The 72,089-nt window shown below is 43.2% G+C and overlaps 1 protein-coding gene across 1 annotated transcript; it reads right to left on the bottom strand.

Moving 5' to 3' along the window:
- Positions 1-30,569: 30,569 nt before the first annotated feature.
- Positions 30,570-64,256, bottom strand: LOC147439538 (ras-related protein Rab7-like). Its single transcript, XM_086485361.1, has 7 exons — positions 64,097-64,256; positions 63,717-63,743; positions 63,530-63,629; positions 63,283-63,429; positions 31,256-31,336; positions 31,020-31,165; positions 30,570-30,915 (listed from the first exon to the last, which is right to left on the bottom strand). Exons 1-7 carry the CDS (start codon positions 64,147-64,149, stop codon positions 30,849-30,851), a joined length of 621 nt encoding a protein of 206 aa, XP_086341487.1. The 5' UTR covers positions 64,150-64,256; the 3' UTR covers positions 30,570-30,848.
- Positions 64,257-72,089: the final 7,833 nt, after the last annotated feature.

The following is a 72,089-nucleotide window of genomic DNA, read 5'->3' as shown; positions in this document are numbered from 1 at the left end:
TCATCTATGAATCCTTTGACAAACTTCCCAAGGAACAGGGTAAGGACCCAATCTACTTTTCTTTCAAAGGCTCCTCGCCCATTTGTCAACCCAAAAGGAAGGCAACAAAAGCACAAACAACCCCATGGCAAGATAAACGTAGTCTTTTTCCTGTCTTCAGGAGCAAGGATAAGCTGAAAGTATTCTGAATATATACCCATCACAGACACTATATCTCTCAAAACTAGCCACTGCATCTAACAATTGATCAATAAAAGGCGAAGGGTAAGGATCTTTCTTAGTCACCGCATTTAGTGCATTGTAATCAACGCAAACTCTCCAACGCCCATCTTTCTTTGGGGTGACTACTATAGGGCTCACCCATTCAGCATTATCCACCATTAGGAAAAATATGGGGTCTCAACGGGCCTCTTTGATTAGAAGGTGATTAAAATTCGGCCAATTAGGTGAGAGGAGGGATATCCCCTAGTCCCTATAAAAATATAGTTGTGTCATGGGCTTGTCCCCCCTTTTAGTGGTTTTGCAGGTCAAATACCAACTAGGTGACCATCTTTGGTGGTTTTCTTTTGTGGAAAAGGACCCGCATTAAAGCTATAAGGACAAGATCAATTTTGAAATCACAGGCCATCAACTAGGGGTCGACTTCAACTACACACGTGGCTTGAGCTGATTGCAACAGAGTAAAGGACTGGTGCTTGGTATTGAAAGCATTGCAATCAAGCAAAATATAGGCGGGCTAGCATATTCATGCTCGCCAATCAGAGCGCACCACTTGGGCGTCCACTTGCGACTGGTCAGGACTACCATTGAAGGCAGCGTATAGAGCCGCATATTAAACGGGCTAGCAGCATTCAAGCTCGCAAATCAAAGCATTCCACCTTAGTGTCTAGTTGAGCGTGGTAAGGGAGACTGAGCATACCACATGTGGAGGCGATTAATGTACACGAGCCTGCTTCAGGAAGCCACGTAGTCAACATCAGACCCCAATTTTAAAAGATCAACTAAGTATAAAATTCAAAACTTAGCAAATCAAAAATGGCCATGACTTGTTCTCGGAATAAAATATGTCCTCAAAATCCCAAAACAATTTCTTAAAGATTTCTTGTGGGGCTACTTACATTAAAGAGGACAATACCATGCATTTAACGGGTGAAACCACTATTCAACCTAGGAGTGGTCTTGCTTGTCCCCTAAAGTGTTAGAAATTTAACCCCTAATCCCTTGACATTAGGGATCCTTACAAGGCCCATGGAGAGCCCAAAGTTTTTGTAATGTTGGCACAATGAACCTTGCATCCAAAATTTTATCCACTTCTTCCTTTAAAGCATTCATCAGTTCCTTACCCATCCTTCTTAATTTCTACCGTATTGGCTTTGCCCCTTCAACTAGCTCGATCTTCACAGGATCCCCAACAAAACCCCTTATTTCCTGATATGAGGTAATGAAAAGATTTGGAAGCTTGTCCAACATTGCTAAGTACTCCCTTCTTTCTCCTTGTGTCAAATCAGTACTCACCATATTTTGAATCAACTCTTTCTTCACTGGCAATTCCTGTTTAGATTGCATCAACTCTTCAAGTTGCTCTAAACGGCTTGAAGCATTTATATTCCTTGATATTTGCAACACGTCACTAATTTTTTTCTGCTCCTCATCCAATAACAAGAATGACACTTCACCCTCATCACTGGAACTCGCAGTAGTGCTACTTTCTGAGTCCTCAAAACTATCATCACTAGTAGTTTTGGACTCATCATTCTCACTCACATCTTCAAGTGCCATAGGCTGTTTGGTAGTCATATCAAACACTCTTTTCACCCTTCTTGTCATGCACACCCATCGTGCCCTTGTGCCAATCTTGCACGGCACCCATAGCTCTCAACCAAGGTCATCCCAAAATGAGAGGAAAGGCTCCCAGACCAGCTGGCATAACATGAAAGTTTACCATAACCTTCATGTTAAATACTTTGACTTCCAAATTCTTGATCATTTCCAAACATTTCACTTTGGCATGGTTTGCTAGTCGAATCCAAAACCCAGAGCTTCCGCATGTAATGAGACCCAGTCTCTCGACACATGACTGTGTGATCACACAAACTTGAGCACCTCCATCAATGTAGGCTTCTCCCATGCCCACACCTTTGTGCCAAGTGTTCACCACGAGACAGATGTTGGGTAACTCTCCCACAGACAACACTCTAACTTGCTTCGGCTCTTTTTCTAGATTCACTAATGACTTCCACTACCTTTTAAGTTTGGGCACCATATTCATCAATTGTCCAAAAGTACAATCTACTTTCCTCCCAATCAGGTCTTCCTTTAAACTATAAGTTGTTTGGCATTCTCCCAGTGGTAAGTCCACCACTTCAAATCGTCTACAAGCTTTCTCTTTCTCTTGACTTTCGCATCTTCCCCTTCTTTCTCCTTCCCATTCTTTCTATTAGGCCCTGGTGCTGCGCCTTCCCTCTCTCTTTTTGCCTACTGACAACATATCTGCTTCTTTCTTTTTGACTCACACAATGCCCACATGAGCACCAGAGGTTGAGTCTTGATTTTCTTGTCCAGTACTTTGATCTCCCTGTATATCCAATGCATAATCATTAGCTCTGTTAGGAATCAGCTAAGGAAGTGGAAACATATCCCCTCTCATCCTTGTTTTCTTTGAATAATAAGTGCTAATATGACCAAGTTCACCACAATTATAACAAGTGGGGATGAACCTCCTCTGTGGCTCAAAACCACCTTGTCCACGACCAGCATTCACATTAAGCTGAGCTTCACATGCCTGAGCCATTCCTCTACCACGTCCACGTCCACGTCCACCACCAAGAACACTAAGTCATAATTTATGTATCATGGTCATCGTGTCTTGCATATTTCGTTGTAATTGTTCGGTATTAGCAGCCCTTTGAACAAGTTGGCCTCCAGCTTCTACTTGATTCTCCTCCTTTTGGCTGCCATTATTTTGCTCAGGGACTGCTTTCCCATATTCATTAAGCCTTTGAGCTTTCCTTTCTTTCTCTCTAGAAATGGCGACTGTCTCCTCGAAGATGACGGGCCTTTTTAGTTGAACTTTGAACTTCAGACTTTCTTTTAGGTTTGCCACAAAATGGTCCTTCTTTAACATGGATGGAGGGATCTTGTTTCCCAAAGCTCGGGCCCATTTATCCCATAAACAGGTGAGCTGCATGACAAAATCATCAACACTTTGATTAGCCCTCTGAGTGTACTCAAGAATTTCATGCCAAACTTCATCAGCTACTTCGATGGATCGGTAGGTACTTCGATGGATCAGTATTGTGCCAAGAAATCTTGCTTCACACGATTGTAGTCCAAAACCACCCCTGGATTTTGTGTCTGCATCAATTCCTCAAAATTGTGTAACCAAACTTTTGCCTCATCCTGTAAACTATATTGCAGCGCCGCAACAATATAGCTTGGTCTAGTATATTTTGCAGTAATCAATTGACTTCCAACTTTTCAATAAAAGTCTATGTATTCTCATTAGGCAATCCATGGAACTGTGGAAACTTGTCTGCCATGTTTGATTGTCACAAAAACACTTACATGTGACGTCGAAAACTCAAGGGATGTAGATGGATCGCTCCAGTACCTAATCCGCCTCAACTGGGTAACCCGGTCCCCAGTGCTTGGCTTCACAAAACCTCAGAACCTCCAAAGGCTACAATCCAATTATATGACCACCTCAAGTGTTGTCCACAATTTGCACATACATAGGCAGTTGTCCATAAGGACCCACATCCCTTTTACATTCACTGCAAGCAGAATAGACATATTTCAGAGGAATCTGAGCATAGGAGCACCACTTGCTCCTCAGAGGGGGAACCAAAATGATATTGGCATGCAAACAAGAAGGAAAAAAAAAAAAGAACCTCTATAGCCTTGCACACACCACACCATCGGAAGGAAACACCATAAAGCTGCAAAAAACACCTATGTCGAACACCTATAAAGTCAGGCGGGAAACAACCCTAACCCGAACCATGATTAAAATTGCTGAAAACCAAGAACATAAAGATAAATCTTGTGTTGTGTAGAACTCTGTAGAGTATCCATATGCTTGATTCCGACAATAGACCAGAGAGTTACAAGCTTTCGAAGTTGGGGTATCTCTCAAAAGCTCCAAAAAAGCTAGTCTTTGGAAGCCAAAAAAATATGTAGAGAATTGCAACTATTAAAAAGGGGATTTTTTTGGCTCTTATCCCAAGGAATTTTCTCTCTCCTCTTAGCCGACATGGTTCTCTCTTTGGGCACCTTTTAATTGGTCCATTTTGGGCTTAATTTGAGTGGAAAATGGCATGTCGACCACTTTTTGACCAAGGAAAGTGGGGAAGGGAAGTGTCCAGAGGACCAAAATCTTGGCCAGGTGCTTGGGCAGCATGTATGAACTGATAATGGGCGCCCTCTCTCTCACCCAACACCCACGAGCCTCCATTAGCAACGCAAGAGAGCTCCATTTGCTCCTTTGATACAACCTTAGGGGGTACCCACTCCCCCCTTGTGGGATTACTCCATTGCCACTTGGCACCATCCTCCCACCTCCCCACTTAAGCCTATGAATTTCTTGTTTTTCTCCCCGCACCGAGCAATCTTGGCGGAGGCATAGCGGGTGACTCCGAGCACCGAATGCGACGATGTAAAGCCCGCCAGCTCGTAGCATCACTGTGGCTATTTCCAAAAATCCTTGACCACACCTTTTCTAATTAAATCCATCAAATCGGCCCAATTTCCTTTCCTCGCATGCATCTGCATCCATTGTCTAAGTAAGGAGCCACCCATTTCAAATGCATGTAACTCATGATGTATGAGTTCAATTCCAAGCACGACTAAAAATACTCATTGAAAACCACCTTTTAGAAGTTCGACCGATCCGAAACTCTTGCAAATGACTAAGCAGAACCAAGCCTTTATACATAAATTTTACAAGAGCACTCTAAAAACTCAAAGCATTATGTACATCTATGTACTTGAGGCTAGTGAGCAAGGTTTTTATCATGGATTAGTGACTTTATCTTCATCCAAACAATGCCTGACAACGTTTTTGCTATGAAAAATCTTTTTAGCTTCACGATCCCATAACCAAAATCCCATCTTGCGAGAATTTTCATAACCAAGAAATATGCATTTCTTTGACATAGGAGCCAAATTGCTTCTCAAATACTTTGGAACATAGCAATATGCTTCACAAATGCTTGTAAGATGGTGGCTTCCCAGACCAAACCTCTTAAGGTACCTTCTCATCTAAAGCCTTGTTGAGAGATCTATTAATAAGATGGACATCAATTGCTAACAATTCTGGCCAAAATCCATTATGAAACTCTACATCAAACAACATGCTACGTAACTTCTCTTGTATGGCATGGTTTATCTAGCGATTATTGCAATTGATGGAAGAATCTACAAAACTTTGTGCCAATAATGGGTCTTGAGATCATTGCTTGGATCCTCATATCATATAAAGGTTTTACCCAAGCAATGCATGCATGTAGTGCGCGTTTTATACATTCAAATGGTCTTCTTTAACTATGCTCCTCTATGAAATGCCAAAAAGCAAGAGAGATATTGGGATGAAAATTTTTCATTCACTTTAGATAAGGCCATAACTCTAGCATGCATCCATTAACATGTATGAAGTATCTCTTTGTGTCCATAACTCTAGCATGCATCCTTTCACATGTATGAACTATATCTTTGGGACTTGAAATCCGCTTTTTTAGTACTGGTCTTCTAGAGGATGCATGCAATACTCTAGAGAATATTTATTGTAGCCATGCACATATTGCTATGTAAGTCACTCCATTGAGGTATCTTGTGAAAGATAAAGTTTCTCTTCATGCCAAAACAAGTGGCTTATTGGGATGTGTCTCTTGCATGCCAATTTATCTTCTAGTTGCTTTCCTTCAACGGACACATATATTGGCTCCACACATGTGATGCCCTTTTGGAAGAGATCTGACATGCTATTCAATGAAAATATTTCTCATGACTTTGAGTGATCAGCCCAAGTCAAGAACTACATAGTGGACATGCATTGCTACCCAATATACTCAATCCTTTATGAGAATAGAAACATCAAGTAATGAAGATGACAATATGTTACTCGTGGCTAATTTAAAACCCATAAAGTAATGTGAGCAGTAATCAAAGCTTGGCCAATGGTGTAATCTCTATAGGAGAATACATTTGACATGAAAATATATTTGCCCCAATAGCTCAAACATGTCAACCAGGTCAATCTCTATACATAATATTTGAATCCCCTCTATAGATAGCAAGCATACATACATACGATTTGCATTTTATTTTTGGGGAACACTCAATTACAATAGCAAAGGACCTTCTTGATGGCTAACAATGGTAGAAGATCACCAATGTGACAAGCCATAAGCTCCATGGTAAGCCCCATATGCCAAAAATGTTTACTCCATCCATTAAAAGACCAAGGTAGAGCAACAAGGCTCTTCCTTGAATACTGACCATCTATCTTCTATGTATTTCTATGCAAGTAAATTTGTAGGCACCCATTTACATCATCTATGCACCAAGTTGCTTGCAGTGCCATCTCATCAAGCCTGCTATTGGTTTGAACTTGAATGTGATATTTATTTGTGGAATGATAGTGAAACACCACAATATCTTTGCAAAGACAACTTGTCCTTATGTTTCACTTTTTACCTATTGAGCCACATTTGAGACACTTCATTAAGCACTCAAACTTGTTGCAAAAGAGGAGACAATCTTCAATGGGAAATGTGTGGATTTGATGTGTTCAATATTAAGAAGCATACAAGTAAAATGTACCTATACATCTATCTTCTAGTCACCCATTTGAAAGATACTTCCACTGCGTACAATGATATGCCTTTCTATCCTTTGTGCAAATTATCATTAAAGATTTAGAGCTTATGTCTTAAATACTCACCGATACAAAGTTGATGATTGGTGTGTTGATTTGTTGTGCTATTAATCAGATAGAAAGATTTAGATTATGAAAGCATCAACTATATATGCCAAGTATTAAACTTATTGATGTCTAGTGTCAAGTGGGAATCCACATGTATCCAATAATACAAAAAAATTAATCTATATATTTGGTGACAAAAATCAATCCTATTTTCTTTTAGCTTAAGGGTGCTAAGAATCTCTATAATGAGGTATAACAAGGACGACACCAAAGCATTTAGTCTTATAACAAAAAGACACTTGAATTTACAAAACTTTACAATGGTACGCCTCCCTAAAGTGTTACTCCACCCCTGGTTAGGACAATGCCAACAAAGAATATACTCTCTAGTATAAATTTCTTGATCGAAAACAAAATATTCCATCAAGGATTTCAATGATTATCAAATTTTAAGGTCAAGCTAGTTATTTGGTCATGGTGGTTATAATTCTCATAATTAACATAGATACTTTTTCCCATAAAAGAGAATGAAATTTCATAAGAGAAGAAAGCTTTAAAAAAATAAAAATTGAAAAGCTTGATATCCAAAAAAGTCTCATAGAGGGCAAGGGGTGAGAAGATAGCTTCGAGACATATAGCTTGGAACCTTTAAAAAATGAAGTAAAAAAATGGGCATTCTATTTTGTCTTCAAAAAGTTCCTCATTGAGGAAGGAAGGGAATGGTGGTCCTCAATACAATGAAACGAATAAGAAAATGAAAGAGAAAAATGGGTGTATTTTTTCTTTATTCTGGAACAGGGTTCTTATTAAAAAATTTAAATTACATATAAGAAATGGAAGCTAGCACCTGGCTTCTTGCACGATCAAACTATGTTAAGATAAAGTAATGAATATTGGATGAGTGGATAAGAATCACACTATTGGCAAAAAAATTCATATCTCTTTATGTTTGAGACAAATGTTGGACTGTGGAATCGACTTCAACCTTTGAAGTCAATATTTTTTCTATTTCAAAATTTCTTAAATAAAATTTAAGAAACTTCCTAGTAGCTAAGACCTGGCTCAAGGCAATAACACGCAAAAAATTTCATATCTCTTTGTGTCCCATACCGCTTTATTACTTTTATCATAATGGTGTCTCATTGGAATAATTTGGTATCATACCAGTGGCCAAAAATTATCGGGTACTAAGTACATACTTGTTGAGGTTACAAGTATGGTAAACAACATTGTGGGATGGTTGTTTACATATATACAGCCAGGCTATGTTTTGTGAATAAGAGCGTTTCATTGTTGGTATTTAGATGTGATTGAGTTTTCACATTTTGTTAGGGTCGAACTTTTGTCGCAAAGCTTTCATGTTCGTACCATGGAAAGTCTAGTCATGAAAACACACGTTCAAATAAGTTTGTGTTGAATGCATTGACACTAGGTGCTATGGGCCCTAGTGTTTAACACATTCTTGTTTGGAACGGCATGCAAATTCATGAAGTTGATAGCTTACGAAACATCATTGCACCACATGTGTAGTATCTCCATGATACTTATTGTGGATCTACTGAGAGGCGGAAGCACAAAACAGACCCGGTGGCCTCTACACCAAGAATATGCACAATAGCCTCATCATGGGAGGTACAAAATAGGGGCACCACCTAGCTTGGAATGTCGCTAGGACGCATGGTAGGGGGGTTGGCACATAAGACAAGGAAGATGTGAGAGAAGGAGAGAGAGGGAGAGGAGGAGATCATTAGAGCTCCATTAATATAGGCTTCATAAACACCATAACACAAGGAAGATGTGAGAGAAGGAGAGAGAGGGAGAGGAGGAGATCATTAGAGCTCCATTTCCACAATCATGGATACTAAGCTTCAAACCAGTCTGCATGGAATTAGTAATAGGTTTGTAATCCTTAAGGCTAAATCTACATAATTGTGTCTCAATATACTTGGTCTGGCACAAACCAATACCTCCATCAACCTGGTTAAACTCTATGCTCAAATAATCATGCAAAAGCCCCAAATCTAACATCTCAAAATAGGTATCAAATGAACCTTAATAACAAAATATTCAAGTGAACAAAATATCATCAACATAGTGCAATTGATTAGAAATACAAAATATGCAGGCTTGACATACAAAGTGCTCTCAGTTCGACTATTTGCATTATGGGCCCTAGTGTTTAACACATTCTTGTTTGGAACGGCATGCAAATTCATAAAGTTGATAGCTTACGAAACATTATTGCACCACATGTGTAGTATCTCCATGATACTTATTGTGGATCTACTGAGAGGCAGAAGCACAAAACAGGACCCGATGGCCTCTACACCAAGAATATGCACAATAGCCTCATCATGGGAGGTACAAAATAGGGGCACCACCTAGCTTGGAATGTCGCTAGGACGCATGGTAGGGGGTTTGGCACATAACACAAGGAAGATGTGAGAGAAGGAGAGAGAGGCAGAGGAGGAGATCATTAGAGCTGCATTAATATAGGCTTCATAAACACCATAACACAAGGAAGATGTGAGAGAAGGGGAGAGAGGGAGAGGAGGAGATCATTAGAGCTCCATTTCCACAATCATGGATACTAAGCTTCAAACTAGTCTGCATGGAAGTAGTAATAGGTTTGTAATCCTTAAGGCTAAATCTACATAATTGTGTCTCAATATACTTGGTCTGGCACAAACCAATACCTCCATCAACCTGGTTAAACTCTATGCTCACATAATCATGCAAAAGCCCCAAATCTAACATCTCAAAATAGGTATCAAATGAACCTTAATAACAAAATATTCAAGTGAACAAAATATCATCAACATAGTGCAATTGATTAGAAATACAAAATATGCAGGCTTGACATACAAAGTGCTCTCAGTTCGACTATTTGCATAAAACATCATAAACCTTTTGTTACCAAGCTCGTGTAGCTTGCTTCAAACCATACAATGCTTTCTTAAGGCTTCGTACCATTGGTGCAACCAAAGTTGTTCTAAGCTAGAAGGTGGTCGATGTCAGGCGGAGGTTGCAGGCAAGTGCAGTGCAGAAGGCTAGGGCAGGTACCAAGGCCCTGAGCAGCCAAAGGGAAGCAAGAATGTATGCTCAAGGCAGCTTTTTAGGCTTAAAAAGCTCCACGTTGGCTCAATTGAAATGGTAAATCAAGGTGTTAAGAGTTCTCTATCAATATCCTAGAGTATAGTGTTCAATGTGCTCTAGAAGCTGGTCCAGACGACTCGTCAAACGGAGCCCCGGTGCTCAAGATATTGCAGTTCAAAGTTAAAAGGTTTAGCAGATCCCCGACAGACAGGATAGCTGAGGACAGGTGGCCCAGGCAGGTGTCAGTGGATGCATGTGTAGAGCTCGAGTTATGGGGCATGCATGTCTTCTCGAATTGCGAATCGGAGCTCGGAATAGCAAGTTATGATCAGTCGAAGATTTTACGGGGGCCAGGTCTGTGCTCACTTGCCCACATTGAAGAATGAGCCATCTGGCATCTTTTTGGCCTAAACAAGGTTCGTAGAGATAGTGTGCATCATGTGAAGGTAGACAAATTGACGGCACGTCAATCGGATGCTTGGTGAGCAAGATACGGCAGGATGAAGCTGGGAGCATTTGGCGGTGGAGAGTTTGCAGCATATAATTTTCTTTGTTTTTTATGGCCACGGATAGCAAGCTCAAAGAAGTCAGAAAGCGATGAGATTTTCACGGCCCGTGCTTGACATGGTGTAGATTCGATACGGCTTTTCGGGTCGACCATCGAGCATGGGAGCAGAGAGAGGTAGTGTGTTGCCAAAGTAGGGGATGAGAGATCTTGTTGAAATTTTTTGTGAAGGCTTGGGAACCCATGAGGGTCCAGTGGAACGAGGGGCCAACACATGGCATGGGTTAATCCCGCATGCACAGGGTGGCATAAATTGCGTACACTATATGGGTTGGGCCATGTGGCCCTCTTGAATCACAAAGTGAAGTGTGGGGAGCTTAGACTCCCGTGAGCTATGCGGTGAGAGCTTGGCGGCGCTTCCAGTGCTCTGTGCGAGCAGCGGGGGCGGAGCCTGACAGTGCATGGCCAGGAGGGGTGGCGCGCCCACGTGAGAAGGGAGGAGCTGGTGCCCGACGACCGTAGCCTGATGACATGGCAGTTCTGCAGGGGACCATGCCCGCACCTCAAGGGGCCCCCATTTAAAAGAAATGAGTCACCCCCCCCCCCCCCCCCAATAGTAACATCGCTAATGCCATAAGATAGGGGAAGTTTCATGTGAGTAAGGAAGAGAGAGGAGAGCCGGGGTAAAGCAGCTCGAGACCAGCCAAGGGGTCAATCCCATGAGAGAGAGAGAGAGAGAGAGAGAGAGAGAGAGAGAGAGAGAGAGAGGGCCGCCATGTGTACAAGGAGAAGGCAGGGCCGAGCGAGGACAAGCCAAGGCAAGAGCAAGGTGGGAGCCGGACCAAAAGGGTGACGGAGGAGAGAGAAATAGAGAAAGAGGAGGCTGGTGGGAAAAAAGGTCAAGGGAACCGAATAGAGGTGATAAAAAAGGAGCCAGAAGGGCAGTGCAAAGTTTGGATAGCCCAAAGGGTAAAAAATGAAGAAAAAAGGAAAAAATTAAAAAGAAGGCTAGGGGGAAATAGCGACATCGCTAATGTGCCCCCCCCCAAGTGCAAAAGAGAGAGGAATAAGCAGATGAAGCAAGCCGGCTACCCCTTCCAAAAGATGCTAAAATTGAAATGCCAGATGTTCAAAAGTGAGGGCAGTTTCCAAAGTTAAAGACCCCCCCCCTCCCATAAAAATCAAATTTTAATCAAATTGGGGGCTTTTTTTCGGGCTTTTTTGTGCCATTTGAAGCGTGCAAAAGTGGAGCTTTCTGACAGAGCAGTGTGCCTGTCAAATCCCTTTGTATTTTCTCGTGAAAATGGCCATAGTGATGGCTACATGCTTGGTGAAGTGCAATCGAGCCATTGTTGCCCGGCCTTCCCCCTTCTCTTTTTCCTGCTCTGGTGTTTCCCCTTGGTGCCACAGTGTGGAAGTGTGTGCCCCCCCGGACCAACGGTGTTTTGTGTCAGAGAGTGAGATTGAGAGGCTGTGAGCGTGTGTAAGGGTGGAGACAGACCGTCGCAGTCGGTGTGCGTTGTGTGGTGAATGGATGGAGTGTGTGAGCAATGAAAATTGAGCAGGCGGTGGTTTGCTAGTGTAAAGTGTGTTTTTGAAGGTGTTTTCCAAGAGGATAGGGGTGTTGTGGATGCCCTGAGCTATATAGAGGCCCTTGTGTTTGTGTCGGGTGTGTTCCCCCATTCCCCCTCTCCATCTTCTGGTGCCCCCACATAGGAGTGTACTGATGCTCCTAGTTGATGTCAAAGTGGTGATTCTAGTGATGCCAAAGGTGCGGCCTTTGAAGAGCAGGTGCTGCTAGTGATGGCTTGGACGGGATTTCCCATTTTCATTGGGGTTGAAGATGCAAAAACCTGGCTTCAAGACTATGGGTTGTTCGTGTTGGAAAGCGGTTTATCGAGAGAAGATAGTGTGGGATAGGTGTTCCCGCTCCTGGTTCGTGGTAAAGCGAGGCTATGGTTCGATAGCCTTGGTGAAGAAGAAAAGGCAGATTGTGAAGCCCTGGAGGTGGATTTTCGAAGCAGACTTGTTGCGGATGTGCAGCTGGATGAAGTAAAGTGGAAGCTGGACGGATTGAAGCAAAGCTTGGAGGGTGATTTTCAAGCGTTTGAGTGGGAGTTCGAAGCCCTTTGGGGGAAATTGATTAAGGTAACTACTGCAAAAAATGCCAGTTTTTAAAAGTTGAGTAAATTCATGGATTTCCTACATGAGGAAGTGTGAGATAAAGTAGAGATAGATGGTCCGGTGTCGTATGAAGAGGCGGTAGCTGTAGCGAGAGGGCGGACTAAAAAGATTTTGAAGAAGCATAAAGCTAGGCAGGTTTTGTCAGGTGCAATGATGCCAAGGCAGTGTAATGCGGTGGTAGCCGAGCCGCAGGTGGTGCAAAGAGAAGTGCAAGTGCGAGAAGAACCAAGGGTTCTTTGGCTACAGAGAGATAGGGTGGTTCCTATGCCGAAGATGCCGGCTAAAGCGGTTCCAATTGTGGAGGAAGTGCAAGTGGTTCCAGAGTGGACAAAGGAGGTGCTGCCAAGTTCGAGTGTAGCTGTTGAACCTCCATTGAGGTGTGGCAAAGAGCAAAAAGAGCGGTTTGCATACGAGGTCAAAGCGGTAAAGATAGAGGAGATTCCTGAGCTTGAAACATACAAGGAGATTGAGTCGAGTGACAGTAGCTCTATGGATGCAGATACAAGTTGGGAGACCAAGTCGTCTCAATCCAGGTATGATGAGTTTGACCTCTTACATGTGAGTGGAGAGGCAATGAATATGTGCGAGGGGCAGCATGAAGTGCAAGCCGATATGCCTAGTGAAGACGAAGTGGAGCGGTTTAGGCCTACGAGTGATGATGTGCAGGTAAAGCTGGTGTACAGTGCCATGCTAATGGCCATGTTGGTGAAGGTAGTGATGGAGTATGCCATAGTGATACAACAGGTGCAAAGTTTTGCCAAGAGGAATAGAACAGTCGTGCCTATGGAAGAAGACGAGGGTAATGCGATAGAGAACGAGTTTCTCTCTTCTTCAGTGGAGCTTGATGCAACGGTAAAAGAACAGGTGGTTGCAGCTAACAAGCAGGTGGTGCTTATCGACCTTGAAGGGCTAGTTGTGACAAAGAGGAGTTTGACGCTGCTGGAATTGAGTACATGGCAAGTAAGAAAGGGAGTGTGGAGTCAAAGATAGAGGTGCTTCCTATGCATTCGGTGCACTCTATGACAAGTGATGCGGGTTCCAAGGCGGTGTCCAAGCTTTCTAAGGAGGTCTATGAGTGGTGGTTGAAAGGAATGGTGATCAAAGCAGCTGTGCAATGTGCTGTTGTGAGCAGGTGCAGGATCTGCTAGATGAGGATCTAGCCTTACATGGTTGGGAGGATGGGTTAAGTATGTCAAGTATGTCAACTCTACTTGATCCGAGCGATGGTGCAAGTATGATTTTAGATGGTGAGAACAATGGTGCTCTATTTGGTGTTCTTGAAGGTGCTTGGTTGCGAGTCAAAAGTTTGTCAATAAGCGCTTGGAGTGGTAGGAGCATGATGCTAGCGGTTTGGATATGTAGTTGGTTATGTGCCTTGGTGTGCACTGTGCGAGGGTGTTACACGTGGATGGAAGAGACCAACGCAAGGTGTTTTACCCAGGTGGTTGATAACAAGTAAACCAGGGGGTTGCGCAACCCACATGAACAAAGACAGCGGGTGACAGATGCTAGGTTTTGTATATATGTTAGGTGTTTTTGTAGTGTACAGAGAGTGTGTTTGGTGTGCAGTTTTTTAGTGCAGTAAGCCCATGTGTGGTTGGACATAAATGTTCAACAAGGGGGTGGTAAATGATGGTGCAGCCAAATTTGGTCTAAGATAGAAGGTGGTCAATGCCAGGCAGAGGTTGCAGGCAGGTGCAGTGCAGGAGGCTAGGGCAGGTACCAAGGCCCTGAGCAGCCAAAGGGAAGTGGGAATGTATGATCAAGGCAGCTTTTTAGGCTTAAAAATCTCCAAGTTGGCTCAGCTAGAATGGCAGATCAAGGTGTCTAAAGTGTTCTATTAGTATCCTAGAGTGTAGTGTTCGATGTGCTCTAAAAGATGGTCCAGATGGCTCGTCAAATGGAGCCCTAGTGCTCAAGATATTTCAGTTCAAAGTTAGAAGGTTTAGCAGATCCCCGACGGACAGGACAGCTGGGGACAAGTGGCCCAGGCAGGTGTCAGTGGACCCATGTGTAGAGCTCAAGTTATGGGGCATGCCTATCTTCTCGGATTGCGAATCGGAGCTTGGAATAGCAACTTATGATCAGTTGAAGTTTTTACGGGGGCCAGGTCTGTGCTCACTTGCCCGCATTGAAGAATGTTCCATCTAGCATCTTTTTGGCCTCACCAAGGTTCTTGGAGATAGTGTGCATCATGTGAAGGTAGCACAAGTCGACAGCACTTCAATCAAATGCTTGGTGAGCAAGATACAGCCGGATGAAGTTGGGAGCATTTGGCGGTGGAGAGTTTGCATATAATTTTCTTTGTTTTTTATGGCCGTGGATAGCAAGCTCAAAGAAGTCACAAAGCAATGAGGATTTCATGGCCCGTGCTTCACACGGTGTAGATTCAATACGGCTTGTCGGCTCGGCCATCGGGCATGGGAGTAGAGAGAGGGAGAAATGGTGGTGTGTTGCCAAAGTAGGGGATGAGAGATCTTGTTGAAATTTTTTGTGAAGGCTTGGGAACCCATGAGGGTGCAGTGGAACGAGGGGCCGACACGTGGCATGGGTTAATCCCGCATGCGCAGGGCGACATAAATTGCACACACTATATAGGATGGGCCATGTGACCCTCTGGAATCACAATGTGAAGTGTGGGGAGCTTAGACTCCCATGAGCTATGGCGTGAGATCTTGGCGGCACTTCCAGCACTCCATCTCCAATACAGGCAATTCTTCACAGGCTATTTCGTCATTTTGTGCAGAAATTCTGTCAGTGCCGTTTTCTGCATAACAGGTGCCTTACAGTCTTCTACGGTTTGTGCTATATAGCACAGGTTGTTCCCGCTCCGTTTCTCCTATTTTCGGGCAGTTCTCACATCAGGTGCAGCATTTACCATGGCTGACAACAACAACACAGATGTGTTCAAGATGTTTGCTGCTGAGGACATGTTGGATGGGGACAACTACCCTATGTGGGCTTATATGATGCAACATGTTCTTGTGTCAAAGGGTGTCTAGAACATTGTGCAGGGCATTGATGTACGTCCTGGTTCTGAGGATGTAGGCGATGTTGAGGATGTTGCAGGTCTTGCTGCAAGGATTGCAGATGTTAGAGTTGTTTTGCCTACGGCAGAACAAGCTCGTTGGGATGTTAAGGATGCGAAGGCTCATGCATTGATTGCGTTGTCTGTGAAGCGCACCATTGTTCCTCACATCCGTTCAGCAAAATCTACAAAACAGGCTTGGGAAATTCTAGCAGGTCTTTATACAAGCCGCAATGAGGCTAAAATTGCTTTGCTATGTAAAGAGCTGGAGTCGAAGATTATGCATGAGGAAGATGATATGGACACTTTCCTTCCTAGTGTCAAGGATATCAATGAGCAACTTATTTCTACAGGTGAAGTTATTTCAGACAGTTCCCTTGTGCAGACTGTTCTTGATGCCTTACCGGATTCTTACCAGACTTTTGCTAGTACTTGGAGACTTATGACCCAAGGAAATCCCGAAGTTTTCAAGTTTGATGCATTATGCACATGGTTGTTGCAAGAGTCACTTTCCAGAAAAAAACAGTACTAGACATCGTGCAGTTGAACAGGCTTTTATTGCTTCTCAAAGAAAGGGTGGTAACAGCAATGCAGCCACTTCTTATGGTTCTGCTGCGAGTGGCAAAAATTATGTTCCTAATGCTTCTGCTGGCAGCAATTCGTCTGGAAATTGTGGTGATAAGGGCAAAATGAAGATGCGTTGCCATTATTGTAAAGCCAATGATCACTTGATCAAGTCGTGTCCTAAGTTGAAGGCCAAAGAGGCTAAGAAGAAAGAGGGTGGTTCCACTGCAAATGCTGGTTCAACTACAAATGCAACCATTGTTGAGTCTTCTGTGAAAGGAGACTATGTTGCTGATGTTGATGCAGAATGGGCTTTTAGCGCAGAGTGCACTTACAATCCTGCTATCCATGATGCATGCTTGTCAGTTGCTGCAGATTCACATGTGTGGTATTTCGACAATGGTGCTACAAAGCACATTACCTCACATCGTGAATTGTTTACCTCTCTCGAGTCTGTCCCTCATGGTAATTCAGTCACTTGTGCCAACAACGCCTCTTATCAAGTTCAGGGAGTTGGAAAGATTGTGCTTACTGCTGCTAATGGCAGTTCTTTCACACTTGTTGATGCACTTTATGTACTTGGGATCAAGAAGAATCTCTTGTCTGTATCCACACTTGCTAGACTTGGACTTGTAGTCAAATTTGTGGATGACAGATGTACAGTTCATGATCTCAATTTTGGTGATGAAATTGTTGCATCTGGGCTTTTGTGTCGTGGGCTGTATAAGCTCACTTTGTATGACAAGTGTGGAAAAAATTTTGCAAATGCTGTTGCAGATTCAAGGGCTATTTCAGATGCAAAACTTTGGCATGCACGTTTTGGTCATCTGAATTTTGCCAGTTTGCTGCGTTTGCAGAAATCTGATATGGTTGCTTCTTTGCCGCCTCTTGAAGCACCTATCAAACATGTTTGTGAAGGTTGTATTTTGGGTAAGATGCAACGTTCTAAGTTTCCAAAGGATGGTTCAGTTCGGGCCACATGCAGGTTGCAGCTTGTGCATAGTGATGTTTGTGGGCCCATGCAAACTCCGTCCTTGGGCAATTACCTGTACTTCGTGACTTTCATTGATGATTACTCCAGGCATGCATGGGTATTTTCGCTTAAAGAGAAGTTCGAAGTTTTTATGTGCTTCAAACAATTTCTGGATATGGCTGAAAATGTCTCAAAATGTACTATGGGCACCCTCCCTTCCGATCGAGGGGGGGAGTATATGTCTCATGAATTTAATGCATTTTTGGCTAGTCGTGGGATAAAACACCAATGTACAGTGCCTTATACACCTCAGCAAAATGGTGTTGCTGAGAGGAAAAACATGTCACTGACGGAAATGGCACGATGTATGGTCAAAAGTCAAGCTTTACCGCATTCTTTTTGGCTTGAGGCCATCATGTGTGCCACTTATGTACTAAACAGATGTCCTACGAAAGCTTTGCAGTCTATTACTCCATATGAAGCATGGGATGATAGAAAGCCTTCTATTGAGCACATGCGTGTTTTTGGTTGTTTGGCATATGCTTTGGTGCCACAAGTGCAGCGCAGAAAATTGGATGATAAGGCTGTCAAATGTATTTTTGTTGGTTTTAGTGCTAAAAGCAAAGGTTACAGGTTGTATCATCCGCAAACAAAACGTATTCTGGTTTCTCGGGATGTAGTGTTTGTGGAAGATTCTATTCAGCCCTTGCTGTCATGTACTAGAGACAGTAATGTAAGCTCACAGGACATGTATGACACTTTGTTGCCTCTTTTCAGTGGTGGAAATACGAATGTTAGTTCCAATGAGGCAAATGTATAGCCTATGGGGGTTTCTGAAAATGTTATAGATCAGCCTATTACTGATACAGATGTACATGATGTACTTGATGAGGAAAGGGCTGAAAATGAGCAGGCTAGAGGTATGCCAAAATGGCTGGTGCACACTTTGCGTGACAGTAAATTGGATGCACCTTTGTCTAGTCGTACTCGTTCAGGCTCTCGCCATGCATCTTATGCATCAGATTGTTATGCTTTGGCTGTGTCTAGCTTACATGATGTTGAGGAGCCTCTGACTTTTTGATGAAGCACAGAATTCAGAAAATTGGATGGCTGTCATGCAATCAGAATATGATGCACTTATAGAAAATGACACATGGAATTTATGTGATTTGCCTCTTGGCAAAAAGGCCATTGCTACGAAGTGGGTTTACAAGTTGAAACGCAACCCGGATGGTGAGATTGATCACCATAAGGCTCGACTTGTTGCAAAGGGTTATGCACAGCAAAAAGGCATAGATTATGAAGAGACTTTTGCTCCCACTTGTCGTATGACTACTGTGTGTTTTCTATGTGCATTGGCAGCTCATTTTGGTTGGGATGTACATCAATCAGACATTGTTACTGCTTTCTTGAATGGTGACATATTTGAGGAAGTTTATGTAACGCAGCCTCGCGGTTTTGTCATAAAAGGACAAGAGGACAAAGTGTGCAAATGTAACAAGGCTTTGTATGGGTCGAAGCAATATCCTTGTGCTTGGTATGAGAAAGATGAAACTCATTTGGTCAAACAAGGCTTTCGTAACAGCCCAACAAAAAGAACATTGTATGTAAAGCGTGAGGGTGATGTATTTCTCATCGTGGTTCTTTATGTTGATGATTTGCTGATCACTGGACCAAATGAGAGACATATTTCTGAATTTAAGGCTGATTTGAATGCTACTTTCAAGATGAAAGATTTGGGGCTGTTGCATGATTATTTGGGTGTACAGTTTAAGCAGTGTGATGGTGGTATTGCCTTGTATCAGAAAAGTTACATAGAGACATTGCTATGTAAGGTTGGACTTGAGGATTGCAAACCTATTGCCACTCCCATGGAAACAGGTTTGAAGTTGAGTATACATGATGCTCGCGATCCTGCTGATGTCACTCTTTACCAAACTGTTGTTGGCTGCCTCATTTATGTATGCAACACGAGGCCAGATAATCAGTTTGCAGTCTCACAGGTAAGCGATTTATGCATAGCCCAGGGTCTAAGCATTGGCAAGCTGTCAAGAGGATTTTTCGCTACCTGAGTGGCACTTTACATCTTGGCTTGTTTTATCCCAAGGGGGGATCATTGCTGCCAGACTTACATGCTTTTTTGGACTCAGATTGGGCTGGTTGTTTTGACACGCGAGTGTCCACAAGTGGTTTTTGTTTCATGCTTGGCAGTTCATGTATATCATGGTTGAGTAAGAAGCAACCTACTATGACCACTTCGAGTAGTGAGACTGAGTACAGGGCAGTCTTCACAGCTACGGTTGAGTGTGTATGGCTCAGACGCCTTATGGCTGATTTGGGTGTTGGACAGGACACTGCCAACACTATCTACACTGACAGTCAGAGCGCATTGGCAATTGCGAGGAACCTAGTTTTTCATGCTCGCACAAAGCACATTGAGGTGCATTACCACTATGTCAGGGAGAGGCTCTCAGCAGGAGAGATCAGCTTGGCTTATGTGCCAACACAGGGCAACCTTGCAGATCTTTTCACAAAGGCATTGTCTCGTGAGAAGCTTGAAGCTTTCCGCAAAGCTTTGGGCTTACTCCCCTTTGTGGACTGATCATGTCCTCAGAGCATGGCACTTCCCTTTACTCATGTTCCAGCTCTCGTTCACCGCATCACTCCAGGGGGGATTTGTTACCATATACATGTGGTAGTGATGTGTGTGAACACACTAGGACCGCCGGGGAATTTTTTCCCTCTTTAGGAGGTTTTTTCCCCGAGCATTGTATATACGCCCATCACTCTAGGGCTATCTATCTTTCCATTGCATACTAAGAAACACGCTCTCTATTGTGTGCCTTGAGCTTCCTTCGTCTTCTCCAAGCTGTGTGCGTTTCTCTGCAACCCTAATTCCAACACCAACCATCTCAACATGCCTCTAGCTTGCTTCATTTTCATCCCTATCCTCATCAATTACGTCTTGTAAATTTGAGTGAGAAAATACTCCCACCATCAAATAGAGGCAACAATGTATCATATACCAAAACCATGAGGCTAAATTAAATATACTTCCTCATGCAAATCACCATTAAAAAATGTAGTCTTTATGTCACATTGATGTGCATTCCAACCACAAAGTGTTACGAATGGTATTCATACAAAATGTGGGAGAAAAAGTATCATCAAAATCATTGCTCTTCTATTGTGTATATTCTTTTTCCACAAGTCTAATCTTATAGAGATCAACACTCCTATTAGGCTTCCATTTCAACTTGAGAACCCACTTAGTACCAATGGCATTTTTGGCAGGAACAAAGTCACACAAAGAGCATCGTGTGCCGCTTCTTCAAAATAGCATCACACTCAACCCAATTATTTTAAATATATGCTTTAGGGCTCTTTGTCATCCTGCATACTAGACATAGTCAGATTATAACAGTCTGATGCATAAGGGACATGTTGAAAACTTGAACAAGCATAGCTAGACAAAGGTGCATCCAAAGTTTGCATCACACATCTTGCCATACCTCTAGCCTGCTCATTTGAAGCCCTACCCTCATCAAATAACTTTTGTAAATCTATATCCAAAAATAGCCAATCTATAATGCCATTCAAAACCTACAAAAGACACATGTGCATTATTAGGACTTATGTTCGCACTTCCACCATTGAGTAGAGGAAACCATAGACATGTTATGTGACCCATGAAATCTAGACCCCAATTGGAAAACGTGTGTACTCCATCATTGTTCTCATAGGCATCTCATCCTTTTTTAAGTGGAATTTTTGTTCTCTGGCATTTATTGCACGACCTCACGTATGATTCAACATATGTAAAGTGGGTTGGCCACATATGCTTCAACATCCATGAAGAGGGTTGGCCACAGAATTTTGGCAAACATCATAGACTTAGTCAATTTTTAGCAAAAAAATGACCTCTTGCTTGTCTTGAATGTGCTTCTTGCAAGAAAGTATTCATTTTATGATGCACAAAGTCGGAGTTGATTATCTTTGCAACACTTGTACAATTGGTTGCCAATCAAATCATATGATTGTGCTTCAATTCTGATAGCTTTTATCCTAGTTTTAGAAATGTTCGTAGGAAAAGTAGCCTGTTTCAAACAATCTACAATGTACTTACTCCAATGAGGTGCTATGTCTACTTGAAACAATGTAGCATATTCCACAGGGGGGTCTGCTTGTACATGATTTTCAATTCCTAACATATATATGAGCATCAAATTTTTATATTGGGCAAGAAAACTCCAATCCTCATCAAATTTTGGTAGGTTCTAATTTTCCCATGAGGGACAAAGTCCATTGTCAAATGTGCTTCCCTTAGGTACAAAGGAGTATCAGAGGCTTCAATACACAATTGTAGGATGCCATCCGAACCTCTATGATATAGTTGTCCACGGAGAAGTTGAAAAGGATTACTTTTCTTTATTAATCACATATCAAGTATCCTCTCTCGGTCTATTGACAACTGCCCTATAGTCAAAATTGGAATTGTACTTCACTCCACCTAGTTATCATTTCAATGTTAAGGAGATATGCATATGGCAATTCATCTTTAAATACTTTTGGGTTCTCTCTGTTTACTACCCGAGAAAGGTGATCAGCCCTTTGATGGGTTTTCCCCTTCTTTACCACAAGTGTGAAATCAAAATCAAGCAAGATGATGAACCATCTCACTATTCCGCCTGTGTTGCATGGCTTGTTAACAAGATACAACAGTGCTTGATGATCCACAAAGAAAGTGAACTAATTGGTTAGGAGATAAAGCCTAAAATTTTTCATAGCATAAACCATTCCCAATCCTTCACTTTCAGGATTTGTACAAGGGATTATATTGGAAAAAAAAACATTATATTGTTCTAGAGATCTTTGATTGGCATGTCTTACAAGTGTGGTTTACCGTTGAGAGCACAAAAATTTCTTTATCAAGCTCTTAGATTGGATTTTATCTCATGGATTGCAATTATTATATGATTTTTCCATCTAATTATTAGTCATGAACTATTGAAACAGATCATATTGTTTTGTTGATTGTAGTGTATACCCAACATAGGTAGGGAAAATAGATTTTCTCTTGTTTTCTATAGCTAGAAGATTACACAAAATATCTATAGGATGCTGCAAGGTGGCATGACACACATGGGGCCTTTAGCTCATTATCTACAAGCCGGGGAGAAACTCCTAAAGAGGGAAAAAAATGTGATGAAGGTGAGTGTCTTCGCACACATCACTACCATAATATGGTAAAAAATCTTTCCTGGGAGTGATGTGATGAACATGATCTAGCACTCATGTACTCAAGGGAGTCACTACAAAAAGAAAATTCCTATCATGTGGGCTCAATAGTAGGGATTAATTTTTTCTATATTTTCTCACATTTTCACATACAAAATGGTGTTTAAAAAATAATCTGGAAAAACAAAAATGAAAAGAAAAGGATCCCTTTTACGGATGAAAATCTCACAGTTAAGGGGTTCTTTGAATAGTCCTTGAACGCGCATGATATACAACTTTTACATATAGTGATCCCCCTTTGCTCACGAATGTATAGGAAAGCGTCAGAACCCTATGTGATTAGTCCATAAAGGGGAGTCCACCCAAAGCCTTGCGAAAAGATTTAAAGATCTCACAAGGCAAAACCTTTGTGAAAAGGTAGCAAGGTTTTCCTGCAATTGCACATAAGCCAAGTTGACCTCTCCAACAAATATTCTCTCCTTAACATAATGATAATGCACCTCTATGTGCGAGATGAGACAAAGATACACCACAACAAGACATTGATTTGTTGCATAGGTTGAGCTTTGTCCCTTGCATAGTAGACAAGTAAACTCTGTGTGTGTGTGTGTGTGTGTGTGTGTGTGTGTGTGTGTGTGTGTGTGTGTGTGTTCCAGTAACAGTATAGCATAAACACCAAAGAATCCTTTCAAATTACAAAAGACACTAGAAACTATGTCAATGAAAAAGTGGTATAATTGCCATTCATAGTATAGAACAGACTTTATACACAAGTATAAGGGAATCAAGAGCCTCAAGATATATAAATCCGCCATCATCAAGCCAAGGAACTTTGAAAACCATAGTTACGAAGAAGGTAACCCTCACCTGCACCCATGGAAACAACACAACTTTTAATCATCATTGGCACCATATGCATGTGACATGTTATAGATGTCACCCAACTAGATTGATTTCAAAGATAAATAATAAGAAAGGTCAAGTTAATCATATAATCATGCTTTACAAGCTCTCATGAGATAAGACCGGAGACGAGTTTTATGATGCATTTTAGCATCGAAGTGGGTCACATATACCTATTTCTTGATTTTACAGAGTTTGGCACTAATTGCCGATATTTTTTATGGGTCAATTACAGTGCTCATATGTGCAGTCAATCTATACTTTGGAGTCACCTGTAACATAGAAAGACATTTAGTGAGTAAGTCCTCAACCCCCTTAGTTGGAGTCTAAAACCACATGTAAGGTAGTAAGTATGCATACTAATTCCCTAAATCATAATCCATATAGATGGGATATTCCATATTTTCTCATTTTTCCAAAAGCCAGGGACGTGTGGCGCCAAGGCCCATAACAACGATGCTATAAGCAACCACTTACGGCCTCAAGAACAACCCATATACAACCATATCAACCATATACCACAACCCATCATAACCATATTCAGAACCATAATCAACCACCTTCAATCATAACCTTGTTCGCAGCCAACCATACTCGACCAATATGAGTAATCTTGCCCATATTCTATATACACAATACTAAAACGGCAAGAGTGGTAAGCTCGATAACCAACGCAAAGGCACAACAACAGTAGTACACCTGCCACGACAGCTTTACCAGAATTTACAGGCCGCTGTCTTACACCCACAAGTAGGTCAACCCCACCATATAGGGTCATTCACCAGGTATTTTAAGAACTTCAATCATTGCCCCCTTTTTTTAAAACAAAACCACATTCAAGGCAACAATTATCCAGTAATTAAAAGAGAATACCACCTTTGAATGTTTTTTTTACATGCCTATGACAAACCTTAGATATGCATTATCAGATACCCTACACTCGAAAGGGGTTTACAAAACCAAAGCCGCAGACCCCAAAAGGGTACTCATACACATGCTTAAAAAGCAATACCTAACTTGCAATGTGAAAGAAAAAGCATTGCCGTAGATACAATCCGTGCAGCAGAAGTTGCCCTTTATGTACATACCGGTAAATGCATGAGGAAAATCACGATAACACCAAGTGAATCACAACCCATCACACAGTACAAACAATAGTCCATATTAATGTCATAAGTCACTTGAGATTGAGTCAGAACAGCCAGCTCCACAATAGCCATAAGTAGGTCAACAAGTAGGTCAACCCTACCATATAGGGTCCTTCACTAAGTGTTAAGAAGAACTTCAATCATTATTTTTAGCTTTTTAAGGCAACATTCATCCAGTTTTTCAAGATGATACCTCCTTTCATTCATTAAAAAAACCATGCCTATGACAGGACCGAATATATGCATCAACAGAAAACCTACTTGAAAGGGAATCACAAAACAAAAGCCGCAGATACTAAACGGGTATACTTCTTCATGTTTATGATTCCTCAATGAAAAATTGAAAGCGTTTCCTAAAGGTGAGTAAACCAACAATGCCGTAGACACAAAAGGCTCAGTGAAAGTTGCCATTTATGTCACATTTGAAGGGGATCGGAGAGCACCACAGACGGAGAGTGAGAGAGAGAAGGAGACAAACGACACACAGATATGGGTGGGGAGACTCAAAGAGTGAGTAGCCCCCTATACACTTATGCTATGTATAAGGTATACAAGTCAGTGGGCGCCCAGACTCTACGCGGCCGGGCAAGGCACAGGCGCCTATACCCCAACAACCTCCCACTTAAAGGCGACTGTGCCTTTAAGCGAGAGAACCTAGTCTAAAGACTACAAAAGGCGAGAGAAAACCGCTCTCAACTGATGCCCACTGGCTGGCTGTGATCGTGTGCATCCGACTGTCCTGCTCCCGTGTAAGTCCATACACCACTAGACATACCGCACACGTACTGCAAGTATGTACGCAATACCTGCATATCTCCCTCGTGCACTATGCCATCATCAGTCAACAAACGACTGACAACCCCAACTGCAAATGCTCCCACTGCAGCTGCGATATCCGGTCTCAAGATCAACATCTCATACATGAGACCACCGAATGCCGATGCAATGCTAGTGGGCCCTGCTAGCTCTACGGAGCATGCATCAACATATATATCCCTAGCAATAGGCATCTCTGACTCACAAGGCGTGTCAGCCACATGCATCTCTTGACTGTCCGCAAAAGACGCATCAACCTGTCGTGCAACCTCAGATCAAACCAGCTGCTCTAGGTGTCTGCTGAAAGACATATCATGCACAACTATATCCCCATGCTCACTGTCGAGCATAGAAAGGAATGATTGCATAATCGCTGACATCTCAGTCTCCTCTGCAATCATCCACTGCAAGCATGACCACTCAATCTGTTGTGACTCACTAGAGCTCTCATGCTCTAACTCCGTATGCATAGACTCTTGCACAACGTCCTCCTGTCGTGACTCACTACCTGTCTATCCTGCATAGAAGTATCTCGCACAACTGACTCTCTGCTTTGCTCAGTCACTAGCAAAGCATGCATGTCTGACTCTGTCACCTCTCTGTGTGACTGCTCAAGTCGTGCCCCAACTATGTGCACAATGAGCTCACTACTCTGCACTCCATGCAAAGCACCCTGCAACCCATGAGCAAAAGAGACTATCCGGGTCTCTCGCTCTCTGCATGGCTATAACAAGATTGAGACTCAACCATCTCGCACCAGTACTACATGCAATGGGTACCATGTGCCAACTCTAGCACCTCTCGCAATCACTAGCGAACCCAAATGCAACGCAAAAGATCGCTCAAGCAGCGATACCCGACATCCACTATCCCGTAACTGTCTGACTGAGATCAAATCCCGTCTCAGATCTGGCACATAACGCACATGATGCAAGGTTCATACCACTGGGCAAGGACAAACATACGTCTCCTGCACCCTCAATGTCATACACAGCACCATCAGCCATGTGCACACAACCAAGTCTCCCACTAGAAAACGTGCTAAACCACTCACGATGCGACGTGACATGGAAAGTAGCATCTGAATCTAGTAACCAATGTGAAGACAATGTGCAATCCGATATGCAATCCGTAGACATAAGATCGTCTGAAGACAAGCTAGATGTAAATGTGACATCGTCGTCACAAGCATACTCAGTAACCACCGTACTGATCTCACTAGCATCTGTCATGCCCAAATCTGCATCACGCATCTGTCGCCTCCGTTGTCTCAAACGCCGGAAACATCAACGCCTAAAGTGCCCTCTATGTCCACAATGCCAACATGTCAAGTCTCTATTCCGTTGAGACTTGCGTGTGGGACCAATCTCTCCCATGGACATAGAAGTGGGACTAGACTCCCCTGTAGACATGGATGTCGCATATATAGCATGTAAACTCTGCCATAAAGCATGAGTTGTAGTCTTGAGACCTGCCAGTAAACAGACTCAACCAGATGGAAACAAATCGTAGACATGGCTACCTCATCAAGATCCTACCAATCATCATCACGCATAGAATTGGGCTTCGCCGATAAACCACGCAAGGGTTTATCCTGCCCCAAATCCGCCAATGCAACAAGCATATACTCCTTCCAAGCAACAAAATCTGCACCATCAAACTGTGTCAAACCATAACGCTGGAAGTCAAATGAAAAATCAGCCATAATGCTCACAAAAGAGCAACCAACAATGAGTAGCAAATGTCAACCAAATCAGCCCTAAACTGGCTCGAATCGCATCAACAAAAGTCTGCAAATATGGCTGTAAAATATGGCTGCAAATCAGTCCCAAAACAGCCCCAAAATTCAGCTCTTAAACAGCTGCATAAACAAGTCACAAACGTGTCCCAGATCAGTTTACAACTGAGCCATACACGGACACCTGCAAAGAGGAAACAATGGCTGAAAATTCAGCGCCCAAATAAGCCCTCAAACCTGCCTATAAACTTGTAAACATGTAGCTGAAACCTGTTGAAAAACCTCAATCCATTAGTGCTCGAATCCGGCTACCTAGCTCGTAGCCACACAAGCATACATCACAATACTCACTCCTGTGAGTGTGCCAAGATAATTGTACGCCTGTCAAACCATGAGCTAATCACCAAGCCCACATTGTGTCGTAATCACCAAGCCCACACTGTGCGGTATCGATGCATACACACGCACAAATCTCCCACCTACAGAGAACACCGCACGCAAATGCTGAGCATCAAACCACATAAGGCGTACATCGTATCCTCCCACCTGTGAGGAAACTTGTAGCAAATATCACTCTCACATCTGAGAGCAAACCATGTGCAGAATCCTCGACACACAATAAACAACTGCTGCTGCAGAAAATTCAGCGTTCAAAATTTTAAAATTCTGATATGACGAGCGCGTCCGGAGCATGCCAAAACCCCAAGGTAGACTACTGGATCACATGTATCCAAGTCTGGGAGTGAAAGCTATACCAAAAAACGCTGTTTTCGGCCCAAAAACGCAGCAAAAACTTGTTGCTGCTGCAGAAATTTCAGAGGTCAAAAGCAGCTCAAATGGACATCACCATTGCGTCCGGAGCGTGCCAAAACCCCAGGTTACACCTTAACCTTGCATAAATCACATTCCGTATGCAAAAGTTATGCAAAAAACACTGTTTTTGAGGCCCTAAAAATAACCTGCGAAAATGAAAATCTGCATTCTTCCTAAAAGTATGGCTGCAAATAACCATACACACTTGCAATACACTCTTCCCTCAAGCTTGGGAATACCCCTCAAGCTTCCATGAGCACAGATCTGGTGGTTGCTCACCGATCTCAAGCTTCCATCGAAAGCGAGCTCACCATAGCCGAAAACTCACTTCTCTATAGCACTCCATCTGTCGCGAAACCAAAGCTCTGATACCAATTGAAGGGGATCTGAGAGCACCACAGACGGAGAGTGAGAGAGAGAGAAGGAGACAAACAACACACAGATATGGGTGGGAAGACTCAAAGAGTGAGTAGCCCCCTATACACTTATGCTATGTATAAGGTATACAAGTCAGTGGGCGCCCAAACTCTGGACGGCCAGGCAAAGCACAGGCGCCTATACCCCAACAACATTACGATATATGCATGAGGAATATTACCATAACATCAAGTGAATCACACCACACAATACAAACAGTAGTCTATAACAATGCCATAAATCACCTGAGATTGAGTCGGAGCAGCCAACTCCACAATAGCTTGCTTATCCTTGCCTTTTGCCATATAGCCGACTACTTAACGCTACACCCTTGCAGGTAAAACCCTCACAATCCCAACGTACACAAGTACACACACGCTCCTCAAAAACACAGTACCAATGCTAAGTGAGCATGGAAGCTCACCTTTATAGAGTTGGGAGCCAACGACCATATTCCTTTACAGCAGTGTGGCGGGCTCTGCTTCAAGAGGAAGATGATACAGCAACGCCGCCCTATACAGTGGCCTCATTCTTTCAAAGCAATGCAACGGGCCCGACTTCAATGGGTAGAAGATACAATTCGCCATCTTGTACAGAGAGAGGGGAGGGAGAGAGAGAGAGAGAGAGAGAGAGAGAGAGGGGGGGGCGGGGGAGGAGAGAAAAGAGGGGGAGAAAGAGAGCCCTTGGATAGTACAGTAGCGCAAACCCACGAAGGGGCCACAGTGATATTACGCACAAGAGGATGAAAAAAACAGAGCCAGGCAGCCTACCCCTCCTCATAACCCTAGCTAGCTACTAAAGGTTAGGTGCCATTTAAGGTACCTCTTACTAACAGTCACCTACTCGATTTAACTCAATTATTCAGTGAAGGTTTCCCAAGCCAATCAATCCCCAATTAATAATACCACAGAGATAGCAACATTCTATTCCTAGCAATATGTGTGTGTGTGTGTGTGTGTGTGTGTGTGTGTGTGTGCACGCGCACGCGCACGTGCTCAATACACACCGGATAGATCTCTACGGTCCCTTACACACCGCCTGCCCAAACTTGGCATGCTGTCGTGGACTCAAGGCGGCAACCTGCTATTCAACAAGCAAAAGGTTGTGTGCCCAAGAGCATGGAACCCACGTCACAACATCAACAAGAGCTTAACGCAACCAATAGGCTGCACACATTCCATTGAAGATGGACACAATCATTCAATATTTTTTCCTATTTGGGCAAGCAAGTGTGTAAAACACGCCCACCCACCCCAAAAACAGTGTGGGTGCCTGCCCATTGGTGTGTAACCAGCATGAGTATTGTTCTCACAACAAAACCTCTCTTTTTCTTTGACAAGCACCTACATCTGCACATGTTTTGGAGAACTGATTTCTAGTGCATGCATGGAGGGACCCATACCCATATTGGCCTTCATTTGGCATATACTCCTCACCTCAAAAAAAAAAAAAAAAACCCATCAACTAAATGTGCCATCACTATCAAAACTCACAAAGCACTTAAATTCCTTTCTTTCAGTGGTACTTGACTGCAGTTGAGAATCAAATCCTTCGTGAAAGCATACGCACGCTCCCATACCAAGAGCTAATGTATCTTGCGCATTTTATACAATAAGACCTAAGACCGTCCACAAGTTCGACTTTCTTCAAGGATGTGGAAAGCTTTTGGCAAAAAATAAGGATTACATGTGAAGAGAATAAACCTAATACAGATTTTAAACTGTGAGCCACATTGGCAATCCAAATGACTCAACATACCAACCAAATAGCAACCTGGTCGTGAAAGTGGTTGAGGGGGTGCATAAAGACCCAGGTTCACTTGTACCTCAATAAGAAAACAGGCCAATTTCTATAAGGCGCTTAAATGTTGCTCTGTCGAACTCTGACAAAGTTAATTAAACTTTATTTTTTCACTTTTTGGGGCTAGATAGAGCCAACAAGCCAACAGGGGTAAAAAGCACCCAACTGCCAGCAAGTCGACAGGGGGCATGAAGCAAGTTTCCCCTCGGGGGAGTAAAACATCTTTTCATGCTGTCATTTAGTCCATGTCCCCTTGTTAGTGATGTCGGGGAATCACTAGTCACCCCACACAATGATGCACTTAACGACCCTGCCAATTAAACTTATCTTGTCCATTTGCTCTCTATAAAGAGCACAATGTTGCTCTAAACAAGCCATCAATCAATTTTGGAGCAGAAAGTTGAAAACAATACACGCAATCATCTAAGCACAACCCATTGAGTATAATGAGCACCATGCCAAAATGGTGCGCGCAAATTGAAATATTATTACATAGCAGAACCTAGCCGACTCACTCGAATGTTCAACCAACGTGTTTCAAAGACTGCTAACAGCATCCTCAATTGGAGGATGTCTGGATAAAAATCAACTTGAAAAGTCAGCTTTTTGGACCAGATTTATGATTTCCTATTACACAATCAAAAATTAATTTCTAATTGATGAGGCAACTTGAACACACTTCTCTCAGCAAATTCCAAACTAATCAGCATTCGCACGTAGACTTGCTTTGAGAACCTCCATTGTTAACATCAATTGTGTCTGGAAGATAACTGAAAAATAGTCCATCACCCTGTTAGTACCCTATTAAACACTCACAAAAATGAAAATTTTGTGAAAGACCGCAAATTTCTCTTTAGCTTGCAGCTGAACTTACATCTCCTCTTCCGTCTCATTTTTCAGGGCATTCTTTGCAATGCACTGAAATGCTGCTTCAACATTCAGGTCTTCTTTCGCTGATGTCTCAAAGTACGGTATATTGCCTTTTGATGTGCACCACCCTTTTGCTTTTTTCTCGGCAACCTGAAGTCAGTTCAGTACATGTTGCTTTGATCTCAAAGTTACTTTACATTACGGCTCAATTTCCAAGATAAAAATTTGCTAAGAATATACCACACGGCTATTGCCTCCATCTATATCAACTTTATTTCCAAGCACAACAAACGGAAAGTTTTCACGATCTGAAGGATTTGCCTGCAAACCAAGCATGAAGAATTAGCAAGCTAACAAGAAATGGGCATTTTTTAATTAAAGGTGTAGCCTTTATTTTCAGAACACCCTCTTGCTACAACCAAGGGCATATGCCATACAAACATTGTTGCACCATATTCACAATCACAATTTTGTCTATTACGAGTGACTACAAATCTGGAGACTTCGCTTACTCAAATTAAAGTCTCTTCATTCATTCAAGAGGGGACTATCCATTTAAGGATAGTTAAGCCTTAGTATGTCCAGTTCTGCCCTGAGAACATGGAGGCACCGAGCCTTCCAAACATTCTACGATATGATGCTGACTATCGTGGAAAATCTCTCGTCTCTTGCCTGCTTGCCTGCAGATCACCATGTCCTGGCCATCTCTGGGATCATGCTCAAAGTACCTCTTTAGTATTTATCTGCTGTCAGCATCAACACTGGATCAGCCTCCATAAAATAGATGCACTACTGGAAGCTGCATGAGCCAAGATACTGCTCCCCAAGTGACAACGCCAAATTGTACACCTGACAGAAGGGTGGTTGCTCTCCAAATGACGTGTGAGGCAGGAGGGCATATCCATAAGTATTTACAGTCTGAAATATACATCTCATGCATGTGGAATCATGTCCCATGGAAGCAACTCAAGTCCCTGCTGGTAATCCACCATGCGCAAGCAACCACTGAAAATATGAAATTTTTCTAGCTACATGTAGATCCCAAAGTGCTGACCAGTATCGTCTCAAATATGCTGTTTAACTAGAGCTATGCAGCCAATCCTGACTGTATACTCAAAGAATGGCACTAGAGCTCAATCATGCTCTACAAAAGGCCACTTGTAATCACTTCTAGCAAGCAATCTGATGGAATCACGGAGACACAAAACTCTGGAACTCTTATATCACTTCAAAAAAGTGAATTGGAAAAGGGAGTGAAAGAGAAAGAGTGATGTAGGAGCGGACGCTGTTGCACACAGTGGGTGACCCAAAACTGCCACTGGAAGCAACCCCATTCGAATATTTCTTCTTGATTGGATTCTTCAAGTGTCACAAGAGTAATGATGTGGCATATTATGGCCGGTACAGTGTGAACATGAAAAAACGATGACATGGCTGTTTCGGAAATTACGCCGCAAATCACGCTGTGATTTACAAACCTTACGGACACCACGCAGCAACAGATAGTGGGTGGGTATTTTTGAATAGCTTTTCGGTTAACTATTTTTAGTTATAAGAGAGCCTTTGGGACACCCAGCTTTTGGACCTCTCTACTTTCACCAGAGCCTTGAATAAATATGAGCCTCTGGGGTTAACTCTGGCAGATCAGTGCATGGTTGCACAGTTGCAGAGTAACCTCCCGGCAGGGCCCTAGAATTTGGGGACAGTGCATCTGGAAGACGATGCTTCGTGTCGACTTCTCTCATGTTTTAGCAGTTTTTAAGTGTTAGCTTTCAGTTCTCTTCGTGGGTTGTGAGAGATTCCCGTCTTGGGTGTCCAAGCGGGTTACAGTGGTATCAAAGCATCACCCCATTCTTCTTTTGCAGAGGATCCGGTCCGACTTTTGGCAGCACAAAAGTCAAATGGGTTCAAGCAATGAATGCGACAGAGAAGAACAGAGTCCTCCTACTATTTTGTGGGAGGAAGAGGAAAACTGGGATACAGAAAAGACCAACAGAGATTCTAACAATGGCAAGGCATCTTCTGAGGATTTGGTACATGATCAGGGCAGGCTGGCAATAGAAATTCTTGAGAGAGCAAAAGTCAAGCGCCAACTACAAGTCGACACTTGTGCAAGGCGACTTCTCTAGTATTCAAAGGATCCAAAATATGTGAAGTACGTACAGAATCAGCCGAATCCAATGTTTTATGCCAGATGGCAACAGGCCGTCAAAACACGACTCACGTTGGCATTGAAGAGTCTACCAAATGTAAGGTGCAGCGGAATGAATGTTGAACTTTGCTCAAGATGAGTGCTCCGAACAGTGCTCAAGGTTCCTTTTACTTAAGGAAGGGAGAGCCTTCCGTTCTTTGATGAGAGAGTGCAAGTGATCACAAACAAAGTGGATAAACACTATGAATGAAGGTGCATGAGACTGGAGATAGAGAGAGAAGAGAATACCACACCAGAGACGTTGTAAAACCCTCCTCCGAAGACCCCACTCTCAATGGCGAGAGTGGTCTACTATTGATTGCACAATCTGGTACAAGATGTTGATGCAAATCTAATGGCTATGTCGAGGTCGACGGTGTGGACGACGAGGACGAGACTATGGCTGGACACCGAATGCTTCGAACCGGTAATTGTGGCATCCAAATCGAGGGCTGATCTGCTAACTTGATGGCTGCAAAGATGCTGCTTCCTATCATCTGAATTTGCTGTTCTTATGGCTGTTCCAACCGCTGAATTTGCTAGTAAAAACGCTGGTTAGGCTGCTAAAAAACGCCAACTGCTGTGGTGCAAAAACACTACCTGCTGGCTGCTGCAAACGCTGAATAGGCTGTCCCTTTGCTGGCTGAATTACCCTGCTGAAATCGCCAAGGTACAAGGCTGAAAAACGCTGGTATGGCTGGCTGAAAAAGCAGATGGCAAGGGCTGAAAACGCTGGCCTTCTGAGTGGAAAACGCCAGGCTATGGGGATTCTTGTCTTGCTTGAGAATCGGCCTGCTAAGCAATGCTCCTATTGCCTCCTCTGCAAGAAAGTGCTAGCTTTCGTTTGCTTACATATTATCCTAGGAAAATTGCCCTACCTAGTTTCCAACAAAAGTCACTTAATAAATAAGTGAAAAATGTTAAAATAGGGAAAATAGGTCTAATGCACTGGAAAATTCCCCTGATGGATTCTGATGGATTCTGATGGGAATGTTGATGATCATGCTGTGTGCAACCTGAGGATATGCATCTAATCTAAGTGACTGGTCATGCACGATCTGCAAACAGACTCACAAAAGTGTCGGATCACTTCCTATTCTAGACTGACTTGACTGACTGAACCCTGGTCACGCTGTAGCTTGTCCACGGACACATAGGGTTGGATGTGTCCCCTCCTTTTCAAAGTGAGGTACTGGTACCGAACTGTATGGCGTCGAGGGAGATCGCCAATAACATCCAGAATCCTAGAAAGGATTCTTCGCCGGCCCACTCTGATGTGTGGGTCGTGCGATACTTGAACTTCATAAAGGTCTGCAATGCTTACTTCTTTGGACCACGCCGAAAGCGACACAAAGTCATCTGTGGCTCCTTCCATGCTTCAACTTCGTCTCGAGTCATGCTTCTTCCTTCTTCAAGAATCTCCATGGCTGAAAATTCCTGAAGCCACTTCCAACACAAAAACATAAACCTACATATTCCATGTAAAGTGAGTGGAAAAAATCTTGTCTTCCTAAAAGACTGTGCATGCAATGTAGATGAACAAATAGACGGAGTGCCAAACCATTCACCACACACACGCAAAGTTCAAACAATGAGATCAACTCTTGTCTTTCTGATCTAAATCAATCAACTATGACAAATCATAATGAAAATGCCCATGCTTGATGCTCAATCTTTCTTGTGCTCTTTCTACGATTGTGACATGCCAAGGAAGAGACATGGAATGTGACTTCCTTGAATGCATACTTTTCAGCTTTTCATGAGAAATCCACATACATCCGTGCTCATTCATGAGTGAATCGTGTTCAACATACAATATGTCATGCTTAAAAAAAGGGATCACATAAAGATGCTGACTAAAATACAGGAAACGATCATGAATGAAACACTCAAACAATGCGTGCTAACAAATCATTCGAACACATAGTACTTCCTGTAAGGTTTCTTTCGACCTAGGTTCAAGAGCCAAGATCGGTTCGTCGTGTTTGAACGAATTTGCCTGGGGGGTGTTGTGGACCTCGACTCAAAAGCCAAGATCGATTCTTCGTGATCGCTCGAATCTGCAACGAGGCTAGAAAAAGCATCCACTAAACCATCATCCTTGTAAACAATCACATTATCTTTATCGTGCAAATCATCATGCTTGTGAGAAATCACATCTTGATCATATAAATCATCATGCTCGTGAGAAATCACACCTTGATCATCATGCTTATCATTATCATTCAAGTCATCATGCTTATAATCATGCAAATCTTGTGTATCATGCTTTGAAGAAGACGAGACCGAGAGAGTTTCCTTCTCCTGAATCCGTTCAATCTTCGCACATTAGAAATGAGAGATGGAGAATGAACAACTTGCTCCCCACAAATGACAATGGGAGAGTCACTTTTGCCATTGAAAGTGAACGTATTTTCCGCCCAATCAATGAGAGGGTTATGCTCACGAAACCATCGAATACCCAACATCATATCACATCCTGAAAGAGGATGGAAAGCAACTTGTTGAACTGTAAACAACACATCAAGGCACTCTTTCGCGATGAGAGAGTCCATACCGGAAGCAGAGCCAGAGACCTCAAGAGAAGATTTCTGACTAACCTCTAGGCGGGCTTTCTCAACAAGAGAGGGACTAATCACATCATGCATACTGCCTGGGTCAAACAATCTGACAAAACGCTGCCCCGTCATATGACCATAACATTTAATGAGAGACTCGTCAATGGGCGGGTCAGGAGAAACTTGGGGCACACTCGTGTTGTCATTTATTGCATTGACAGAGGAAGTGGGTTCTGTGGATTCTTTAGATTCATTCAATTCAAGCTTAGAACATGTTCTTTTTATGTGACCCTTAATGTGACAATGAAAACGACGACCTTCCTTAGAATAAGTGCTTTGCTCTTCTAACGTGATGTATCCTCCTACAATTCCTTGTGCTACCTTTTCATCTGGAGTGAGATTAGGTTTAGCAATTGTGGTAGCTTTACCCTTGGGTTCACTTTGAGAGTTCTTTTCTAAGAGACTATTGGAAGATTGGTTAGAAAAGTTACCGTTCTGAGGGTTCTGCGAAGTCTGAGAGCTACTTATGGAAGTCTTGTTTTCCTTAGGCTTTCCCTTGTTGTGCTTCATCTCCTGTGCGAGAGCAATCGCTACCGCCTTATTGAGATCGATTGGATCGAGCACCTCGACATCATACTTGATATACTCGTCCAATCCATAAAGGAATGCCTCCTTGCGCTCCGCATTCACTTTGCGTAATTGAGTGTCGAGCTGCAAAACACGATTAGAGAGAGACATAACTAGCATACCGTTTTGCTTGAGACCTCGCCAATCGTCCTTCAATTGTGCGAGATACCGAGGTGGCATAAACCGCGCCTTGAGCTTGTCTTGGAAATCCGCCCATTTGAAGAAAAGGGACGTGAATTCGTCGGCTTCCTCTAGGTGCGCGGCTAACTGTGTCTCTTGCCATGCGTGGTACCAATTGATGGCATCACCGGCAAGGTACATAGCTGCCGTCAAAACTTTGCTATTGCCTGTCTTCTTAGGTGTTGCAAAATAAGCATTAAATTGATGCAACCAAGAATGAGTAATTGTAGCATCCATCTTACCATCATACTTACTGAACTCGATCTTCCCTGTGACTGGGTTGTTGGAGTCCGAATCTCGGCTTGCGCCACTTGATGAACTACCGACATGTTTGGCTCAGACTTCGAGGCAAGAACCTGTCGAACCAATTCTTGCGTGCGTAGGTCTCTCTGCACCTCACGATCGACCTCCAAGGCCGCTCGTCTTTCTTCGGCTGCCTCCTTTCTTTGTGCTTTTCTTTCTTTTCGTGCATCGCGTTCGCGTTCCAAAGTAATGCGAGTCGCTTCTTGTTGTGGCAGCGCAACGCAATTCGCTTCTTGTTGTTGTGCCATCATGTCCATCATCGACTTGACCAAAGCCTCCATAGGATTTGGTACAATCCCTAGCGTAGATGGCACTGGGGGAGGGTCAAGAAAACCTCCATGGTGAGAAAATTCTTCTTCACTACTTTCATGTCCATCACCTCCATGCGAAGTATCCATTCCGCTTCGGGTGATGACCATACACTGTGATCTTTGGTTCTTAAGTTCACGAGGAACTTGGGTTCTTGAGGGTCTTGAGGTTCTTGGGTTCTTGATGTTCTTGAGTTCTTGAAGTTCTTCTTTCGCTTGCAATCTGTGTTAGAGAAGGATCTTCTCTTCACCCGAGTTCTGCTCTTTTCCGCGGGCGCACCCCTTTGCGGCCTTGCGCTCACACCAAGGTTGCTTTTTCCTACCTCACATCGATTGGCCGGCCGGTAAGTGCACGGTCCGCTCTCTCTACTATTGATTGCACAATCTGGTACAAGATGTTGATGCAAATCTAATGGCTATGTCGAGGTCGACGGTGTGGACGACAAGGATGAGACTATGGCTGGACACCGAATGCTTCAAACCGGTAACTATGGCATCCAAATCGAGGGCTGATCTACTAACTTGATGGCTGCAAAGACGCTGCTTCCTATCTGCTGAATTTGTTGTTCTTATGGCTGTTCCAACCGCTGAATTTGCTAGTAAAAACACTGGTTAGGCTGCTAAAAAATGCCAACTGCTGTGGTGAAAAAACGCTACCTGCTGGCTGCTGCAAACGCTGAATAGGCTGTCCCTTTGCTGGCTGAATTACCCTGCTGAAATCGCCAAGGTACAAGGCTGAAAAACGCTGGTATGGCTGGCTGAAAAAGCAGATGGCAGGGGCTGAAAACGCTGGCCTTCTGAGTGGAAAACGCCAGGCTATGGGGGTTCTTTTCTTGCTTGAGAATCGGCCTGCTGAGCGATGCTCCTGTTGCCTCCTCTGCAAGAAAGTGCTAGCTTTGGTATGCTTATATATTATCTTAGCAAAATTGCCCTACCTAGTTCCCACACTTAATAAATAAGTGAAAAATGCCAAAAATAGGGAAAATGGGTCTAATGCACTGGAAAATTCCCCTCATGGATTCTGATGGATTCTAATGGGAATGCTGATGATCATGCTTTGTGCAACCGGAGGATATGCATCTAATCTAAGTGACTGGTCATGCACGGTCTGCGAGAAGACTCACAAAAGTGCCAGATCACTTCTTATTCTAGACTAACTTGACGGACTTAACCCTCGTCATGCTGTAGCTTGTCCACGGACACGTGGGGTTGGATGTGTCACGTGACACCAAAGCTAAGCCCAGTGCTAAAATGCAGAAACTCTACTCCAGAGAAGAGTTTGACCAAGTTCTCAAGCTCAAGAACAACGAGTTGATGAAATCTAAGAAACATTCTCGAAAGGGGCACAATTCAAAAGATTATGCCAGCTATCTGGGTCGGAAACCTACTTTCGAAAATCTTACAACAAAGGGATCAAAGAAATGTAGCAGACGTGTTAATTTTGAAGATGATCCCAGTTCTTCTTCGTTTTCTTCTAGTTCCAGTTCCAGCAAGGATGAGAGATGAAGGTCGAAGCGAAGAAAATCTAAGAAAAGAAGTCTAGGAAGCATAAAAAGCATTCTAGCAGTTCAAAGGAGGATACCTCTTCCATCTCTGACATTTTCAGACAACGATGCCCACACCTTTGGGACAATTTTTCACAAGAAGAAGAACCATCTGCTTCGAGCTTCCCAAAACGACATGTTGTAGAAGGAGCGAAAGGAGTTCATAGACACTGGCTAAGTAGTGCAGTTACATACTTTTTCAGGCTACATGGATTCTTCTGGAGCTCTTCCTTTCATACAACAATTTGACATCACTTTTTTTGGAGCTAACTTTAGAGAAAGTGCGAAAGGCAGCATCCTTTTTGAAGGGGGATGTTGTTATGTGTTGGCTCACTCTTCTACTCTACAGTAAAGCGCCAACCAAGTGGGTCATGTTTAAGTATTTTCTTCAATTTGGTTGACACAACAGTACGAGAACGACGTCATTTCAACATGAATCTGAGAATGCGGGAAGCTAATACTTTAGCCACCTACAGTCAACGTTTTTGCCGATTGCTTCGTTTCGGAAGGTGTTGTTTATGGAGTAGATGAAACGGTATTGCCACGGATTGCCCAAGAAAATCCAATGTTATTGTTGAAACTGAAATCCACGAGCATTCAATAGCTTATGGAGCATATGATGGATAGTTTTCCCTTGCTTTCCAGCTCTTTGATTTATGCTACAGACGAGCCGGTGTACAAGGCATTGGAGAAACACTATTCCAAGGAGAAGAAGAAAGGCAAGAAACAGAAGAAGAAATCCACAAGGCCTAAACTGACGATACAGCAAGCCTAATCGTTTTCGCTGTAACAAACTTGGACACTCCAAGTCAAGAATCTACCACGACAGCACCAAATAACCACTTCAAAACAGTTCACAATACACAATTTAATCCGACATTGGCCCGGCAGAGTTCCGTGCCTAGAGATATTGGCCCCAAAAACTGGCACCCCTTTCAATATTTCTTTTTATATTACTCTGAGTTCAAAGTACAAGAGTGCGGGCAAGCGCTCACACTCACTCTGCGTCCAGATGCTCTGAGTTGTGAGAGGCCAACCCGCGTATTTAAAGCTTACAAGGGATGCCAAAAGCAGAGTCCAAAAGCTGACAAACTCAAAAGCTCAAAAGCTTTGTAAAAATAAAGCGAAAAGTTCTTTTTCTCTCTTTCTTTATGCTTTAATGAAAATAAAGCAAAGAGGCTTTCTCTTCTTTGGCTGCATTGCGTAGAAAATGCAATGATCAAAAGCTGGCGCAATTCACACCGCAAAACGCGGAATCAATACAGCTGCCACATGTCAGCCAGCCACGTCAACAAATCAGGGTTAGGGTTTCCCAGCAAATTAGGGTTTCTGATTTTTTGCAGTTAGGGTTAGGGTTTCAGCAAATTAGGGTTTCTGATTTTCAGCAGTTAGGGTTAGGGTTCTTGCAGATTAGGGTTTTTTATTTTCAGCTGTTAGGGTTAGGGTTTCAGCAAATTAGGGTTTCTGATTTTCAGCAGTTAGGGTTAGGGTTTCCTACAAATTAGGGTTTTTGAATTTCAGCAGGTTTTCCTGCAAAGCGGGCAGCCATGTCATCACTTTGTGACATATCCCCCTTGTGAAAGCATTGTAATCGCCCTCGATTAAGCCTGCAAAACAGACAGAGGCCATAAACTGTCTTAGCAGACACTGACTGTTGGTACCGACGCACTAGGAACACACATCTAGCACATGTACCAATCGACAATCACATCACACGACATCACAGGACATCACTTGACATTCAACATTCATTCGGATTTTAGACCATGATTTATCAGCAATGTAGTTAGCAATCGCATCTAGATCCAGTCGGGACCTCATAGATGCCCGATTGAGTAACCCCTATTGCAACCATGTCTATCGAGATCATTCAAACCGAAATGCTACAATCATTTCATCTATCAGTTCCTGCACTTAAACAAGTCAAGAACAAGTTAGTTTCATATTTTCCGGAATTCCATTTCATAAAGTCATCCAGCAAAATACTGTCAGCTCAATATCCCTGAAGCTCAAAGAGACATTAGTGACTCTAGTATTCAAAAATCGAGGCATCTATTGACAAAGGAGCGGAGTAACTCCCCTCTTGTGCATCCCACTGCACCAGATCTCCGGCCAAGCTGAATCTGGGTTCCATTTGGAATAGACTATGCTAAACCAAAAGCTTCAAGGTAAAGATTCACATTCCGAGGAATATATGTCTTCCTCCTCCATTCGCTTCGCATCCATTGCGAAGTAGGTCTTGAATTTAACCAAGAACCGTCAGTTCGCTTTACCTTCTTTCTTTCTTTCTGTGCCAATTTCCTGTTACTGGCAGACATACTCGTTGATCTGTTAAGATAATCCGGCAAAATCTCACGAGATCCTTTTGCTTCTCCCCATTTGCTGCAGTTTTCAAAAACTACTACGCAGGGTTCGAACACGGATGCCGGTGAAGTACACTTTACAAACTCTGAGCTGACCATTCTGTCTGTGTCCGGACGATGCAAGCAGTAATAGTTGCTTGAATTACAAAAAAAACAGTCTTCCTGGCTCCTTTCTCGCACTTCCGTGGCAGTATGCTTGAAGTTGAGGGATTGCAGAAGGACGCGCGGGCGATGATGAGCAAGACGGAGGTACTGAAGATGCGATTGTGCCCCTGCGCTAAGTGGCTGAGCCTTTGCTGCTCCTCGCCTCATGCACCTTTGCCTTTGTTATATAATACAACGCATCTTCACAAGATTCTTCCTATTACGCCATTTTCTGAAATGTAGAGGACATACTGTTCTAGAATGAGTATCTCCTCGTTTTCGTCCAATTCAGGTTGCATAGATGGCTTCCCATCATCAGCCACATCACCTTCAAAAGGCTTTAAGAGACTCACATTAAAAAAAATGTTGTGAATCCTCCAAGTATTCTGGCAGTTTCAGTCCAAAGGAGATATCATTTATCTTTTTGAAAAACCTGGAAAGGTCCACACTATGTCATGCTACGCTGACAAAGAAGCCGCTTCTTTCCTTTTTGTTTTCTTTCTCGATCGTGCCTTCCATAATGTAAGAGCACCCAATTCTTCTCCTTCAATTTCAAGTCGCGACAATGGCAATCTGCTGCCTTTTCATTTCTGCAAAGCCTTCCGGACCAAGTCCCTCGTGAACTGGTTGGCTTCAAAGAAAAATCTTATCTTTCACGCTAAGGGTAGAACCTTCGTAGCAAATTCAAAAATCTCAAATGGCATCTTCCCCATCAAAGAGTCAAACGTGTTTCTGTTTGCATATTCCACTAAAGGTAAAAACCTTTCCCAAGTAGTCTTCTGATCCAACCAAGAAGACTTCAACAAAGCCAAAACCACTGAATTGGCAATCTCGGATTGCCCATCAGTCTCTGGGTGGAACGATGAAGAGAACTGCAACCGCGTGCCAATGTTCTCCAAATTGCCTTCCAAAACGAGCTCGTAAATCTGGAGTCCTTGTCGAAGACAATCGTCTCAAGCATGCCGTGTAATCTGAAAATCTGCGCCACAAACACTCTCGCTAAGTAATCCGGCTTGACTGTTTTCTTCATTGGAATGAAATGAGCCTGTTTGCTAAATCTGTCAATGACAGTCCAGATACCATCGTGACCACTTTGTGTTCTCGAGAGATCAAAAATGAAATCCATTGCAATACTTTCCCAGGGGCGGGTGGGTATGGGCAAAGGCTGGTACAATCCCTATGCTTTATGCCTATCAAACTTGACCTTCTGGCATACCAAGCAACTGCGCACAAACTCTTCCACATCCTTCTTGAGTCTCGGCCAAAAGAAGTATCTCTCTACCCCTTTCATGGTGGTAGCAATGCCGTGGTGACCCGTAAAAGGTGGACAGTGGCATTCGGTCATAAACTTTTCCGTCAACGGCTGTGTAACGCACAACATGGTTTTTCTCATCAAGTAGCCATCCCGAATGGAATATCCCGCTACTATCTTCCATCCCGTATCCGTGTGAAAATGTCTGCAAAATCTATTCTATGGCGTACTGACCGACCATATCCTCGAAGTTCCTATGATGTATCGTGGAAATAGCCAGAACCAACGCTTTCGGGACAAAGTATTTGCCACTAATTTCTTCTGTCCCTGCACATGGACAATCCAAAAGTAAATTGTGACAAGATGTTTACCCACCTCATCTGCTTTTTCCGATAGTTGCTTCCGTGACAAGAAGTAGCGTAAACTTGCATCATCTGTGAAAACCGTAAAATCGGCTCCGAGTAGGTAATGTCGCCACTGAATAAGAGCATGGATAGCCGCCAAAAGCTCTTTCTCACAAATCTGTGCTATCAATTCTAGCCTTGAGAACAATCGGCTCTCATAGGCAATGACCTTGGCCTTCTTGCATTAAGACCGCATCCAGACTATGACCACAAGTATCACAATATACTACAAACGACTTCTGCAAGTCCGGTAAAGTCAAAATTGGTCCCATAGTCAATCTCTCTTTCAAAGTCTGAAAGGCAGTCACCTCTGTGGGTCCCCACGAGAAAGGGACTCCTACATGTGTCAAGATATTCAAAGGGGAAGCAACCCCTACAAACTTTTGGATGAACCGCCTGTAGTACAAACACAATCCAAGAAGCTTCTAACTTCATGGACATTCTTCAAATCCGGCCAATAGTCTCTCTTGGCCGGATCCATTTGCACTCCTGCTGCTAACACAATGTGTCCCAAAAAGTGTATCTCTGGTAGGAAAAATTCAATTTTCTCCGCATTAATCACTAGCTTGTGATCTCGTAATGCCTGAAAGACCTGAAGCAGATCATCTCTATGTTCTGCCTCATTGTTGGAGAAAACAATGATATCGTCAACAAAAGTGCCAACAAATAGCATGTACTCTCGAAAAATCCTGTCCATCATCCGGTTAAATGTCGCAGGAGCATTGGTTAAGCCAAAAGGCATCACCAAAAACTCAAATAACCCAAAAGTCGTCCGAAAGACTGTCTTGTAGACGTCTCCTGGCGCGATTCGGATCTGATGATATCCACTCTTCAGATCAATCCTGCTAAAACAGGAGGATCCCTGTAATCTGTCGAGTATATCATCGATCCTAGGAATCGAAAATCTGTTCTTGATGGTGATTTTGTTGAGAGCTCTATAATCGATGCACATTCTCCAAGATCCGTCTTTCTTCAAAACCAACAACACTGGAGAGCAATACGGTGAAGTACTAGGCTGGACAAGACCCTTTTCCAAGAGGTCTTTCACTTGGTTCATAATCTCTTCGTTCTGGGCTCGGCTCACACGTTAAGGTGGCCGGTTCGGTGGTGTGCTTCCAAGTATCAGATAGAATGATCTTCAAGACAAGCGGATGATAACTCGCCTGGCACGCCCTCTGAAAAGCAATCGGCATGAGTGTGGAGAAAATCTTGGCGTTCTTTTGTTCAAGTCAAAACATATTCGACCTTCATCCATCGTTCAATTCTCTCCCAAAAAGTGAGTAAAGAAACTGAAGTTCATCAAGTACAATCTCTGAGCCCTTCATTTATCAAGTAGTGTTAGGTGCAGCGGAATGAATGTTTGCGCTTTGCTCAAGATGAGTGCTCCGAACTGTGCTCAAGGTTCCTTTTGTTCTTATGGAAGGTAGAGCCTTCCGTTCTTAATGAGGGATGCTATGATCACAAACAAAGTGAACGGACACTGTGCGTGCAAGTGAATGAGACTGAGAGATAGAGAGAGAAGAGAAACGACACCAAAGATGTTGTCAAACCCTCCTCCAAAGACCCCACTCTCGTCGGCGAGAGTGGTCTACTTATGATTGCAGAAACTAGTACAAACGGTATGCATGAGACTGATACAAGTCTAGGCTATGTTGACGACGACGACGACGGGGATGACGAGGCCGACACCAGAGCAGAAATCTGCAATCTTTTATTTGCTGTCCAAAAACGGTATGGGCTGAAATCTGCGACTAGTCCAAAATGCTGATTCTGGGGCTGTTTCTGTAGGTCTTTGACGTTGAAAATCTGCATCTACTGAAGACTGAAAACTGATGTTCCTTGGGGCTGAAAACTGAGGTTCTTGGGGCTGAATCTGATGGTCTTTCTACTGCTGAAAATCGCCAGCAGGTTGAAGACTGCAAAGGCTGAAATCTGCAAACGTTGGGATATCCAAAAACGCTAGGGATGTGGCTCTACAAAAACGCTAGCTGATGGGGTCTGTGGCGATGGTATCTTGATGCAAAAAAGCCAGGCTGATGGGGGGCTAGGGTGATGATCTCCTTGATGAGAAAACGCTAGGGGAAGAGATCGTCTTGCTTGGAGGGGAGAACCGCCAAGGTCTTGCTTGAGAAGTTGTCTGCTGAGCTTGGCTCCTGTTGCCTCTTCTGCCTATTAGTGCTAGTCTAGGTTTGCTTATATACAAACTTACTCAATTTGCCTACCTACTTTCCAACGAAAGTCACTTAAAAATAATAAGTGAAAAATGTAAAAAATAGGAAAAATAGGCTAAATGCACTGGAAAATTCCCCTGAAGGATTCTGATGGATTCTGATGGGAATGCTTATGAACATGCTGTATGCAACCAGAGGATATGCATCTACACTAAGTGACTGGGCATGCACAGTCTACGAATAGACTTGCAAAAGTGCCAGATCACTTCTAATCTAGACTGACTGGACTGACTGAACCCTGATCATGCTGTAGCTTGTCCACGGACACATAGGGTTGAATGTGTCACGTGACAAGTAGTCAACCACGGCGTTGTTGTTGTGGTACCAAGGGATTTCGTCACAACCTTCCAAGGCAAATACGTAAAACTCCTCGTGTGCTAAACAGCCATGTCATTGCAAACAAAGCTTGCCAATGCTCGGTGTAATGGCAACATCCCGTCGGGGTGCCAACTACCTCTGCCTGTGGCCTCAACCTATCGGGCGTAATTCCAAATCGAGCCGCCAATTCCAAGTGAAAAGAAGTTAGCCTTGGCTCCTTCAAAAGAGCTTCCTGATCTTTCACTTTGCACCAAAAGCGGCAAAGTTTGTACTTTCATTCATTTGAATCGGTTCAGGCCCCACGCAATGTGGTACCAGTTCTGCTTTTTATCTGCCTTTTTTGCCACGTCTCTTAGCTGCTTTAGAACTTTATGGCCTTTCTTCATCCTGTTCATTCGGTGCCTTGTTAGGGCACTTCACGGAGATATGCCCAGTTTCCCCGCATTCAAAGCACTTCCCCTCCTTTATGTAGCAAGCTCTCTCCTGAGAAGTAAGCTTGGGTCGTGCATCCTTCTTTTCTGGGTTGCTCTTTCTCTTTCTACTTTCATTTGTCGAAGTCTGTTTAGCTCTTTGTGTCATGATCTCATCAGTGGGTAGGTCAAACTGCCAGAGTGAAAGGCAAAACCCCATTTCGCATGACTCATCATCTCCTGCATGCAAGTTGACTTCTGTTCCAAGCAGTGATCTCAGATCTCTGTAGGTAGACCCAATCTGTTAAGCCGCTCAATCTGTTCCTTGAACGAGATCTTCTGAAATGAAGAGGCGGGTAGAAAAGAGCTCGACAATCTCTCGCAATAAGCGTCCACAATATCTTTCTTGGTCATCCGAAGATGGTTCCAAGCAGTTGGTATATCACGTTCATACTCTCGAGTCAAAATAAAAAGCCTCTTGAATTTCAGCCATTTAACTGGCGCAGTCTTGCTTAATAGAAGCGTGGACCACCAAGTTCGAGCATTCCCCTTAAGTAAGAGGCAGCTCTTCGAATCTTAGAGTGCTCTGAGTAACTTACTCCCGCGAAAGTGATGTCAAACTGCTATACGAAAGACAAAGCCTTCGAAGCATCTCTATATCCCGAAAACGTGTCAAATTTAATTGACTGTCCACCTTCCTTAAACTCTCGGACTTCCTTGCTTTTGTCTTCCAAAAAGTCATATTGGTTGGCTTTATAAAAATTCTTCTTCTTTGCATAAAAGTTGTTGTCATCAGAGTCTGAACTGTCTGTAGACGAGTCCTCTTTAGAACTATCACTCATGGGGCGAGATTTAGACTTCTTTGCCTTTTTCTTGCCCTTTCCGAAGCGTTGCTTCTTGCTTCGCTTTTTGCCTTTTCGGTCTTCTTTGCTCGAGTCAGATGAGCTAGAAGAACTGTCAGAAGAAGAAGAAGAAGAAGAAGAACTGGGTACCCCTTCAAATCGAACACACTTCTTCTGTTTCTTTGCCTTTTGAAATGTCGACTGACGACCCACATAACCCGGGAAGTCAGTGCCCTTCTTCTACTTTTTGTCGTGCTTTATCGCTTTGTTTTGCGCGTCAAAAAGCTGAGCAATTCGTGCATCAACCACCTCTTCTAATTCTTTCTTTGTATACTTCTTGTGAGCAAAAGGTTTCTTGAGAGCGGGTTTTGGGGGTGGTGGTGTGGTTTTCTGCCACTGCGCATGCACCTCCTGGAAAGAAGTCTCGCTCATATATTTTGCAAATTTTCGGTCCTTCGCAAAATTGAGCATCATCTTTGTTGCATCGCCGATCAATTGACGACACTCCATCTCTCGACGCTCCGCCTGAGTAGGCCGAGGCGGGCCATACTCCTTGCAGGAATCTTCGTTGTGATCCCTTCCCGCATCTTCGGATGCAGAGGGAGTCAACTGATCTTTGTCTAAAGCCATAGGTGCGGCGGAAAAAAAATTGGGATCGGATTTCCCGTAGAAGAGAAATCGGCCATGCTCTGATACCACTGTAACAAACTTGGACACTCCAAGTCAAGAATCTACCGCGATAGCACCAAATAATCACTTCAAAACAGTTCACACTACACAATTTAATTCGACATTGGCCCGACGGAGTTCCGTGCCTAGAGATATTGGCCCCAGAGACTGGCGCCCCTTTCGGTATTTCTTTTTATATTAATCTGAGTTCAAAGTACAAGAGTGCGGGCAAGCGCTCACACTCAGACTCTGCGTCCAGATGCTTTGAGTTGTGAGAGGCCAACCCGCGTATTTAAAGGTTACAAGGGATGCCAAAAGCAGAGCCCAAAAGTTGAAAAATTCAAAAGCTCAAAAGCTTTGTAAAAATAAAGCAAAAAAGTTCTTTTTCTCTCTCTCTTTATGCTTTAATGAAAATAAAGCAAAGAGGCTTTCTCTTCTTTGACTGCATTGCGTAGAAAATGCAATGATCAAAAGCTGGCGCAATTCACGCCGTAAAATGCGGAATCCGTACAGCTGCCACGTGTCAGCCCGCCACGTCAGCAAATCAAGGTTAGGGTTTTCCAACAAATTAGGGTTTTTGATTTTCTGCAATTAGGGTTAGGGTTTTCCTGCAGAGCAGGCAGCCACATCATCACTTTGTGACATTCACTAGCGAAGCCAAGGCCAATTTTATTTCAGCGGATATGGCGGCTCGCCTTTGAATTATGTCTGAAGAACTGGGACCACAATTGGATGCAGTTCTAGCCATCAGAAGAGGCAACAGGAACTAAGGGTTCAGTGAAACCAGCCCGTGGTGGGGCGGTAGGCGTTGGCTTTCACCCGAAATTCTTTATTTTAGACACACACACAAAGCACTTTGCAAAGGGAACCTGCAACGGGAATTAACACTTATGCACACACACGGCTCAGAAGCTAGAGTGCCCCGAGCAGACGCCGACAACCTGTAGGCCCCAAAATTGGCGCTCCTTTCGGTATTTCTTTATACTTTGAGATGGTAAATTTACAAAGTAGAGTCCTGCGAATCCTTTGTCTATATCCAATGAGATACCACTTGATTTGGCCAAATTTCGGCAACATAACAACCCCAAAACTTGCGCAAAACCAATTCCCTTGTTGGAACTCACTTCCACTGGCATAAACCCTCTGATACCTGCCCAAAAACAGTAAATTCAGCACGCTGTATTTACTAGTTTTTGCCATGTTTCGGCCCCAAACAGTCCCCTAACTGTCCTCTGCCAATGGGACACTATTCCCAATGGTTCTAACGTCTGTATGGCTGAAAAACAGTCAATTTACAGCGCATACACAGCGCTGAAAACGCACCTGTACGGTGAGGTTATGACCCTCACCGGTGACTGCTTTGGAGTAGCAGTTAGCTACCCTTGTTCCTGCTCAAGGAGGCTCTTGCCTCAGCACAAACGCATGAAACCACACAGCTGTACATCAGTCAAATGAAGAGCCCTCTTGTGGGGCATCACATAACTACACGTAGGGGGGAGAGAGAGCAGTGTGTAGTGTGCAGGTCATCCCTCCTAGCACCACATTGTACATAGAGAGGAAAGCAAGCACTCCATAGCTCTTAACATGTGCCCCCTCTTCTACCCTTGACCTATGATGCATCTGCGAACAAATAAAAGAGAAAGATTTCCATGGCTGCCAAAACCTGCGTATCGCTGAAAACGCAGCAAAACAGCCCTGTAAACACGCATCGATGCCTTCCAATGTTGAAAATGAGCTCCTTGGTCCAAGGTAAAGTCATGGGAAGCTCAATAATGGAGAGAAATGGCTGAAAATCACAATTAACAGCCTCCAAAACTGCTCCAAAAAGTCAGTTACGAGTTCTGTTCTCCCAGACTTGGTAAATTGACCAAAAAGTGCCGTTGGGCTCCCACTAGTCATCTAACCATCTATCCTCATTGGGACCGCATCCAAAAGTGCAATGTGGCCCAAGTGTCGGATACTTTCTGTTGGTGATCCCACCTTGACTTTATGCCTTTATTGAGTTCACTTCCTAGTATCCACCAACTTGCTAAGTGCGACGGGGGACCTACATGATCTTGAACTGAGCCTAGACATCCTCTTACTATAGGAATTCCAATGTCAACCACTTCCCATCTGCGGGGGAAACTACCGTTCACATTGGCCATACAATGTCCGACCGTTTGCAACTTCAAAAAGAGGGTCTCAAAAATTAAACAAAAATCATTGGAAAGAAACCAACAACTAGGGTTAGCAATTGTCAAATCCTCGTGACATTCAACAAGCACCTTCTCAGCAAGACTACCCCCGGCAACAAAACCCAGCGTTTTCAGCCACAAGAAACCAACATTTTTCAGTAATGCAAATTAGCCAACGTTTTGCAATTGCAGAACTCCTGGCGACAGCAGACCAAGCAGAAGCCATAGCATTTTTGTAGTAGATTTCCACAGCAAGACCAGATCAGCCCTAGCGTTTTTGGATCAGCAAGACAAACCAAAGTTTTTGCAGATCTTCGCGACAGAGCCAGCATTTTCAGTTTTCAGCGGTCAGACCCCACAGTAGACCCCCAAACCTCGTAGATCTCGCCTTCCCGCAGCAGATCCTCGTCGCACGGTCAGATCCCACAAAGTTTGCAGATTCAACCCGGAATACGCAGATTTCAGCATCTGTGTTTTCAGTGCGTCCTCATTGCATCGTCGTCATCGACATCATCACCGACATAGAGTCATAATTCAGCAAATAAAGATTTTGCAGATTTCAACCATTAGCATTTTCAGATTTCAGCCCGTACCGTCGTCGTCGACATCGTCGGCAAGTCCAAAGCATTGTAGAGATTTGTGCAATCAATAGTAGACCACTCTCGCCATAGAGAGTGGGGCCTTCGGAGGAGGCTTTGACAACATTCTGGTGTCGTATTCTTCTCTCTCTATCTCTCAATCTCATGCACCTTCATTCACAGTGTTCACCACTTTGTTTGTGTCCATTGCACTCTCTCATTAAAGGATGGAAGGCTCTCCCTTCCCTAAGTAAAAGGAACCTTGAGCACAGTTCGGAGCACTCATCTTGAGCAAAGTTCAACATTCACTTCTGCTGCACCTTACAGGCACGTTGTACAACAGATTTTGGTGGTGCTTTTGGAGCTATTTCTTTTGGCGAGTATAAAGCTTTTGAGGGCGCCCTGTTTTTAAGACCCTATGTACCTTTAGATATGAGCCAAGGCTCTCTCTCTCTCTCTCTCTCTCTCTCTCTCTCTCTCTCTCTCTCTCTCTCTCTCTCTCTCTCTCTCTCTCTCTCTCTCTCTCTCTCTCTCTCAAGAAGCCAATGCATTAAGCTATGCCCCACCAGACGCACTGCTCCTACCCGCCAGCCATTCCCTGCATCTCTGCTGCAACTCTGCCTCCTCCTTTGCCTACGACGGTCGGCCTTCTACTCTGCGACTGTCGGTCTCCTACTCTCCAACCTCAACCTGGCGGCGAGATTCCTTGCACCCACTCTCTAACACTCACCTGACCTGCCGACGACTGTCTGCAGCAACACTGACCTGCCGTCGACTGTCTGCTAGCCTCAAAGTGATTCACAGATTGGCCCCAAAATGAGCCTCGAGCTATAACACCAGTCTCGAGTCACACCATAAGAAGCCACAAACACATGAGCATGGCTACTAGGGCTTCGTCCCGCAGCAAACTCACCTTCGCCGGGGTTGTGACAACGTCCCCAAAGCTAGACAGCACTACCCGCCTCCAGATTGAAGTTGAAAGGCTCCGCAAGGAGAACGACGAGCTGAAACAGAGAATCGCTGCCATCGAACTTCGGCTCACCACAATGGAGAAAGGCAAGAAGGAACAGATAGAGCAGATGTAAGCCAAACTCAACAAAACAAAGGTAGATGTAAAAACCACCCTCACAAAGGCTGTCAAGAATCAAGTGCAAGAGGTCATCTCTAACAAGTTGAAGCCCGTGTTGGGTTAAAGGCCCTAAATGACCCTCTTTACGTACAATTTTATACTTTGCCCAGGGAACCTGCACACATTTTCAAAATCACTTACAATAAAAGTGCAAAGGCCACAAAACCACTTATGTGGGTTTTCCCAAATCGTACGAGCTCTCTCTCCCCCTCCTTTCGATCTGCAGTGCTATAGTCTTCTTGCACTCACGCCTGGCTCCACCCAGACCAAACCTGGACTCCTTCACCTCGTGCATCTCCCGGTAGCCTCTCCTTCGCGCTTTCACCTGGTATCAGAGCCCTAGGGTCCGAAACAGGACCTACGCAGGCTGCTGGACAGCAAGCTATATTGCTTTCCCGCGATGATTTTCACTTCCATCGCGAAGCTCCTTGCTTCCAGGGTCAAGTGGGTCACCGAAACTGCCAAAACGGCCCAAAACAGACTGTTTTAGATCAAAACAGGTGATTTACAAGTTATAACAGCAATATGCAAGTGTACGAAATTTATGGGATCACATGTATTGATGTTTACTACGAAGATTTGAGTGAAAAGCTGATTATAGGTGATTTAAAACGTATATTCAGCTGAAAATTCAAATTTGGATTGTTTCGTGTAAAGAAACGGTGGTCTTTTGTATGCAAAGTCTTGTGGTTGCTCCTATTTGCTGAAATTTTTCAGCCTATTGCATCTATCTTGTATACACACTTGTGGTTAAGTTAAGATGGCTGCTACCTCTTTCGCACCTGACACCAAAAGTTTGATGAAAATCAAACGATTTGATGGTCAAGGTTTTGACCTTTGGCAAGAACGCATGCAAGGTATCCTTTTCTTAAAGGATTGTGAAAATGCATTGGAAGAGAATAAGCCACAAGGTTTGTTTGACTTAGGGTGGGCCAGGTTGAATAAGAAGGCCATGGCCTACATCAAAATGGCTATCAATGATGACATTTTGACAGACATCAAGCGTTTGGACACTGCTTATGCTATATGGCAAAAGCTAAAGTCCAATTATGAGAACATCACGCCTGTGAACCAGGTGCATTTGATGCGAAAGTTGGTGAATATGCACGACAGTGGGCTTCAGAAATTTGATGATAAGCTAAAAGCTATTTTCTTGCTTATGACATTGCCAGATACTTGGGAAACATTGGTTCTCTCCTTGAGTAACAGTCCGAGCCTCACGTATGACGGTGTGAGAGGGTCTATTCTCAATGAAGAGATTAGACGCAAGTCTAGTGGGGAAGGTGGCAGCTTTGCCTACAATGCAAAAGGTAGAAATCAAAAGCGTGATGCGGGCAACAGGACTCAAAATAGAAGTAAGAGCGAGACGAAGGATAAGGATGTCACTTGCTCTCAATGTGGCAGAAAGGGTCACAGGAAACCCGATTGTAGGTATTTCAAGAAAGAGCAGGAAAGGACGAAGGAAGCGCAAGAGAAGAAAAAGAAAGATGAAAAGAAAGGGGAAAAATCAGCAGGTGATTCCTTCGAGGATGCTGAAAATGCAAATGTATCCTCTAGTGTGGTCATTGAGGAGTTGTCAGACGTTGAGGAAATCTTGGTTGCGGCTTCATGCCCCTCAGATTTGGTGATAGCTAATGCAGAAGACACATGCTTGTCTCAAAGAAAGATGTCATTGAGGCATTCCTTAGTGCTAATGATGACCTATCCTAGTCTTACATAGTAGATTTTGGTGCTTCTTTTCATGTGACTCCATCTTTGAAGGGTTTTGCTACATATGTCGCAGGCAATTATGGCAAGGTGTACCTTAGTGATGATTTTGCTTGCAATATTGAAGGAATGGGTACCATGCGCTCGGCTCTTAACAATGGTCAAGAGCTTTTATTGAATGATGTCAGGTTTGTACCTTTCGAGGTGTCGGGCTTCACTCCCGGTATGGATTCTCTCATTACAGGAGAGTGCCTTGATGTGTTATTCACGGTTCAACAAGTGTCCTTCCGCACAAAATTTGTAAAGTCTTCTCTTTCAAGTGTGATATGCTTCTTGACATTCGATGATTTCATGAGCATAACCCTCTCATTGATTGGGTGGACAATACTTTCACTTTCAATGTCAAAAGTAACTCTCCCATTCTCATTCGTGAGGAGAAGGTTGTTCATTCTTCACCTCTCATTTCTAATGTGCAGGCGAAGTTACAAAAGAAAAAGGAGAAGGAGACTCTCTCAGTCTTTTCTTCTCCAAAGCACAACACACATGATTTGCATGATACAGATGTGATTATTCACAAGCATGATGCTTTGCATGATAAAGATGTGATTGTTTAGGTGGTTTAGTTGATGCTTTTTCTAGTGAAGCTAACCTCATTGCAGATACGATCAATCACGAAGAACCGATCTTGGCTTTCGAGTCGACTTCAATAACAACTGAACTGAAAAAGAGAGAGAGAGAGAGAGAGAGAGAGAGAGAGAGAGAGAGAGCACACGCGACACGGAGTGGCGGAATTCCACCCCAGAGAGTATTGGCCCCAAACCTTGGCGCCCCTTTCGGTATTTCTTTATATTACTTGAACTCAGTACAATGCCGGTACTCGCGCTCTGCACCTTCTTATTGAAGCGTGCCATTGGCCTTTAAAAGCAAATTACATGAAAAGCTTGAAACTCAAAAGCAACTGGCCGCAAAGCTTGCGCTGAAAAACTGCCCAGCGGGTAAATCACGGAAATCCGTACAGGCTGCCACGTCATGATTGTCAACGTGAAACGCAACAATCCGTACAATTTGCCACGTCATCAACCTCTGCGCAAGTCAATATGTGTGTGTATGTGTGTGTGTGTGTGCTTTATTTGTTAATGCCTTTATGTCCTCTGGGCCCCATCGACGAGGTCCCAAAAGTTTGTGGAACTTTTAAATTCTTTTGTTGCTTCTTTTTAGGGTTTAGGCCCCTCGGCCGGTGGCTCCGTTCTTCAATGACTTGACACATCAACAATTTGTGACATAGGAGGAGGAGGAGAAGAAGAAGAGAGATTTTAACGTCATAGGAACAACCCCAAGGAAATCAAAAAGATGCTATCAAAGCTTTTTGGCACGTGATTCTAATCGACGGCAACGAAGAGGAGGAGATCTCGTGAGGAAGAGGAGACGACAAAGACATAAGCTCATGAGCAACCCTTTTGCTCACAACATAAGACCCATTGTTGTGGTTGCAAGACCCAAGTCTTCTCCAAACGAAGCATGATATACACAAATTGGCAGGACTCCTACAACCTTTGCTTGCTCTAGATAGACCATTTGACTTTATCTTTGTTTTTTTGCAGACTAAGGATGGGCACGAAGGATCTGGATTTTAGACTATTGTGGATAGATTCAGTAAGCATGCTCACTTTGTACCAGTGAAGAAGACATTGAAGCTCGAGCATTTGGCTAGAATGTTTATCGCACAAATCTTTCAGATTTGTGTGTTTTGGAGAGCAAAGTGCAATAGCTTAAGTTCTCTTCATTGTTTCATCCACAGACCAATGCAGAGGTCGCCCGCAGATCTGGACTCCACATGAAAGAGCACCCTCAACAGAGGGGTTGGCTGCTCGTGTCCAAACTGCAGGGGGAGAGGAGAGTTGTCACGTGACACATCCAACCCTATGTATCCGTGGACAAGCTACAGCATGATCAGGGTTCAGTCAGTCTAGATTAGAAGTGATCTGGTACTTTTTGTGAGTCTATTCGTAGACCATGCATGTCCAGTCACTTAGCATAGATGCATATCCTCTGGTTGCACACAGCATGATCATCAGTATTCCCATCAAAATCCATCAGGGGAATTTTCCAATGCATTTAGCCTATTTTCCCTATTTTTTGTATTTTTCACTTATTATTTTTAAGTGACTTTCCAACAAAAGTAGGTAGGGCAATTTTGCTAAGTTAATATATAAGCAAACCCAAGTTAGCACTTTCTAGCAGAAGAGGCAGCAGGAGCACATGCTCAACAAGCACCTTCTCAGCAGAACCCCAACAGTACCCTTGGCGTTTTTGGTTCCCCCACCTTCGCCACACATCAGCCCCAGCGTTTTTCCCTTGATGTCATCGCCAGCAACTCCAGATCCCTAGCGTTTTTGCATCTCTTCAGCACCTTCACAATGCCCTGGCGTTTTCAGCCATGATCACCAGCAGATCCTGGACAGCCAGCGTTTTTCACTAACGCTAGAGAGGCAGCCAACGTTTTTGGTTTTCAGCCTATTTCGCATCAAGAACAGCAACGTTTTCAGCATTAGACACAGTAGCAGATTTAGCCCTTGAAGCCTTGCAGAAGACCCCCATTTTCAACCCTCGAAAACACAGCCAAAACAGTCATTTTCAGCCACCGAAACAGCCCCGAAATTCAACAGTTAGAAGACTACAGATTTCAGTCCTAAAGTCGTCGTCGTCATCGGCATAGTCCCAAGTTGCATCAGTCCATTGCATACGCATTGTACCACTTTGTGCAATCATAAGTAGACCACTCTCGCCGACGAGAGTCGGGCCTTCGGAGGAGGGTTTTAGAACATCTCTGGTGTTGTATCTCTCTTCTCTCTCTATCTCTCAGTCTCATATACTTGCACGCACAGTGTCCATTCACTTTGTTTGTGATCATAGCACTTTCCATTAGGAACGGAAGGCTCTCCCTTCCATAAGAACTAAAAGGAACCTTGAGCACAGTTCGGAGCACTCATCTTGAGCAAAGCGCAAACAATCATTCTGCTGCATGTAACAAACTTGGACACTCCAAGTCAAGAATCAACCGCGACAGCACCAAATAACCACTTCAAAACAATTCACAGATCACAATAGATTTGCACTGGCCCGGCGGAGTTCCGTGCCTAGAGATATTGGCCCCAAAGACTGGCGCCCCTTTCGGTATTTCTTTTTGTATTAATCAATCATCAAAGTACAAGAGAGCGGTTAGGGTTTCACTCTCAGACTCTGCGTCCAGATGCTCTGAGAAGTGAGGCCCTCACCACTAATTTAAAGGTTACAAGGGATGCCCAAAAGCAGAGCCCCAAAAGCTTTTAAAATCAAAAGCATCAGTTCTCTCTCTCTCTTGAGAGTCTTTTCTCTTTTTTTTTTTTTTTTAAAGCAACAGCAAAATTCGCGTCGCTCATCATTTTCCAAAAAAAAAAACAAAAAAACAAAAAAAAAATTAAATATTCCGCCTCCGCGATTTCCGGAATTTAGGGTTTTTGGCAAAAATTAGGGTTTGCAGGAATTTTAGGGTTTCTGGCAGAAATTAGGGTTTCTGCTGTCCGCCACGTCATCACTTTGTGACATACCCCCCTCTTGAAAGCATTGTAATCGACCGCGATTACGCCTGCAAAACCGACAAAAGCCATAAACCGTCTTAGCAGACACTGACTGTTAGTACCTACGTACTAGGAACACACATCTAGCACATGTACAAAATCGACAGTCACATCACACGACATCACAGGACATCACCAGACATCACAGGACATCACATGACATTCAACATTCATTCGGATCTTAGACCATGATTTATCGGCAATGTAGCTAGCAATCACATCTAGGTCCAATCGGGACCTCAACGATGTCCGATTGACTAACCCCTATTGCAACCATGTCTATTCGAGATCAATCAGACCAAAATGCTGCAGTCATTTCGTCTATCAGTTCCTGTACTCACAAGAAGTCAAGAACAAATCAGTATCATAATCAGGAATTCCATTTCATAAAGTCATCCAGCAGAATACTGTCAGCTCTCAGTATCCCTGAAGCTCAAAGAGACATCAGTGACTTTAGTATCAAAATCGAGGCATCTGTTGACAAAGGAGTGGAGTGACTCCCCTCTTGTGCATCCCACTGCACCAGATCTTCGGCCAAGCTGAGTTCTGGGTTCCGTTTGGAGTAGACTATGCTAAACCAAAACATCGAGGTAAAGTTTCACAATCCGAGGAGTATCTGCTAGGTCCTCCTCCTCCATCCACTTCGCATCAAATGCAGGAAAGTTCTTGAACTTAACCAAGAACCGCCTTCGGACTTTACCTTTCTTCGTATCATTATGTGCCAAAATCTGTTCAGGAACAAGGATCTCCTCGTTTTCTTCCACTTCGGGTTGCTCATCAGGCTCCCCATCATCAGGCACATCACCCTTAACAGGGTTCAAGAGACTCACATGCAATGCATTATGAATCCTCCAAGTATCTGGCAGTTTCAATCGGAAGGAGACATCATTTATCTTGTCAGTAATCTGGAAAGGTCCGTAGTATCACATACTAAGCTTTGGAAAAAGCCTCTCCTTTCCCTGTTTCTTTCTTAGGCGTGCCTTCTCAAAAGTAAGAGCACCCAATCATCCTCCTTCAGTTTCCAGTCGCGACGATGGCGATCCGCTGCCTTTTTCTGTCGTTCTTGAGACTTCTGTAAAGTCTCGCGAACCTTGGCAAAAGCCGTATCCAAATCTCGCGAATATTCATCCGCTTCAAATTTCTAATCTTTCGTGCTCTGGAAGGATGGAACCTTCGCAGCAGTTTCAACAATCTCACATGGCGTCTTCCCCGTCGAAGAGTGTATCGTGTTATTGTAGGCAAATTCCACCAAAGGTAAGTTCTTTTCCCATTGAGTCTTCTGATCCGAGATACAAGACTTCAATAAATCTAAAATCACTGAATTGACAATCTCAAATTGCCCGTCAGTCTGCAAGTGGAACGATGACGAGAACTGCAACTGCGTGCCAATGTTCTCCCAAATTGCTTTCCAAAACAAACTCATAAATCTGGGGTCTCTGTCGGAGAAAACCGTCTCAGGCGTGCCATGTAATCGGAAAATCATCGTGATCATTCTGTATTCTCGGGAGATCAAAAAAATGAAATCCATTTCAATAGTTTCCCAGGGGCGGGTGGGTATGGGTAAAGGCTGTAACAATCCCTGTGCCTTATGCCTGTCAAACTTGACCTTCTGGCATACCAAGCAACTGCGCACAAACTCTTCCACATCCTTCTTCAGTCTCCGCCAAAAGAAATATCTCTCTACCCCTTTCATGGTGGTAGCAATGCCGCGGTGACCCGTAAAAGGTGGACAGTGGCAATCAGTCATAACCTTTTCCCTCAACGGCTGTGTAACGCACAACATAGTCTTTTTCATCAAGTAGCCTTCCCGAAGGGAGTATCCAGCTACTGTCTCCCCATCCCGTATCCGTGTGAACATATCTGCAAAACCTGTATCTGTGGCATACTAATCGACCATATCCTCGAAGCTCCTATGATGGATCGCGGAAATAGCCAGAACCAACGGTTTCCGAGACAAAGCATTTGCCACCACATTCTTCTGTCCCTGCACATGGATAATCTGGAAGTGGAACTATGACAAGATGTTCGCCCACCGCATCTGCTTTTCCGAAAGCTGCTTCTGTGACAAGAAGTAGCGCAAACTCTGATGGTCTGTAAAGACAATAAAATCCGCTCCGAGTAGGTAATGCCGCCACTGAGTAAGAGCATGGATAACCGCCAAAAGCTCTTTCTCATAAATCTGTGCTGTCATCTCCGGCCTAGAGAACAAACGGCTCTCGTAAGCTATGACATGGCCTTCTTGCATCAAGACCGCACCCAGACTACGACCACAAGCATCACAATATACTTCGAATGACTTCTGCAAGTCCGGCAAAGTCAAAATAGGTCCCGTAGTCAATTTCTCTTTCAATGTCTGAAAGGCAGTCACCTCTGTGGGTCCCCACGAAAAAGGTACTCCTTTCTGTGTCAAGATATGCAAAGGGGAAGCAACCTCTGCAAACTTTCGTATGAACCGCCTGTAGTATGAACATAATCCCAAGAAGCTTCTAACTTCATGGACATTCCTCAAATCGGGCCAATCACGGATAGTCTCTATCTTGGCCGGGTCCATTAACACTCCTGCTGCTGACACAATGTGCCCCAAAAAGTGTATCTCTGGTAGGAAAAATTCACTTTTCTTTGCATTGATCACTAACTTGTGATCTCGTAATGCCTGAAAGACTTGAAGCAGATGATCTCTGTGTTCTGCCTCATTCTTGGAGAAAACAATGATGTCGTCAAAGAAAGTGCCAACAAATAGCCTGTACTCTCGAAAAATCCTATCCATCATCCGGTTAAATGTCGCAGGAGCATTGGTTAAGCCAAAAGGCATCACCAAAAACTCAAATAACCCAAAAGTCGTCCGAAAAGCTGTCTTGTAGACGTCTCCCGGTGCTATTCTGATCTGATGATATCCACTCTTCAAGTCAATCCTGCTAAAGCATGAGGATCCCTGTAACCTGTCGAGTATATCATCGATCCTAGGAATTGGAAAACTGTTCTTGATGGTGATTTTGTTGAGAGCTCTATAATCGATGCACATTCTCCAAGATCCGTCTTTCTTCAAAACCCACAACACTGGAGAGCAATACGGTGAAGTACTAGGCTGGACAAGACCCTTTTCCAAGAGGTCTTTCACTGAGTTCATAATCTTTTCATTCTGTACTCGGCTCACTGATAAGGTGGCCGATTCGGTGGCGTGCTTCCAGATATCAGATCAATGGTATGATCTTCAGGCCCTCTCAAAAGCAATCGGCATGAGCGTGGAGAAAAAAAATCTTGGCGTTCTTTTCTTCAGGTCAAAACATATTGAACCTTTATCCATCGTTCAGTTCTCCCAAAAGAATGAGTAAGAAAACTGAAGTTCATCAAGTACAATCTCTAAGCCCTTCATTTATCAAAGTCGCTTTCTCGGCCCGGTAGTCAACCACGGCGTAGTTCTTGTGGTACCAAGGGATCCCGAGTAGAACGTCACTCACGTGCCCTGAACACCCCTGTCATTGCAAACAAAGTTTGCCAATGCTCGGTGTAATGGCAACATCCCATCCGGGTGCCAGTCGAACTACCTCCGCCAGTGGCGTCAGTCTATCGGGCGCAGTTCCAAATCAAGCCGCCAATTCCAAGTGAAAAGAAGTTGGTCTTGGCTCCTTCAAAAGAGCTTCCTGATCCTTCACTTTGCCCCAAAAAAAGCGGCAAAGTTTGTACTTTCATTCATTTGATTCGGTGCAAGTCCCACGCCATGTGGTACCAGTTCTGCTTTTCTATCTGCCTTTTCTGCCACATTCCTCAGCTGCTCTCGAACTCTCAAACCTGTCGTCGTCTTTATCATTCTGTGTTCTTTCTGTGCCTTATTAGGGCACTTCGCGGAAATATGTCCATGTTCCCCGCATCCAAAGCACTTTCCCTCTCTGATGAAGCGAGCTCTCTCCTCAGGAGTAAGCTTGGGTTGTGCATCCTTTTTCTTTGGCTTGCTCTTTTTCTTTCTATTTTCATTCCCAGAAGTCTGTTCGGCTCGTTGTGTCATGGCCTTATCTGTGGGGTAGGTCAAACTGCCAGAGTGAATGGCAAAGCCCCGCTTCGCATGACTCATCAACTCCTGAATAGAAGCTGACTTCTGTTCCAAGCAGTGATCTCGGATCTCTGTAGGTAAACCGCTCAATCTGTTCTCTGAACGAGATCTTCTTGAATGAAGAGGCGGGTAGAAAAGAGCTCCAGAATCTTTCACAATAAGAATTCACTGTATCGCTCTTGGTCATCCGGAGATGGTTCCAAGCAGCTCGTATATCTCGCTCAAACTCTTGAGTCAACCAAGAAGAAATAAAAAGCCTCTTGAATTTCAGCCATGTAACTGGCACAGTCTTGCTTAATAGAAGCGTGGACCACCAAGTACGAGCATTCCCCTTAAAGTAAGAGGCAGCTCTCGGAATCTTGGAGTGCTCTGAATAGCGTCCTCCCGCGAAAGCGATGTCAAACTGCTGTATAAAAGACAAAGCCTTCGAAGCATCTGAGTATCCTCAAAAATATCAAACTTGATCGAGTGGCCACCTTCCTTAAACTCTCGGACTTTCTTGCTTTTACCTTCGAGAAAGTCATACTGGTTGGCTTTGTAAAAATTCTTCTTGTTCGCATAAAACTTTCCGTCATCGGAATCTCAGCTGTCTGTAGACGAGTCCTCAGTAGAACTGTCAGTCTCTGGGCGAGATGTAGCCTTCTTTGCCTTTTTCTTGCCCGTTCCGAAGCTTTGTGTCTTGCTTCGCTTTTTGCTTTTTTTTCTGTCTTCTTCGCTCTAATCCGAGGAGCTAGAAGAACTGTCAGAAGAAGAAGAAGAAGAACTAGAACTGGGTACTCCTTCAAATCGAACACGCTTCTTCCGTTTCTTTGCTTTGTCGAATGTCGATTGACGACCCAAATATCCCGGGAAGTCAGTACCTTTGTTCTGCTTTTTGCCGTGCTTTTTGCCGTGCTTTTTGCCTTTCTTTTGCACGTCGAAAAGCTGAGCAATCCGTGCATCAACCACGTTCTCCAGTTCCTTCTCCGTATATTTCTTGGAGGTAGAAGGTTTCTTGAGAGCGGGTTTCGAGAGTGGTGTTGTGGTTCTCTGCCACTCCATCTGTACCTCTTTCAAAGAGGTCTGGTTCATATATTTTACCATCTTCGGGTCCTTGGCAAAATTGAGCATCATCTTTGTTGCATCGCCAATCAATTGACGACGCTCCATCTCTGTTTGCTCCGCCTGAGTAGGCTGAGGCGGGCCATACTCTCTGCCTGAATCTTCGTTGTGATCCTAGCCCGCATCTCCAGATGCAGAGGGAGTCGACTGATCATTGCCTGAAGCCATAGGTGCCGCGGAAAAAAATTCGGGGATCGGATTTCCCGTAGAAGAGAAATCGGCCGTGCTCTGATACCACTGTAACAAACTTGGACACTCCAAGTCAAGAATCAACCGCGACAGCACCAAATAACCACTTCAAAACAATTCACAGATCACAATAGATTTGCACTGGCCCGGCGGAGTTCCGTGCCTAGAGATATTGGCCCCAAAGATTGGCGCCCCTTTCGGTATTTCTTTTTGTATTAATCAATCATCAAAGTACAAGAGAGCGGTTAGGGTTTCACTCTCAGACTCTGCGTCCAGATGCTCTGAGAAGTGAGGCCCTCACCACTAATTTAAAGGTTACAAGGGATGCCCAAAAGCAGAGCCCCAAAAGCTTTTAAAATCAAAAGCATCAGTTCTCTCTCTCTCTTGAGAGTCTTTTCTCTTTTTTTTATAAAAAAAAAGCAACAGCAAAATTCGCGTCGCTCATCATTTTCCAAAAAAAAAAAAAATTAAATTAAATATTCCGCCTCCGCGATTTCCGGAATTTAGGGTTTTTGGCAAAAATTAGGGTTTGCAGGAATTTTAGGGTTTCTGGCAGAAATTAGGGTTTCTGCTGTCCGCCACATCATCACTTTGTGACACTGCACCTTACAAGAGTAGAGCCATGGGTGCTCCCAAGTTGCCCCTTTTGCTACTAGCTTGAGTAAGGTGACCCCAAGGGATCGCTTATATACTACTCACCTCTTAGAATGTCCACCAATTTGATGCCTTCAACAAATATTCGAAAAACTCTCGAAAACACACTGTAGCTAGCTAACACCGATGGTTGCCCGATTGCCCTTGTATTATGCAAGGAGGGTGATGCAAAGGTTCCAACCGATCTAATGGATCTCTGCAAACATACAGGCCCTACAGACAGGCTCACAAAAGTGCCAGCAAATAAACCCCTAGGCCTACATAGTCTACAAGTTGGACTTTGAGTTGCAATAGCAAGGGCTTGGAGTAGGAGCGAGAGCTTAGTGAAAGCTTGACAACCCCATCAAGAATTTTGAGAATTATACTCCTCCTACTTATCATTTTGAGCCCTCGAGGCATGTATAATGTACTTCTCATGTTTTCCCCAAATTGCACAATGCAGACACACAACATCAAACACCAACAAAAGTAAAGTTTATTTCCTCAAGGCCCACCATATATCTTTCAATTGCTGTATTCTATCGAGTAATAGCTTTTCTTATTTTAAACTTATTTCTTCAGGTTTTCAAAGTGTATATAATGGTTTGAATATGGGCATAACATATAAGATCTTAAATTTGCAAAACAAACGTATTTGGTAAGATCCCAGTTTCTATTCTCTAATTTGCAAAAGTTAAAACCAGGGTTGTAACTGCAACACACAAAAAAAGGCAATCAAAAAACCTGAATAAGGAACTCATTCCGCCAGTTGTCCAGATTCTCGAAAGACTTCATGACATTAACGTCATAGACAAGGACACAACAATCTGCACCTCGGTAAAATGCAACTCCAAGGCTTTGAAAACGCTCTTGCCCAGCAGTATCCCATATCTGTAAGAAATACCTTGGTTTTCAGGCACCAAAATCTTGGTTTTATGAAACCTTGCAAGGCCTCCTTTGATCAATATAGAACTATGTAATAAGGCTATACCTGCATAGTGACCAACCTATCCTCAACTTGCACCTCTTTAGTGAGAAAGTCAGCGCCAATAGTGGCCTTGTATTGGTTACTAAACTTTTTGTTCACGTATCTAGCAGCATAAAAGTCAAGGAGACAGATTAATCATTCCTCATAAGTTGAAGCTTATATCTTAATACCTCATTAAAGCCAAGGATACTGATTCATCAAAGAGGTCTTCCCGACCCTGCATTGGAACACCCAAAAAAATAGAAAGATGAGGCAACAAGAGATTCAAATCTCTCTTTTGATTATGAAATGACGATGTCAAAACTCAATCGTAAAAGCCTTCTGAAGAGGCGAAGAACTGCATAAAAGATCCATTCCGTGCACAGGAACACATAGCAGCTATTAAGACAAAGAAGTCTCCTAAATGGGCCTTGAGAAAAAGAGAGCAAGGCAAACTAAGTGCGATCCAGTGTTAGTTAAACTCAAGGAGGTGCAAGCGTACATTTCATACGCTCGCACGCACACGTGGGTGCGCACGAACAGAAAAATTGAGTGGAAAACAATAGGTACCGCCACGATACACAAACGTACCCGCTGTCTCCGAGAATGATGACTTTCAAAAGAGTTCGCTTGCGAGTGGCCATTGCGCGATGATCGCTAAACCTTTTCCCTTGAAAAAGCTCGAGGTGAAGCTGGATATGGCGCTGCTGCAGACAGGAGAGCCCAGAGAAGGGAGAGGAAAAAAAATAAAGTTTGGCGACTTCAGTTTTAACCAAAACCATATAAGTCTTCACGTTTGAATTTTTCACCTTCCTTAAAAATTCCCGGCTAGATTCCAAACGTGCCTTGAAGAAAAAACCAGGCACAAAATCTCAAGGGAGTTTTTTTCCTTCTTTTTTTTTTTTTGCAAAACTCACAATTGTGAGTGAATTACTCAAGAAAGCAAAGTGCTAATATGGTCGCTCGGGCGAAATCTCAAGAGAGTTTTATGTGTGCTCTTTTTATCTCTAGTTAAATAGTTTTTTGGGCTTGTGTTCACTAAAGCTTGCTTCAAGAGACTTGGTTTGCTAATAACGAATCAAAAGGTTGTTCTTTTAGTCCATATGATGGGTTGGCCATCCTTACCCGATCGCGAAGACTCACCTTAAGAGTCGAGTTGCCTCCACCTACTACGGGCGTTGGGTGTTTGTTGTAATTTCAAAGTTGTAGGTAATTTTTCAAAAAAAAAAAGTGGATGCTTTGCTCAATGATGTTCAAAAGAGCACAATTAAGGTTTTTCTCGCTTTTTTATCTCTATCTTTTTACTTGGATCGAGTGTATTTCCTTTTAAATATGGTTCCTTCAATTTTCAAAGCTAAGCATATACTAAAGTTTCAATACTCGGTTTTATGAAAATTAAACACAATAGAATTTTTGCTTTAGTTGTGGTAACCATAGGCAATTGACTTTGATCTTAGATTAATGTACGTTCATTTCTTGTTCGTTCTAAACTCCTAAGGATTGCTTTGATATTTCACTCATTTCTAATATGACCTAGGGCTATGATTAGGCTTTCTCCCCTTAATCCATTTGCCATAAGCATCTATTGTTATGGAAGCAAAAAAAAATGTAAAATTTGATCAAATGAAGTGCAAAAAAGTGTCCAAAAGAGTAGCAAAAATGATACTAGACACAATAAAATTCAAACATTTATGTTAAGTTTGTATTTATGTTAGGCTTAGTATCTTATTGGCACTTCGAAGACGAGAGGCACCACCTTGAATCACTAAGGGTTAGTTGTTGCCATGGTGGGCTAGTAGAATTTTGGAGATCCTCCTTGTGGGTATAGGGCATCGTAAGTCATAGCTTTACCTGCCTTGGTGTAGTCGCCTTATAATGTGCTTTAATTTTTCTATGAAATCCTAAAACAATCTTCCATGAGCTTCATTTGAAAGCTAAGTGACAGAGTAATAACAAATTTGTGAGCTTCTTTGTAACCCATAGACATGCATAGACTTGGTTGTTGTATTAAGAATCATCATTTGGTTTTTAAGCTAGTAGGTTTATGAATTCGCATTAGCTTAGGGTCATATTTGATTGTTGATAAATCTAAAATGTTTAGTGGTTTAATCTTCATAATAGTTTAGGTGTTTTTTTTGTTTTATATTGTTTAGTCTTTTGATTGGATCCATCTCTTGGAAGAAAAAAAAATTAATTTGCTTGGTCATTCCATTTCATGTTCTAGCTCTATTTGTTGGCCTTTGACACGTACAACTTACTTTACTTTTGAACAACTTAACATTCCTTTCCACGGATGCACCTTCCATCATGTCACTGTGCTCTAGTTCAGTGGCACACGAGGACATGCGCCAAAATAGGAGGGGGAAATGTTAACAGCGACAAACACATGGACCAAGGATGCACCAAGCATAGAGGACATGCTATAATTTTTCTTATAAGTTTTCTATATTTTTAGGCTTACATTTTTGAAGGAGTACGAGCGGAAGTGCGACGCGAGAGAGAGTGCGAGAAGAAGAACACGACGATATGGTGAACTCGCTCTACTGTAATGTGTAGAGCATAGTGAGTTCTTATTAGGTTTTTACAAAAGAATATTTGTACATACCTGGCGGCCCGCCCACTTACTTGGGCGACCACATTGGGCTTTATACCCCAACAACCTCCTACTTAAAGTCCAATGTGGTACTTTAAGTGTGAGAGAAGCTACTATACAAGCTAATATACAAGAGATGTAGAGAAGTGATGTACTACCCTACACCTAACTGCTTGCGAAAATGCGCAAAGCTCTCTGAGGGAAGTCCTTTTGTAAGTAGATAAGTAGGATTTTCTGTGGTGTGAACTTTGACAAGCTGAAGTTGCTTATCCTCGAGCATTTCTCTGATGAAATGATACTTCACATCCACATGCTTTGTCTTTGAGTGATAAACTGGATTGAGAGCCAATTGTATAGCACTTTGACTATCACAATATAACACAGGCATCTCTTCTTTGATTCCCAAATCTGTTACTAGTCAATTAAGCCAAATTGATTCTTTGCATGCCTCTGATGCTGCAACATATTCAGCCCCTGTAGTAGTCTGAGTAACACAATCTTGTAATCTAGAATGCCATGATACTGCTCCACCAGCCAATGTAAAGACATACCCTGACGTAGACCTTCGGTTGTCTAAGTCACCTGCATAATCTGAGTCTGTAAAACCCTTTACACTTAGCTCCTGACTCCCATAGCATATACGCATACTCTTTGTAGCTTTCAGGTATCTCAATATTCCTTTCACTGCCTCCCAATGTTTCTTGCCTGGGTTTGACATGTATCGACTTACTACTCCCACTGCAAATGCAATGTCTGGGCGAGTAGCAATCATTGCATACATCAAACTACCCACTGCAGACGCATATGGAATCTTATCCATTTCAGTTTGTTCTTCCTCAGACACAGGACAATCTTGTTTGCTAAGTTTCACATATGGTGGCAATGGAACACTCAGTGCCTTTCCCTTCTCCATATTGAAACGTTGCAAAACCTTGTCAATATACTCTGTTTGAGATAACCAAATCAACTTCTTTGATCTGTCACTCTCAATGCGCATACCAAGTATATGACTGGCCTCACCCATGTCTTTCATGTCAAACGATTTTGCCATCTTTGACTTCAAAGCTGAAATTTCTTCCAAGTGCTTGCCAGCAATCAACATGTCATCCACATACAAAATAAGGATCAGCCAACTACCAACCTTAGCCTTCTTTGTATATAGACAGTGATCGAACTCACTACGTTTGTAGCCTTGAGAAAGCATAAACTTGTGGAATTTATGGTACCATGCCCTCGGTGATTGTTTTAAGCCATAAAGACTCTTTAACAACTGGCATACCCGATCTTCCTTGCCTTTCTCAACAAACCCTTCTGGCTGCTACATGTGAATTTCCACATCTAAATCACCACGCAAGAACGTTGTCTTGACATCCATTTGGTGCAACACCAAATCTAATATGGCAACCGATGCAAGAAAGCATCTCAATGTAGTCTTCAAGAAGTAGACGTCTCCTGACACTAGACTGTCATCCTCTGCAACAGTGTTTGTCACATTTATTTCTTGAATCTTCACTGAGGACTTGTTCTTCTCACCATGGTCTTCAACTTTCTCTTTGACTTTTTCTGCTTTCCATTATTTGCAGTCTCTTTTCATGTGACCCTTCTTGCCACAATGGTAGCATTCTATGTCACTCTTGCCTTTAGCACTGCGGGACTTTCTACGAGACTGATTCCTCTTTCCACCTTTGTACTTTTCTTTGGTCCTTCCCCTGACAACTAAGGCTGTTCCTTTGCCTTTGTCCATTGTCTTTCTATTGGTTTCTTCAATAAGCAGACTTCCTTCTACACCTGCTATGTTCAAACCATCTGGATGTGCAGAATTACTCAAAGCTGTGCGAAAAGTGTCCCAACTTTCCGGTAATGTGATCAACAGGAACATAGCTCTAACAGGTTCATCAAACTTGACACCTTGAGCTGACAACTGACTATAGATTGTATTGAATTCATTCAGATGATTGGACATAGGTGTCCCTTCTTTCATCTTCAAGTCAACAAGCTTCTTAAGCCAGTATACCTGTGAAGCTGCACTCTGCTTCTCATAAAGATCACTCAGCTTTAACCATGCTTCATAAGCCGAAATCTGGTCTGCTACATTGAAGTAAACGCTTTCTGCCAAAGTCAGCATATTGGTAGAAAGTGTCAATTCATCCATTTCGCTCCATTAATCTTCGTCCATATCTTCTGGTTTTATCCCCTTGAGCTTTATAGGTTTTATCTGCTTCTTTTGTACCAACACGTGCCAAATCTACTTCTTCCACAATGGGAAATTGGTTCCATCCAACTTCTTGATATTGTGAAGAGCAGTGTCCTGTGATCCAGCCATAGCTACGCTTCACAGTAGTTTACTTTCCTGGTAAAAATTCGACAGAGTTTCCCTTGTAAACTGACCTCTGAACCAATATCAACCTGACCTGTCAAATGAACCAAGAAAGCTTCAGATTCTGCAGAAATTTTGGCAGAGTCTCCTTTGTAAAATGGCTATGGTGTACTAAAAACAGACCAAAAAACAGCTCAAAAAACCACTGTCTCTCTAACACTGTAAGCTGTGGGTAAACCTGTCCTGCACTTGTACTGTCTTTGACTGTCCTGTCACTGTCCTGTAAGCATAGACTGCGACAATGCCTGAACGGCAGTAAAGCAAAGATGCAATCCCAACTGTCTAACTCACAGTCAATACATCCTAGCTGCCTATCTAAGGGTGCTCGAGGGATCGCTCCAAGACCTGTATCACCAAAAGGATCTCAACATTCGAGAATCTCCCAGCTCAATAAAACCTCACTCGACCCTCAACAAAGGCTGCAGTAAATCTGACAGTACATAGACTTCCCACAAAGTCATACATCCACAAATTTCCCACTGTATGCTGTAACCGCTGCGGCGGTTGTTTGCTGCGTGACTCACAGCCAGTAAACCCTCAATATACATACATCATCTCTGACAATACATCCCATGTGGAAGTACCTGCAATGTTAGGATGAAATCTGGAATATCAAGCAGCAAACACAAGCTACCTGATGAACTAGTGGATGTCGCCTACAGTCTATGTGTAGATGCGCCCCTGTCGTATGTGACACGCCTCCAAGAACTGTGAGCCGTCCTTCGCTGTGTAGACAGCCACAAATCAACACTATGGGAGTGTCGATATCGTCAGCACCTGCAGTCGTAGGCCGAAAACCCCAAATTTGCAGAGTCGGATCTGCACCCGCTGAGACCACATAGTCGAAAATGGCCTGCGCAGAACTTTGTCGAAGCCGAACGGTGACCGAGATGATTTCAGAATGAAATTCTGAGCACACCGAGCCCTATGGGTAATCCCACAAGATTTGGGGCCGTGTCTTTGCTTGTCGAATTTCACTCCAATCTGAGCTGGTGACTCTAGCCTCCTGCAGTGCTGCCCCGAGCCTCGATCTGAGCTCTGATACCAGTTGAAGGAGTACGAGCGGAAGTGCGACGCGAGAGAGAGTGCGAGAAGAAGAGCACGACGATATGGTGAACTCGCTCTACTATAATGTGTAGAGCATAGTGAGTTCTTATTAGGTTTTTACAAAAGAATATGTGTACATACCTGGCGGCCCACCCACTTACCTGGGCGACCACATTGGGCTTTATACCCCAACAATTTTTATATCATATGTGAGCCTAATTTAATTGTAATACATAAAGGCTTCAAGTCCATGCTATTATAAGAAGTCCTTTTATACAAAGAGGCTTCATTCTTGAGAGCCCATTCTTGAGAGCCCATTCCTGAGTATCGCTTTTGTGGTCATTCTATGGATGGCTTAGCCTTGAGCTTAATGCCCAAGCTTAGAAGGCTAGTGGTAACCTTTGTCATTAGAAAAGCTCTTTCTTGATTAATCTAATCTATATATTTTTTATTAGTTTTGTTTCTTCTACATCTCATTAATGTCATGAAGTAGTTTTACCCTCTCATTATTCTAGATTTGAGAGAGGTAATGACTTCTTGCTTTGATTGGCCACTCCACCCATTCTATAAGTACTTCAATTTGTGATGATTAGTAAAGTGTGTGTGCACTCTTGGTCTTCTTATTGGAGTATGTGTCTTATTGTGTGCTCAAGTGTGGGTAGGTTTAATAAGAATCAAGCAACATTCACCCTTGTGTATGGAGCTTTTGATTAAGTACCTTGGTTGGCATGTTGTGGTTGGGGAGGTCAACACCAATGCAATTAGTGTGTTCTTGTCAAGAGGATACTCTTGGAATTCGCTTTCAAGATCAAACAATTCTATTTAGTTGAGTACCATCGATTGTAATGGACAAGCAAGAGCTTTCCATTAGCAATTTTTTGGTCATTATTTTAGCACTACACACTTTAAGTGTGAAAATCAAGTTGAGTTTTTGAACGTCTTAAATTCGTAAGGGCTTATCTCTACCAAGGTATATAGATGAAGCTAGCATTTCAGACTCACAAAAACCCAAAAATTATGGATTTTTGGGTCTGGAAAAGATCTAGTTGTGAATACGATTCCAACTTTAGTGGATCTCTTATTTTATGTATAGCACTAAGAGTGTCTATATGAGTACAGTTTTGGGGTAAGACCCAGCTCGTGATTACTAAATCACTTATTAAGGGTTGATGGTCAATTCTTGGAACCTTCACACTTGCATTTTCAAGGAAAGAAGTCCACACACTGCCAAGGGGTAGTGGACAATTTCAACCTCAAAAATAATGTAATGCCAAGGGTAAATCTAAGGGGGGTCCCGGACATAGGCCAAGGGTCGGCTACTAGTTGAGCAGTTTTCCTATAAAGTTAACCAAGGGGTTTGGCAACGTAGAGTTGAACCAAGAGGTTTGGATTGCAAAGGCCTTTGCAAGTAAGAAATTTGGGTAGGTCCCTTTTACTACAAATAAGTGAACACTATGTTCAACCTCTAGGTACGCATCTGATTTGGTTTTGTTTCTATGTTTTTGTTTCCTTTTCCAAGTAGGATGCATAAACTTCTATGCTTTCATCCATTTTTGCTCTTCAGCGAGATGACAAGGTCATGTAAGAGCCAAGAAATTTGGGTTGTACTGTCCAAAATAAATTTATGTATTATGTAGTTATGGACCACTTGTAAGGTTTGATTTGGCACATGTTGTCACATAGGATACAACACGGTCTAGGAACTCAAGGAGTTCGGTTTAGCCAGTGTGGAGCAAGATTCATGAGGGTCCCTCTCACGCACGTTGCACCGTATTTGTGGTTACCTCCACACACAAGTACATCTCGTACTTGAAGGATGTCCTTTTTTTAGACATCCTTAGTTGAGACATATTCCACATGTGGAGAATATGAGTCTTTGGGACTGACACTAGCGCCGCTACTTCAACTATGTGTCGCAACGATGTCCTAGGTGCTTGTCAAATCCGTTTTCTAGACCATTTTCAACACGTCATATCAGGAATAATTTGAGTGGCCAGAAATTGTCGGATACGCAGAAAGACTTGTTAAGGTTACAAGTGCGGCTAAACAACATTAACGGATGGTTGTTAATGCATATAGCAAGGCTATGAGTTGTTAATGAAAAGGTTTCATTGTTTGTACCTAGAAGTGAGTAATGTTTCACCTTCTATTATGGTTCAAGCATTTCAGCAAGACTTGCAAATGATTGCAGCAGAAAGTATTTAGTTTCTTTTTAGAACTATTTACACTCCCCTTTAATGTGTGCTAGGAGCATCACATTCGCCATAATTATTGGCAAGTATGATAATGGATATGCAGGTTCGGTTCTGTTTTTGCTAAAAGCATGCACACTAGGTGTTATGGGCCCTAGTGTTTAGCAAAGGATGATTTGGAATGGCATGCATATTCATAACATTAGTTGCTTATGAAGCATTTTGCAGTCTATGTGCAGTATCTCTATGAGATTACTTTGGATCTACCAATAACCAATAGAGGTCATGGCTTGGTTTGGGTACTTGTGGATCTTTCGAGTTAACCAAGATGGTTATGCATGTCAATTGTTGGTTCCTCAACAATATTGTACGACA

The sequence above is a fragment of the Adiantum capillus-veneris genome, chromosome 16, assembly GCF_014529385.1.
Source record: "Adiantum capillus-veneris isolate H3 chromosome 16, ASM1452938v2, whole genome shotgun sequence".
NCBI lineage: Eukaryota > Viridiplantae > Streptophyta > Polypodiopsida > Polypodiales > Pteridaceae > Adiantum > Adiantum capillus-veneris.
Note: the sequence above shows the minus strand (reverse complement) of the source record. Positions and strands in the feature narration are given on the sequence as shown.

Coding starts and splice junctions, on each gene's coding strand:
- LOC147439538 (XM_086485361.1), bottom strand. CDS start 64,149: ATGGCCACTCGCAAGCGAACTCTTTTGAAAGTCATCATTCTCGGAGAC. Junction 63,744..64,096: donor ATCATTCTCGGAGACAGCGG/GTACGTTTGTGT, acceptor GTTCCAATGCAG/GGTCGGGAAGACCTCTTTGA. Junction 63,630..63,716: donor AAGACCTCTTTGATGAATCA/GTATCCTTGGCT, acceptor TTATGCTGCTAG/ATACGTGAACAAAAAGTTTA.